The sequence below is a fragment of the Tenrec ecaudatus genome, chromosome X, assembly GCF_050624435.1.
Source record: "Tenrec ecaudatus isolate mTenEca1 chromosome X, mTenEca1.hap1, whole genome shotgun sequence".
Lineage (NCBI taxonomy): Eukaryota > Metazoa > Chordata > Mammalia > Afrosoricida > Tenrecidae > Tenrec > Tenrec ecaudatus.
The window spans coordinates 26,655,839-26,727,927 of NC_134548.1; the positions used below are offsets into that span (position 1 = coordinate 26,655,839).

The window sequence follows — 72,089 nt, forward strand, 5'->3', positions numbered from 1 at the left end:
ACAAAGGCCTGTGGTAATCCAGAGACTAAGGTCGCTCAAAACCTACATCCTTAGTCTTCCGCAGTGAGTCTTCCAAGCCCACAATTAAAGACACAAAATTTCATCTGATAGTTTCTTTCTTTTAGGAATTAGGATTCATTTTGTTCCTTATAAAATGACAATGTGTCAACCCAGTGCTCCAAGATGTGAATGCAACAAGCTGGCGTGGAGTAGGGAACCAGTGGAGAGGTCTTGGGGTGGGCAGCCCCAATCCCAACTACTAAGTGGACACCTGCGCCTCCTCCCAGAAGAATTTATTTCAAAGGACAGCATTGAATCTGCTGCTCTGGGAGAGTGACATATCTGATCAGAGCACATGGGAGCAGATGACGGGGGAAGAGGAGAGAGTGGAGCACATCCTGGCGCACCAAGCCATGACGGCGATGTTCCCAATTAGACCAGCCAGTCCACACAGAGGAGCACATGGCCAGCCCCACTATGAGACATGACATACCTCACTGACCCATAGCCCTACAGGGAACAACACCAGAGACACGGTGTGGGAATTGCACCCGATCTGATCCCACCACACCGAGGCAAAACACTAAGGGGGTACAACAGAACAGCAAGGGAATGGAGCAGCGAGGTACCTGGAGAATGCTAAAGGTGGACTTTGGGGTCAGGGCGTGGTGCCCCAACAGACTGGACTGAAAAACAGTCCTAAAGGCCAACAAACAATCTTTGAACGAACTACAAGCATTTCTTTCTTGTTGTATTTGTTTTGTTCTCTGTCATTGCTATGTTGTTGTTGTTTTGTTGTATATTGTTGCTTGGTTTTGCTCTGTCTTGTTTTTGTGCATGTTATTATCTCTGCAGGTCTGTCTAAATAAGATAGATTGGATGAACAATCTTGAGGAGAAAACAATGGGACCAAAAGTTCCAAGGGGACATGGGAGATGGGGGAGTATGGGGAAAGGTAGTGGTGTTAACAAACCCAGGGAGAAGGAAACAACAAATAATCCAAATCGGTGGTGAGGAGGGTGTGGGAGGCCTGGTAGGGCATGCTCAAGGGTAATGTAATCAAGAGGAATTGTTGAAACCCTAGTGGGGACTGAGCATGATAGTGGGACAGGAGGAAAGTCAAGAGAAATAGAGGAAAGAGCTGGGAGGCAAAGGGCATTTATAGAGGTCTTGATAAGACATGTACATATGCAAATATATTTATATTTGAGGATGGGGAAATAGATCTATGCATATATATATATATATATATATATATATATATATATATATATATGTTTAGTATTAAGGTAGCAGAGGACACTGGGCCTCCATTCAAGTTCTCCCTCAATGCGAGAATACTTTCTTCTATTAAATTGGCATTCTGTGATGCTCACCTTCCTGACACAACCACTGAAGACAAAGAAGGTACATAAGCAAACGTGGTGAAGAAAGCTGATGATGACCGGCTATCAAAAGATATAGCATCTGGTGTCTTAAAGGCTTGAAGGTAAACAAGAGGCCATCTAGCTCAGAAGCAACAAAGCCCACATGGAAAAGCACACCAGCCTGTGTGACCATGAGGTGTCGAAGCGATCAGGTATCAGACATCATCAGAAAAACAAAAACAAAAAATCTTACTGTAGTGCATGAGGGGAGTAGTGCCGAGTGGAGACCCAAAGTCCATTTTTAGGCCAGTGAATACCCCATTACAGAAAGGTCTCAGGAAGGAGAAGAGCCAGTCAGGTATGATGTAGCAATGATGAAAAATACAACTTTCCTCTAGTTCCTAAATGCTTCTGCCTCCCACCCCCCTCCCACTATCATGATCCCAATTCTACCTTGCAAGTATGGCTAGACCAGAAGATGTACACTGGTACAAATAGGAACTAGAAACACAGGGAATCCAGAGCGGATGATCCCTTCAGGACCAGTGGTGTGAGTGGCGATACTGGGAGAGTAGAGGAAGGGTGGGTTGAAAAGGGGGAACCAATTTCAAGGATCTACATGTGACCTCCTCCCTGGGGGACAGGCAACAGAAAAGTGGGTGAAGGCAGACCTCGGACAGGGCAAGATATGACAAAATAATAATTTCTAAATTATCAAGAGTTCATGAGGGAGGGGGAAGTGGCGAGGAAGGGCTAAAAATGAGCTGATGCCAAGGGCTTAAGTGGAGAGCCAATGTTTTGAGAATAATGAGGGCAATGAATGTACAAATGTGCTCTACACAATTGATGGATGTATGGATTTTGATAAGAGTTGTATGAGCCCCTAATGAAATGGTTAAAACATTAAAAAAATAAAATGGAAATGTGGAAAATTCATACTTTTATATTTCTCCTCATGACTTGGATTTTGGGAAAAGTCAGAGATGATCTTGCTTTGGGTTTGGAACAGACTTTTTATGTGCATGCTCTAGTGTATTATAAACAAAGAATCTCTAGAAATTTAATACGCAGAACAAGGGGGATTTACCATCTACATGTGTTCACCTTCTACGTATTTCTCTGTGTTAAAATATACTTATATATTTATTCATACAGCCTTTTCCAAGAATAGCTAAATTTCTTCCTTCTCAACCACTTCTAGAAAAGTGATCAAATGCCAAGAAGCCTTACCATTAAATTAGAATACTTTAAAACTTTAAAAAATTCACTCTTCTTCTCATTCACATACACATACCTAGATGATCAGAAAAGGAATGCTATTTTGTAGAGAAAACTAAGACAATACTTTTTCAGAGTTACATGGTGATCACTAGTTGTGTAGTTGTTAGTACATGAGTGATACATCAGATTTATTCTTAATATTTTGGTTGTAGTTGTTCTTGTTGTTACATAAGAACATCACAGAAACAGCAGGCAATTTTGTATCACAAGGAAAAACTTTTGCTTCATTAACACATTTTAACTTCTTGTTAAGAAATGCAAATCCAAAATATTTGGTTTCCATTCTCAAAATAGTATAAGGTCAAACTAGAAAAAATTATTGTATTTTGCAAACAATATGAAGGATTGAAAGACACCAGAGGGGTATTTGAATGACTAGAATGCCTGGTATGATATAAATTTTAGTGGAATATATATGGAATGTCCTATTTTAATATACTGGTCACCATGAAAAAAATTATATAGCATTCAATGGATTCATTTATAATATAAACATTTATTGAATGTCACAGAGAAAATTTATCAACTTCTATATTTATTTCATATGGCAAACTTTAAGTTTGAAATCTGCTGATGGACCGACCCCTTAAGAACTCTTTTATTTTGTTAATGTGGCATAGATATCAAGTCCTATGTCCTATTTTATTTTCAGGCATTTGAACACATATATTATACAGTCTTTCCCAAAGTAAACCAAATTGTTTGATGTAGGTGAGAAAAATGCAAACATATTTTTTTCTCTCTTGGGGTATACAAGATCATACCGTTTTATGTAAACCAGGCATTACTATATACCAACTAAATATTTTCTAAACGTGCTAACCTCTAATATGCAAATATAAAATAAAACCAGTAGCTAAACATATTCAAGACGCATGTTCAGAGACACTTGAATGAATGAACTTATAGTAATTTCTGAATCAAGAGTTCATTTCCCCCGGGCCATGTCTCAAATTGTTAGAATGTTAGAACAGATTCTATTTCATTGAAGAATTAGAATGTCTGTTAAACCTATTTTACTTTCATAAATCATATACATTAACACTTGTGAGTTTTTTTGTTTCCCTCCTGTAGACTACATATTACTATTGAATGAATGATATTCTGTTGCAGGATTGATATCACCTTCTCTGGGAATACAGTAGAGAGTATGCAAGTTTTTGGATGAGTTGATGAGTTAATACATTTTCTCTCCATAAAAGAGAATCATTGCCTCTCATTATGTTAAAAAAGAGCTAGTTATTCCAACAAAGTTAAGACCGTCTTCTCTGTTATCCATCATTTAATTAACTTAAACTAATATCTAAGATTTGAAAATTTAATTTGGTTAATGGTTCTGTAAGCAGAAGATTAATGCAGCTGATAAAGTGGCAGAAAGAACTCATGTAAAGAAGCATTTTATGTGTAAGCATGTTTAAAGATAGAGTGAAAATCCTTTTATTAAGTTGAAATTGTTTATTTCCAAAAAGGCATCCTTTCAAAATTAGTTATAGTGATTGAAATTTCTATATAATTGTTAGTGGGGCTGATGTACAGGCTAAGCATATACATTGTTATGTGAATTTTCCTTAAAATATATAATCATTTCAAATATGAAATAATACATGTAGGATTAAGAATGAAGTGTGTGTGTGTGTGTGTGTGTGTGTGTGTATGGAGCTCTGTACTGAAAGAATTAGTTGGCACATGATCAAAAACCAATGATATGGTAGGCTGTATTCCAATCTGCACTGAAAGCAAAGAGTCAAAGTGTAGGCATTGACATAATGCTAACTGAGATATTTCAACAAACAGATGCAGCACTGGGAGTGTCACTCATGTATGACTAGGTATCTGAGACAGTTACATTGTCAATCAACTAGAAGGAGATACATTGTTTATATTACCATTCCAAAAAAAAGAGGTTCAGCAGAATGCAGAAATGATCAAACAATATCATTAACACCACAGGATAGTAAAGTTTTACTGAATATATTGTAAAAAAATTTAAATCACACCAAAAAAGAACCACTGGAACTTCAAGTGGAATTCAAAGCGATATAGAATAAGGGATATCAATACTGTTGTCAGATGGATCTTGGCTGAGAGAAGAAAACACAGAAAAGTACTTGCTTATGTTTTGATTATGAGAAGATATTCGACTGTGTGGATCATAACAAATTATGGACAACATTGATAACATTGTACAAAGAGCTATGCAGCATCAAGATTGGAGGAAGATTCATTTTTGTTGTTGTTGTTGTTAGGTGCCATCAAGTCGGTTCTGACCCATAGAAAACTTATGCATGAGAGACCAAAACTCTGCCTGGTCCTGCGCCATTCTCACAATTGTTCCTATGCTTGAGCCCAGTGTTGCAGCCACTGTGTCCAACCATCTCGCCCAGGACCTTCCTCTCTTTCCTTGCCCCTCTGCTTTACCCAACATGATTTCTCCTCCAGGGATTCGTCTTTTCTGAAAACACATTCAAAGTATGGAAGAGAAAATCTGGCTATCCTTGCCTCTAAGGAGCACCGTGGCTGTATTTCTTCTGAGACAGATTAGTTTATCCTTTTAATAAACCAGGGTACTTTCAATATTCTTCACCAGCACCACAATTCAAATGCACCAATTTTTTGGTCTTCTTTATTCCATGTTCAAGTTTCATGAGTCAATTGAAAACACCATGGCTGTTCCAGAGGCACCTTAGTCATCAAAGGAACATTCTTGCTTTTGCCTTTTGATCTCTTGACGGCAGCTTTCAAGAGCATTGATTGTGGATCCACACAAGATATGATCATTTTCTCCATTTATCATGATGTTACCTATTGGTCATGTTGTGGAGATTTGGGCCTTCTTGACACTGAGTTGTAAGCCACATTTTAATAGGCTGCAATCCTTGATCTTATCAGCAAGTGCTTCAAGATCTCCTGTGTTTTAGGAAGCAAGGTTGTGTAATCTGCATAAGGCAGGTTGGTAACAAGACATCCTCCAATCCCGATGCCACATTCTTCTTCATATAAGCCAGTTTCTCTGATTATTTGCTCAGCATACAGACTGAATGAATACAGTGAGAGGATACAATCCTGTCATACATGTTTCCTGATTTTAAACCATACATTATTCCCTTGGTCTGTTTCCACAACTGTCCCTTGATCCATGCACAAGTTCTGCATGCACACAATGACAGTGCTCTGGAAGGCCCATCCTTCTCAATGTTATCCATATTTTGTGATGATTCACGCAGTCAAATGTTTTTGAATAGTCAATAAAACTCAAATAGACATCTTTGGTTAACCTCTGCTTTGAGCCAAGATCCACCTGATATCAGCAATGATATCCCTTCTTCCACATCTTCTGAATCCAGCCTGAATCTCTAGTAGTTCCCTGTCAATGTTACAATGGCAAATGCACTGCAAAAGATCCCTTTGAAGATGTTGCTTTGAGTACTACGGTGCTCCTCACCCAAGCCGTGGTATTCTCAATCACCTCATATACATGTGAATGCTGAACTATGAATAAAGAAGACTGAAGAATTGATATATATGAATTCTGGTGTTCGTGAAGAATAGTGAATATACCATGGACTTACATCTGCCTTGGAATCATTATACCAGAATTCCCCTTAGAAGCAATAATGGTTAGAGTTCATATTGCATACTTTGAATGTTTTCAATGGTTAAAATTGTTTGCCAAGCTGGCTGGAGAGTGATTCTCCGTGATCCGATAGTTACGATGTAGTCATCTGCCATTATGATATCTGTTATAATCACCTCCATAATCTGAGAGCAGCAGCCAATCAACTGAGAGGGAATTCCTTGGGGCATAGTCTGCTTCTTTTTATATATGGACTTTCTTGCACTATTTCCATTGGGTGCTGGGTCTGATTCTGCATCTGGCTAGTCATCATTGGACCTCAGATTCTTTGGACTTGAACCCTTGGGTATAATATCTGACCCACAGACTTGGAACCTTCTAGCATCTACAACTGCAGGAGACATTTCCTTGAGATTAATCTCTTTTTATTTATACAAACATATATAAGCTTCACTGGTTTTGCTTCTCTAGAGAACTAAGTCTAAGACAGGAATATTGTGAGCAAGCACCAGACCCTGGAGACGGGCATTGTTCTTGTTAAAATAAGTCTGCAAAAAAATAGGAAGCTTCTAAACAGGATAGACTGACAAAGTGGCTGCAACAATGGACACACAGCAATGATGGTGAGGACATTGCAGGAAGAATTTCATTTTGTTGCACACAGGGTCTTCTGTACGTTAGAACTGGCTCCAAGGCCCCTAACAACATCTATATCTACATCTATATCATCTATCTATGGATCCCTGGTAACACTATGGGCTAGGTTTTGAACTGTTAACTGCAAGGTCAGAGATTTAAACTGTTTCCATAAATATATATAGTCTCAGAAACTCTTTATAGGATCTCTTATGAGTTGCAATACATATTATTATAGCAGTGGATTTGTTTTGGGATATATATATATATATATATATATATATATATATATATATATATATTTGGACAAAGGTTACAGGCCCTCATTCTAGCCAGGTGTTTAGCTGCAGAAGGTTCTGGAGTTCTGTAGACAAAATGTCCAAGCTAGCTAGCTTTATTCTTAGGTGGAAATTAAGGAGATGATTGCATGAGTCTTTCTCACACTGGCACCTTAACTTATTTTAGAAGTTAAAGTATTTCACCTAGCACTCATCCATCAGTTTCTTGCACTGTGGTAATATGTATGTTGTTAAGATGCTATAATACTAGCATTTCAAATAGTAGCAGTATCAACCACGATTGACAAGATTCCTAGGGGCTTGCAGATTAAGACAGATCAAGAAAAGAGGCCTGGTGATCTACTTCTAAAAATCAGCCAATGAAAATCTTATGGATCAAAAAAATATTGAACCATGTAATGCTGGAAAATGAGCCCTTAGTTTGGAAGGCACTCAAAATACACAGTGGCCACAACAATGCTCATTTATTGTGGCACACCAACTATCAAGAAGCTAACACAGGACTTGGCAGCATTGTATTCTGATACACAGAAACACACCATGAGTCAGAGGTGACTGGCCTACAATGAAGAATAGCAAAATATATATATGCATACATTTTCTTTAAAAAAAATCATCTTACTGGGGACTCGTACAACTCTTATCACATCCGTACAACCATCCATTGTGCCAAGCACATTTGTACGTTTGTTGCCATCATCATTCTCAAAACATTTTCTTTCTATTTGAACCCTTGGTATCAGTTCCTCATTTACCCCTCCCTCCCTGTCCCTCCTCCCTCATGAACCCTTGATAATTTATAGATTATTATTATTTTGTCATGTCTCATACTGTCCAACGTCTCCCTTCACCCACTTTTCTGTTGTCCATCCCCCAGGAAGATGGGTTATATGTCGATCCTCGTAATCAGTTCCCTCTTTCTACCCCACCATCCCTCCACCCTCCCGGTATCACCACTCTCACCACTGGTCCTGAGGGATTCATCTGTCTTGGATTCCCTGTGTTTCCAGTTTTTATCTGTACCAGTGTACATCCTCTGGTCGAGCCAGATTTGTAAGGTAGAATTGGGGTCACGATAGTGAGGGGAGGGAGGGAGGAAACATTAAAGAACTAGAGGAAAGTTGTATGTTTCCTTGTTGCTACACTGTACCCTGACTGGCTCGTCCCCTCCACGTGACCCTTCTGTAAGGGGATGTCCAGTTGCCTACAACTGGGCTTTGGGTCCCCACTCCGTACTTCCCCTCATTCATAATGATATGATTTTTTGTTCTTTGATGCCTGATATGTGATTCCTTCGACACCTCATGATCACATAGGCTGGTGTATGCATACATTTTCTATGTCTTTTGTTTTATATATGTGGCAGCTAACAACAATTATGTCATGCACACATAGCTACACACATACTTGTGTACTGGGTTAGGATGCTTTTATTAACAAGTTAAAGAAAACACAACTCAAGCTGACCTAATTTAAAAATGATATTTGTCGACATAGCTGTCAGCCATACTGCATGTCAAACTTCAGCCTTGGTTCAAGCCACTAATGTGTGATCACTTTCTTGAAATTATCTTGGCTTTACCACCCCATTCTTCAGTCTGGCAGCAAATGGCCACGGCAATTTTGGACCCCACATGAGCATAGAACCATTTTAACTGAATATGAAAAACAAATTCTTGTATCCCAGTACTCAAAGAGATCTTTAAATTCCTAATGACCCATTTGTGTCACTTGCTGGCATTTAGCTAATATACTAATTGGCGAGGCAATCCTGCTCCAGCACGGAGATTTGTGAGGTCAGATTACCTGAAGCACAAACAATGAGCGGAAATGACTGACTTAAACCAAGATTTTGTTGGGATTCGGGAATAGAGGAATGGCTGTTGCGAGACCTTCAACAATGCCCACTGCAACTATACATCACTCTATACTTCCCCAAGAGTCCCGCCAGCGATGGACTGCTAACCACCAAGACAGCTGTTCAAATCCATTAGTCACTCTGCTGGAGAAAATGAAAACTATCTGCTTCCTTAAAGATATATAGCCTTCGAATTCATATGCAAAGTCTCTCCGAGTCAGACGTAACTTGATAGCACCAGGTGGTGGGAAATAGTTGACTAGATCAGTAACATCTTTCATTTTGTGGACCAGTATCTGCAATAATTTAAGTGATTATGTATTTTACATGCTGTTGTGTCTTGTGACTATAGAGAATTTCCATGTGCATCACATTTCGTGACTAATTCATATCGCTATTAAAAACAAAGAAGTCACTAAATAAAAAATAAAGGAAACATTTAATTAGAAATAAATGGATTCTAAAAATGTCAGGAATGGGTTTTCTGTGGAGGATTATTGATTCATTGCTATCTTAGGAATGATAATATCAATCCCAATGATTTCAAATCTGGCTAAATTTTTCTACGTTAGAAGTACTGCAATAAAATCTCTTGAAAATATGAGGGTAATATGAAAGAAGCACACCAGGTGTCAATATGATCAGGTGTCAGGTATCAAAGACCCAGAAAAAAATTATGTCATTGTGAGTGAGGGGGAATGCGAAGTGGAAACCCGAAGCCCATCTGTAGACAATTGGACATCCCCATACAGAAGGGTCACAAGGAAGGATCGAGCCAGCCAGGATGCAGTATAGCACTGTTGAAACATGAAACTTTCCTCTAGTTATTTAATGCTCCCCCCCCCCCACTATCATGACCCAAATTCTAACTTACAAATCTGGCTAGACCAGAGCATGTACACAGGTACAGATAAGAGCTGGAAACAAAGGAAATCCAGGACATATAAACTTCTCAGACCAGTATTGAGAGTAGTGATACCATGAGGATAAGGGGAAGATGGGAGGAATAAGGGGGAACTGATCACAATGATCTACATATAACGCCCTTCCAGGGGGATGAACAATAGAAAAGTGGGGGAAGGGCGACATTGGTCAGTGTAAGACATGACAAAGTAGTAACAATTTATAAATTATCAAGTGTGGAGCGGGAGAGAAAAAATGAGGAGCTGATACCAAGAGCTCAAGTAGAAAAAATGTTTTGAAAATGATGATGGCAACAAATGTACAAATGTGCTTGACATATGGAACTGTGATAAGAGTTGTATGAGTCCCCAGCAAAATGATTTTAAAAATATGAAGGTAGGACAGAAAATACTGTAACAATTCCATGGAAGCTTTTATTAAACCAAGGTATCAAAATATGATGCTACTGTTTCTCAACATGCCCTCCCTGTAGACTTAAACACTTCTGAAAGCAGTGCATCCATCTTGCTTATCCTTCTCTAAATAATTCTACACTCTTTACAATTATTATTAGTTTTATTATTCTACACTGAAACGGAAGTTTTGGCATCCTTCAGGGAAGACTCAAATGTGTGCCTTAAAAATCGGTTTGAGTTTGGGGAATAGACAGAAGTCTGAAGGGGCAAGATCAGCGCTGCAGAATAGATGAGGAGAGGTTTCTTACCTTTCTTCTCCCAGGACAGCCCTATTGCCCTAGAAAAATCAACAGGTGTGTTTTCCTGATGGTGGAAAGACATTCTTGGTAAATTTCCTTGCTTTTTCTTACTAATGAAGCTTTCCATTTTCTTAAAACTTCTTCAAAATAAGCCCTGATGGCTTCCCTGGATCCTTGGAGACAATGTTTCAAAATCATCCCATTTGCACTCTCCCCTCAAAAGATGTATCATAACCTTCTGAGTCGACCTCTCTGCCTTGGGTTTCACTGGCCTACCAAATACACTCAGAAGCCACTGTTTTGATTGGGACTTTGTAGAAGATACCATAACACAACTAAGACAAGTATATTACTGAGAAAACTTGTCTGCAGGCATACACTGATCACAGAGAAATGGTTCAACGTGTTTTGTTTTACTAGTACATGTGTGGACTAGAACCCTGTGAGCAATACTTTTCGGCTTACCCTTGTATTGTTTCTACCTTACCTGTATGGTCATCATACTTAGTCTTTTTCACATGCTTCTGCTTGTTTGCCCAACAGTTTTAATAGTTTGCTTTATGTTATCACATTTTATGCTCTGCTTTGGCGAATTTACCTAGTTATAAAATTTAAAGTGTCATTTGAATACTGAGAGTTCCCAAATGTTTTTTTTTTTCATTTTAGAACACATTCTTGAACTTCAGAGTCATATAACAAGACATTTGCTGGATAATTTTCAAAATTTAACTTATGATCATCTTCTTTTCCAGAAACACACATACACCAAGCAAACGTTCAAGATCCTGTAAAACCCCAAAACCCAAACTCACTGCCATCTGGTCAATGCCAACTCATAGTGAACCTATAGGATAGAGCCGAACTGCCCCTACAGAGTAGAAAGTCCTGTTTTATCCTGTGTGTCAGCTGGTGGATTTGAACTGCTAACCTTGCAGTTAGAAGCCCAACACATAAGCATTGCACCACTAGAAATCACATTGAGACCCTACTCCTCATATTTTTTACCTTGTAGGTGTACCATAATCCACCGAAATAATCAAGACAAAGATAATCTGCATCATTGACTATGGAGGTCCTAATGAATCTTGCTTCAGATCATCATGTCCATACATAATCATTGCCCACTTTCATAATCCATAGAATAGTACTCAAATGACTATGAGTCAGAGCCTAAGTCATAAAAAGAATGTCGCCTTCCACCCTGCCTTCTTTCTTGTATCAGTGATTCTAGGGGAAGCCAGCTGACATTTCATGAAGACAAGCAAACAACCCTATGGAGATGCTTCCAGGCAAGGCAACAAAGGCATCCTGTCAACAATAGTGCGAGTGAGGGAAGTGAATCCTCCAACCCCAGGCAGGTTAACCAGCAGCTGGTATCAAGGTACCACCACATTGAGGATCCCAGGCAGAAATATCCATCGGGGCCATGGCAAAATTCTGACCCACATCATGCATAAGGAAAAAGGACTATTTATTTTTTCTAACTTTTAAGTTTTAAAATAATTTTCTGTGCCACAATATAAGACTAATACAACATCTATGTTTTACTTATTTCATACTGATCACCAAGATCTGTCAATATTATAGCCTGAGTAGTTTAGGGCTCCACCCTTTTGTCTTCAAGTACTAATTAGCCCTGTTTGGATTTGCTTCAGTAGCACACAAAATGATCTCTGATTTTAGTGTGGTGTTCTTCAAGTCCATCTCTCCAAGTTATGGCAGGCCTTTATATGAAATGCACACTCGCCAGGCCACTTGTATAATAAAGAACTCCACGGGTCCCTTTCTCTAATAAAATAAAAATAAAGTACTGGCCAGGATGCACAAAATCTTTGGTGACCTTAATATTTTTTCTCTCCAGCTTTATTTCTCACCACTTCACGACACTCATTTTGTGCAACATGAACAGTAAACCGTTTGGGATTTTGATGGCCCTACTGATTCAAACTTCTGCACTATTTTCCCTTTGTTCTTTGATTTAAAACCCTCTGTCTTCTTTTTCCTGACGCGTAATCAACTTTTGAGAAATCAAGTCAATAATCATTTCATCTACGAGGATTTCCATGTCTCCTATAGGTGAGATGAAATGTCCTCCTATTAAATATAAAATTATTTACATTGTATTTCATAGAACTGGTGACACTGTGTGCTAAGCATTGTGCTGTGAACTGCAAGGTCAGTGGTTCACATCCACCAGACGCTCTGTAGGAGAAAGATGAAGTTGTCTATTCCTGTTACTAGGAGTTGGAATCAACTTGATGGCAAAGGGTGTCCTAGCATTTATGAACCCTAGAGGTTCTGTGGGTTAGGTATTGGGCACCACAAGGTTGACAGTTCAAAAGCCCCAGCCACCCCATAGGAAAAAAGATGAAGCTATCTGTTCTCATGAAGAATTATAATCTTGGAAACCCTATACAGGTTTGCTATGAATTGGAACTGACTTGAAGACAGTGAGTTTGCTTTGTTGGATCCTAGCACTTATTGTGTCATGTTAAAATTATTTAAGCATTTGTTTCTTCCATGTATATGTGTGGAAGAATACAGCTTTGGTTTGTTTTGGGATAAGAAGCTATGGTGAAATGCTACAGTGTGTTTGAAATGTGCAAATAAAACTTACTGACCTGGGGATCTGAGATTTTCTGAGGAACGGAAAATAGTACTTCTGATTGAGCAATAGATTTAGATAGAGTTGGAAATAGAGATGACAGGGATAGAGCTGAGCCCAATTAATGCAAGGTTAATGGGCTCTTTTTATGCTCAGTGAGACATTTGCATTTCTAACAGAAATATTTAATAATATAAGTGAACAAATAAGATTTCCTATAACAAATATAATTTGCAAGATTACATGGGTAAACAAATACACTTACACACCCTACTTTTCTTACTACTTATCATGAAACATAGGAGGAGATTCTTGTAAATAACACGATAGACTCTGCATGGGCTATTCTTAAGTAGATTTTTCTCACATGGTTCTTTACTTTTAATACTGAGTTAATCAGTGCATGTTCTCCAAAATTCCCTTCCTTATTTTGTATGTGAAATGAAGAGAAAATCCGAGCATTTAAAAAATAATTTTACTGGGGTCTCATACAGCTCTTATTGCAATCCATCCATCCATCCATCCATCCATCCATCCATCCATCCATCCATCCATATGTGTCAAGCACATTTGTACATTTGTTGCCCTCATCATTTTCAAAACATTTTCTTTCTACTTGAGCCCTTGGTGTCAGCTCTTCATTTTCTGCCTTCCTTCTCTTGTCGTCCCTCCCTCATGAACCTTTGACAATTTATAAATGATTATTTTTTAATGTGCTACACTGACCAATGTCACCCTTCACCCACTTTTCTGTTGTCCATCCTCCAGGGAGGGGGCTATATGTGGATCATTGTGATCTGTTCATCCTTTCTACCCCCCACCGTCCCCTTACCTTCCTGGTATCGCCACTCTCATTATTGGTCCTGAAGGGTTTATCAGTTCTGGATTCCCAGCTCTTATCTGTCCTCATGTAAATGCTCGGGTCTAGCCAGATTTGTAAGGTAGAATTAGGATCATGATAGTGGGGGTGGAGGGGAGAGGAGGAAAGCATTAAAGAACTAGAGGAAAGTTGTATGTTTCATTGGCATCGGTGCTATACTGCACCCTGACTGGCTAGTCTCTTCCTGTAAGCCTTCTGTAAGGGGATGTTCAATTTTCTACAGATGGGCTTTGGGTCTCCACTCTGCCCTCCCCCTCATTCACACTGATATGTTTTTTTTTTGTTCTGGGTCTTTGATACCTGCTATCTGATCCTATTGACCCCTGATGATCACACAGGCTGGTGTGCTTCTTCTGTGTGGACTTTGTTGCTTCTCAGCTAGATGACCGCGTGTTTATCCTCAAGCCTTTAAGACCCCAGATGCTATATCTTTTGATAGCCAGGCACCATCAGCTTTCTTCACCACATTTGCTTATGCACCCAGAAAATCCCTACATTTTATGTAGAACAAAAAAAGTTGAATTTCTCAATTATTTCCATTTTAACTAAGCAAAATTTTAATACTTGCATTCCAAAATGCACTTTCATTTGATACATTATTTCCATTCATTGTACCCACTAAGTACCTAAAACAATGTCTGGTATATATGAGACTACATAAATATTGGTTGCATGAAAATGAATTAGATCAAAAAGGACAAAGATATTCCTAATGCCTTACCCCAGTGCTTGTGAGCTCATATGAGTATATAATCATTTTCCTCAGGTCCAATTATCTGGAAAAAAACAAAACAGTAAAGGATGACTGTTCTTGGGTACCATTTATTCAATTTTGTCTTTCGGTGACCCCATGTGTCAGAGTAGAACAGACCCATATAGTTCCTTAGAAAGCCATCTGTATGGGAACATCACCAAGCCTTACTTCTGCAGCAGCACTGGTGAATTCAAACCACAAGCCTTTTTAACCATCGTGCCACTAGGGCTCCTTGTTTAATGAACTCAAAGATCATATTTTGCTCTTGTCACTGGATTAGACTTTTAACAAATTTTAATCCTATTGACCCTGGTTATAAAAGTGGTTAGTGAAATCAAGGTGAGAGAAAAAGGTGTAACAGATTCTATGAAATATTTTTCTAGGGGGGGGAGAGGAGATAATACATACAGAGAAAGTGAGGTTAGAACCTATCAACTTCTACCTTGCAGGGCTGGATAGGGCAGAGGTTGTACACTGGTGCATATGAGGGCTGGAGACACAGGGAATCCAGGGTGGATGATACCTTCAGGACCAAGGGTGTGAGGGGCGAAGCTGGGAGAGTGTAGGGTGAGTGGGTTGGAAAGGGGGAACTGATTACAGGGATCCACATGTGACCTCCTCCCTGGGAGAGGGACGGCAGAGAAGGGGGGGAAGGGAGACCCCGGATAGAGCAAGATATGACAAAATAACGATGTATAAATTACAAAGGGCACATGAGGGAGGGGGAAGTGGGGAGGGAGGGGAAAAAAAGAGTACCTGATGCAAAGGGCTTAAGTGGAGAGCAAATGCTTTGAGAATGATTGGGGCGGGGAATGTATGGATGTGCTTTATACAATTGATGTATGTATATGTATGGATTGTGATAAGAGTTGTATGAGCCCCTAATAAAATGTAAAAAAAGAAAAGGGAAAAGAAAGAAAGAAAAGAAAATGATTAGGGCAAAGAATGTACAGATGTGCTTTATACAATTGATGTATGTATATGTATGGACTGTGATAAGAGTTGTATGAGCCCCTAATAAAACGTTTAAAAAAATAAAAAAATAAAAAATAAAACAAAAACCAAAAACCAAAAAAATCTGTGAATAAATACCATCATTGATCCAATAAAAAAGAAAAAAAAAGAACCTATCAACTTTGGGATTGTTAATCTGATTATTATACATCAACCTTAATATCTGGCTATGTTGAGGGAAAATATTGTAGGTATGGCTTAAAGGAAGAAATGAGAGAAGCCTCTGCCAGAGGGCCAAGGAAAGACATGGCAACCATTATGTTAAAAACTGTTACAATTGACAGGCTTGAGAGAGTCATTTTAAAGGAATCATTTAATAATGCCAGGTACTACCATTTATTTCTGGGATCATAAGACAAATCTATTTTGTAAGTTTTCTTGAATCATTAATAAAAATAAAATTATATTCAGTGTACATTATTTCATAAAATAATTGAAAATTAAGGCAATGAACTGAAATGCTTTACTTCTGAAAATAACAAAGATTTAACTTAATCGCACAATTAGTTCATCAAAGAAAGTATTGTTTATGAATACCTCATAACATTCTAAAACACATATAAAATAATTAAAAATAGTTGAATGTTACAAAATCATGATAATATATATTGATCTTTTTAAAACATAAAATTTAAATTTGCAAATCCTATAACCATATGAAAAAGGTCAAGAATAACTAGAACTCCAATTTCTCTACTAAATACTTTGCCATATTTGATTTAATTTGTTGTTTTAACGATATAAAATCTGCACAAGGTTTACCCTTATCTCATCCACACTTCTATGCTTTTTTTATATAAAGTGTTTTTGAGATAATTGCTGTTTCCGATACTGCTCTAAAAAATAATACAGAGAGCTCTAATACAGCCCTTCCTGATTTCCTCCAGTATGAAAATCTTGTAAATCAGGACGTTGACATGAATGCAATCAAGGTACAGAACAACTCCATTACAAGGATCCCTAGTATTGTCCTACATAGCCATTCCCTTACCTCCAATTTCTATAACCTGGAAACCATCATTCTGTTCCCCACTTTTAATATATTCACTAACATTTGATGCTTTTATTATTTTTAATTTTAGCTGCTCATCAAAATGGCGTGTAGTAGTATCTCTTTGTGGTTTCAGTTTTTGTTTTCCTAATGGTTAAATGAAGAACTCTGGTGGTATACTGGTTAAGAGTTGGGCTGCTAACTGCAAAAAGGTTAGGAATTTGAAACCACCAGCCGCTCCTTAGATGAAAGATGAGGCTTTCTACTCCTGGAAAGAGTTATAGTCTGGGAAACTCAAAGGGGCAATTCTACCCTGTTCTATATTGTCACTATGAGTCAGCATCAACTCCATGGCTTTTGGGTTTTTGTTTTGTTTTCTGGAATGGTTAAGTTGAACATCTTTTATGTTCCAATTTTCCTTTATTGAAATGACTGACTGTTCATTTCTTTTGTCCAGTTTCTAATCGTTTCAATTTCGTATGTACTGTTGAGTTTTGAAAGCTCTTTATAAATTCAAGATGCTAATGCATTATTGAATAAGTGGTTTGTAAATATTTCTGCCACTCTATAGTTTGCCTTCATACTCTTAACAGGGTTTTACATAAAACAAAAACTTAATTTTAAAGATGTTTAATTTGTTGATTCCCCCCCCCTATGAATCATGCTATTGGTCCCAAGCATACAAACTCTGCCTAGCCCTGGATTCCAAATATTTTCTTTGATTGTTACAAAAACCCTTACAGCTTCAAATTTTATCCTTAAAGTCTATTATCTTTTAATTAATTTTGTGTAAGGGTTGAGGCTTGTGTCAAGATTCTTTCCTTCCTGCCTTTCTTTGGTATTGCCTAGGGATCTTTGCTTTCTCCAGCACTGTTTGACAGAAAGGTTATACTTTCTTCCTTGAATTACATTTGCATCTCAGTGAAAATTCAGTTGAGCATATTGCATAAGCCTTTTCCTATTCTTTATTGTGTTCCTCCACCAATACGGCACTGTTAGATTATTGTGGTTATATTGATGTTTTGGGCTGTCGAGTTGATTCAGATTTATAGCAGCCCTATATTCCACAACTATTATATCTATTCTATATTTGTACCTGTCCTCCATATAAATTTTAGAATAAACCTTCTTATGTCTGTCTACAAAACCTTTTAATACTAATTGTATTAAACTTGTTGATCAACTTGGTGGAACATACATCTATGCTATGTTAAGTCACATAATCCATAAACACAGTATATTTTCCCATTTATTTAGATTATCTTTGGTTTATTTAAGTGGTATTTGTTATTTTAAACATTCTTATACTAAACATGATTTGTCACATTTAAACTTAAGTATTTAATTTTCTTTGTAATTGTAAAAGGAATTGTTTTAAATTTCATTTCCACCATGTTATTAGTCTATAAAAATGCTCTTACATGGTTTTGTATTATGATCTTGTATCCTGCACCTTTTAAAAATGAATTTATTGAAAATTATTGAAATTAGTAATTTTGTTATATTTAGACTATGATTTTTTCAGATTCTTGGGGATTTTCTACATAGATATAAGAAAGGGGAAGACAGTCCATTTCTTCTAAATTTCAAAATTTGTGAGCATAAAATTCCCTTATTATCTTCTTAGTGATTTTCTCTATTGTTTTTCTATTTTTAATATTGCTTATTTCTCCTCTTCATATTTATCATCTCTTTTCTGTTTGTTTTGGGCTTATTTTGTTCTTTTACAAATTATTATTATTTTTTGCTTATCCAGGTAGGAACTTAGATTATAGATTTTTGTCATTTTTTCATATAACAAGCACCTAATATTTATTAATAAATTAGTACACTTGAAGGTGTTTTTCTGATATCAGTCCCTCACCACTACCCACAATCCTTCGACCCCACAAAGGGAGTCCACACCACCCTTGCATATGAAACTCAGAATTAGGTAGGATGCTTATAAATGTGAACAGATTTGCTAATATATCAGACAAGAGTTCTTATAGCTGCAGACATTTTTAATTTAGGTGATTGAATGGTGAATTAAGGCCACTAAGACCAAGGCCTTGAGGGCAGACAGGACCTATTTGACTACCGTATGTGTGTATAAAACACAAGATTACGCTGAAAGCAAAGCTGGGCAGATTCTCGGTGGGAAAGGTGCCACAGGGATTCACATTCTTGACCTGCCAATGTGAACCTAGATATCCCCTGAGAGCTCAGTCCCTAAAAGAGGAAGTTCAAATCCCTTTGGGGCCTTTGTTGGTAAGCCCCATAGACAGCAATTCCCGGTGACTCTGGCGGTTCCTTTCTCCAGCCCAGAGCATGTTAACATCAGATAAGGCCAGGAAGCAAGCACCGTACATGGTGTCCTGGGAAAACCACAGCATCAGCGATAGTGCGCTCAAGTTCAGCCAGCAATATGCAACAAGACAGGAAAATGATCACTCAGAATCCAATCGCATGACAGTAAACCGAATGCGGTATTAATTGGTCAAAGACAAACAATGTGATGATAGCAGTACTCATACTAGTTATAAAAATAATAGTAGTAAGTGTGGGTGTTGAGAGACGTGAAGACTGCTTCTAGAATTCACATGATGTCGTTACACTTTTAAGAGCCTCACAGTCAGTGTGGAGGAAAAGTCACACTGCCTGAGGGTAGGTTATGTGAATTGAAAGTGCACAGAACAATTTTTTAAAGTGTATCAGAAGTCGAAACAGAGAAGTAAGAAACTTTAAAAAAAATAGCAAAAAACTTTAGTGGCTGGTATTTTGCAACAGTTACTTCTTGAAAATGTTTGGCTTAGAAACTCACTTCCAAGAAGGGTTAAAAGCAAAAGGAAAGAAATAGTTCAAACACTGGCCAAATATTCTGTTAAACACACGCACACACCAAACAAACACAAAAATACTCCAAACCCAATAAAACCACCCAACCACTAAAGTGAGTAATATTCCAGAGGGCAGTGTCCCTAGTGTCCTAAAACAGGTCAGGAAGATGGCTATAAACGGAGTCCAGGAGGCTCTGGCTGGCTTCCTGGCTCTTGACTCAGATAATCTCAAATAGCCGGTCCAGTCTGTCCTCAGCCTGGGGAACCTCTTCAGTCATCCGCATCTCCTCCGGATTCAGGATGTGGGGTATGTTATCGAAGATGGGCTGCAAGTGGCAGGGTTCCAGGCGTACCTGCCGCAACACTGTGTCCTTCTTTTCTTTGGTAATAAAGGAACCAGCCCTGCCCAGCGCGGAGGAATCGTTGAATGTACAGTCACAGTGGAGCAGCGGCTCTGACTCATCTACGATGACGCCCTTGTTCTTGTCCAGCAGGGAAGCCTCCGCCGTCAGGAGGCTGGGATTCTGAAGTTTCATGTTGAAGCTGGGGATGGGGCTTGGGCTCAAGGGACCGGGGCTGGTGGGGAGGGCCAGTGTGTCCGCTTCCAGCTGGGTGGTATCTTCCATCAGTCCACGAATCTTCTCCACCACATCGTTGCGTCGATGTTGGCGCAGGGCTCTGATGAGCTGAGCCAGGCTGGCCTCTGGCCCCTGGGCGGTCCAATGCTTCAGAGCTGCATAGGCCCGCTCGTGGTCCACAGAGAACCGGCTGGTGAAAGCGGTCACCTCCCGTTCGCTGGCATTGCACAGAAACTGATAGATACCCTTCCACTCGCTTCCCACCTGGGCTGCTACAAGCTTCAGGATGTCAATCCCGTGGCCATTGCTGTATTACATCCACTTTCTCCGGGTTTTGTGTCAGGGTCATGGATTTCTTCCACCCTGTCTTTTCCACGATAGTGCTGGGATCCTGCCGGGCCCCTTTCTTCCGCGTCTTGGAGCTTTTCCAGCTACTGCCCACTATGATCACCACCAGCACCAGCAGTAGGAAGAGCACGACCATCCAAGACAAATGCTCATTGATGTCAAAATGCTTGTGGAGGTTCTGTCTGGGATGGCCCCCCTTAGGGCCCTTGATGGGTGTGCTGGCCTTCTCGCCCCTAGTAGCCTGCATGGAGCTAGGCAGCAGCTTCAGGGTGTGTCTGTGGTGGGGGCCTTGCTGGTGCTTAATCACCTGGAGGTTTAGGAGGAACTTGTTGTCACCTTTCTCCCCCCTTGCTGAGCTTGTGTTGTCAAAGAAGGGCCCTTCCTGGATGCCACGTGGTACCTTTGGTCTAACAGAGGGAGAAGAGTTGGATCCTGTTGAGTTCATGCCTTTGGGAACATAAGTGGAGGAAGGGACTGTCTGAGATTCCCTGTGCGCAGGGTGTGAAAAGATGGCTGCCCCAGGGAGAGGTGAGGTCGTACTCAAGATGGACCCGGGTGGGCCACAGACATTGTCTGCCTCTTTGGTTCCCGGCTTCATCACCACCAGGTTATGAATCAGACAGTCTACGTACGCTTTGCATTTCAGCACACTCAAAGGCACATTAGAGAAGGTACCCCAAGGGCACCTCTTACACCACACATCCTCCAGCCCTGTTCCTTTTTTTCCGCACACCCCAACCCATAGGACACACCGTGTGGGAGGCGCAGGTAGCGTGAGACTGGAACATGCCGGGTGGGCAAGTGCATTCTCGGTCAATCAAGGCAGCACAAGGTAATTTTTCAACCATGGGCCCTGGGTATGGCTGGCTACACACATGGCATTTCTCCATCCCATTCTTATGCCTGGAAAAGGTGCCCTTGGGGCACCTACTGCAGACGCGGAGGTTTGTGTTGGTGCAGTGCTCAGACATATAGGTTCCTGCTGGACACTTGTCACAGGTAAGCGCCTGACCAGTGGCAAGGTCGACATGACGGTACGTGCCAACCAGATTCGGGGCCTTCTGTTCTGGCTGAACGGTGATGGTGCTAAGGAGTCCCAGCTGGAGAAGGCAGCCCTGAATCATCGTGGCACTGGCGTGGTAGGCCAGGCGGCTGCAGGAGGAGAGGCAGGAGTGTGAGGCTGCTTGCAATGGACCCCTGGCTGAGCCAGAGCCCAGGGCACGCGGCCACCCAGTAGCTGGAATCAGTGGCTGCTTCTACGCAGCGCAGCATCCACTGCTGCCTCCCAGGCCAGGAGCCCATCTACCTCCAACACCCCATGAGCACTGTGGCAGCCAGGCGGTGCAGGAGGCTCCGGGAGCGCTCAGCAGCTGCCCAGCGCCAGGGCCACCCAGGATTGAAGAAACAGTGGCAGCAGCAGCCCGCGCCTGGGGTGGGGGAAGAGGAGGGGGGATTTCTCCTCCAACAGCTGCTACAGAGACCCAGAGAGGCGGGCTGGGCGCGCAAGAGCAGAGGAGCCACTGCCCATAGCTAAGCCTCCAGTCCCTGGCAACCTCCCTCCTCCGCTGCCCAGCCCAGCAGCCCAGGGACTGAGCCGGGGACACGCGTGATGGTGCCCAGTTTTCTTTTTAAATGTAAAAAATCAGTGCCACGTATCTCCCTAAAAGCATTGTGTTAGCTGCACCCACATAGTTTTCTTGGCTGTCTTTTCCATGAGCATTTGAAAAAGCATGCATCATCTTCTATTGAGTACAGACTTTATGTGCATGCCACTTATGTCGTGTTGGCTAATCAATCATTTCTAGGTCTCCTAAATCTGTGCTGATTCCTTTATAGTAGTTCTCCCGATTGTTAAGAAGGTGTATAATAATTTATAAATTATCAAGCATTCATGAGGGAGGGGGAGCAGGGAAGGAGGGAGAAAACGAGCTAATATCAAGGGCTCAGGTAGCAAATGTTTTGAGAATGATGATGGCAACAAATGTACAAATGTGCTTGACACAATGGATGTATGGATGGATTGTGATAAGAGCTGTACGAGCCTCCCATAAAATGATTTTTTATAAAGGTGTAGATTTGTATATTTTTACTTTTCAGCTTTACAAAGTTTTCTTAATGTATTTTAGACTCTTGCTTGCTGTATTCACATTTAAGATTATATGTCTTCTGGGTGGACTGATAATTTTATAATATTTAACATGCCTCTTTAGCTCTAGTAATGTTTTTACCCCTCTGACATGTTTTTTCTGATCATAATATATCTATTCTTACTTTTATCTATTTTCTCTCTTAAATTTTAAACATACTTATGACCTTGCTTATAAGTATATGCATAAATTCATTCTGCTAAACTATATATTTTAATTAATATATTTTGATCATTTACAGTTAATATACTTACTGATTAGTTAAGTAGATACTACAGTTAGACACTTGGCTGCTAACCAGAAGGTCTCTGGTTGAAACTCACCCAGTGGCTCCACAATAGAAAGACTTTCTCATCTGTTCTTGTCATGATTACAGCCAACACAATCTGATGGGGGCAGTACCACACTGTCTTTGTGGCCATTATGAGTTTGAATCAATTCAACAGCCCCTAACAACATTAACAGGTTAAGACTTGAAGCTGCCAGGTTAGACTTGTTTGCTGTTTGTTTCCAATTTCTCAAACCTGTTTCCATTTTCTTGTATATCTTTAGAATTCCATCTTGATTCTTGGCATCTTCTGTATGATTATTCTGACTTATAACCAAACCATCAAAGCCAATGTCATCCAGTCATTTCTGACTCAATATGACCCTATATGACAGGGTAGAACTGCTCCCGTGGGTTTCCAATGCTGTCACTCAATATAAAGAAGACCAAAATCCTCACAAGTATTCCAACATCTCCATTATGTTAAATGGAGAAAAAGTTGAAGTTGTCAAGGATTTTGTCTTTCTTGGATTCACAATCAATGCTTATGGAAGCAACATCTCAGCTCATGGAAGAAACCAAGAGGTATATTGCATTAGGTAAACCTGCTGCACGAGACCTCTTTAGTGTATTGAAAAGCAAAGATAAGATTTTTTTGGAGTATTAAAATGCACCTGACCAATACACTAAAATGTTGAAAACCAGATCAAGTCCAACGCGTTACAGAGGGGAGATCAACTGACAAGGTTTTAACCATTCAAGTCAGGTTTATCATTTTGGTCTCCTATACTCATCTCTCCAATTCGCTCTGGTAACCCAGTTCGTTCCTATCCCTCCATTATGGATAAAGGGAAATCACTGAATGCTTTTTTCTTGTTAGATCTTGCAAATGTATCTTGGGCTTCTACTGTCATCCATAGCTTTCTGCATACCAGAATCTCACAATTTAGGCTCTGATACCATTCCCTCCTTTGGATTCTGATTATATGATTTACTATCCTTCAGCCACTAATGTTGGTGTGCTTCTTCCATGTGAACTTAAACTCTTTATGGGAATAAAGATTATTGTCTTTCTTCAGCAGCTGGTGGTTTCAAATTGTTCACCTTGAAATTAGCAGTCCATTGAGTAACTCACTACTCCATAGTGACCCTATACATTGGACCTCGACTCGATGGCAGTAGGATTGTTTTTGCTTTTGGCGGGGGATTTGGTATAATTCTAACACTTTGTATAGTTTCCATAATGGTTGTTTTAGATGCTACTATGTATATATGCCACTCATGACAATCTATCGCTCTGAATATTTCATCATTTTGACTAAATGGAAGAAACTTTGCTTTCATTTAGGTTCTTTCACCTTTTTCACTTTTAAGTGTAATTGTCTAAAATGCTTTTATTCCATGCATTGAGCATCACATCAGATAGAATTATTATTTTTGCCTCAAGCATTAAATATGATTAAGACACTCATGAGATAAAAGCTAGTCAATTTTAGTTACCCCTCTCTTTCCTCATGCTCTTGTTCTTCTTTCCTTTCTGGTTTTAAGATTTCTGTTACAATTTCCTTTATACTTTGAAAGTTCTTTATTATTATTAGTGCTTATTAAAGAATAACTAATTATTATCAAAATCCATTTATTAATATTTTGAATTTAAATATTCTTTTATTGTCATTTCAATATTTTTACATGTATAATTCAGTGATACTAATTACAGTCATTATGTACAACCATGACCACTCTCTATGCCTGAATTATCCCTCCCCATTGAAAAAAGCTCAGTGCCTCCTAAGCAATGACTTCTTTCCACCTTCCTTCTACCCCAAGCAGCCACTTAAAAACTTTAATCTCCACACATATGCCTATTTAGGTATTTCATATAAATGGGAATCATATAAAATTGGGCCTTTTATACCTGAGTCCTTTCATTCAGTATGGTGATTCATGGCTCATTCATATTGTAGCAAGTATCCAAGCAAAACCACACACTTCCTGCCATGGAGTTAATCCTCAGTTATACTAACACTAAGAACACAGTAAAACTGCCCCAGTGGGTTTCTGAGACAGAAAATATTTACTGGAGTAGAAAGCCTCATCTCTCTCCCTCAGAGCAGCTGGTGTTTTGGAACTGCTGATCTTGTGGTTAGCAGGCCAACATTGATGTAGTAGGCAATGAGGGATCCTAATGAGTATATATGGACTTCAATTTTTCTTTATGGTAGAGTTATAGTCCATTGTATGTATATATCATATTAAATATCTATTCATTTGTGTGGTAAACTGAGGACTTGGGAGAAATTATGTGACCTTATTTCTCTACTCAAAACTATGGGCATAGAAAACTAGCCCTGTTTTAGGAAAGATTTCCATTGTTCCAGGATAGAAATGTTTTCAAATACACACTTTTTTTTCCATGCCAAACAGTGCCCCTGCTCCAGAGCTACCACAATATATGATTTTTAAAAATCATTGTATTGGGGACTCATACAGCTGTTATCACAATCCATACATCCACCCATTGTGTCAAGCACATTTGTACATTTGTTGTCATCATAATTTTCAAAACATTTTCTTTTTATTTGAGCCCTTGGTATCAGCTCATCGTTTTTCCTTCCCTCCTTAAGCCTCCCTCCCTCATGAACCTTTAATAATTTATAAATTATTATTAATTTTTCATGTTTTACACTGACCACTGTCTCCCTTCACCCACTTTTCTGTTGTCCGTCCCCCAGGGAGTGGATTATATGTAGACCATTGTAATTGGTTCCCCTCTCTCCTTCCCCCTCCCCCTCCCCTCTCCTGATATCACTACTCTCATTTTTGGTACTCAGGTTAATCTGTCCTGGATTCCCTGTGCTTCCAGCTCTTATCCGTACCTGTGCACATGCTCTGGTCTAGCCAAATTTGGAAGGTAGAACTGGGGCTGAAGGGGAGGAAGCATTAAATAACTAGAGGAAAGTTGTGTTTCATCGGTGCTATACTGAACAATGACTGGCTCATCTCTTCCTTGTGACCTTTCTCTAAGGCAGTGGTTCTCAACCTTCCTAATGCTGGGACTCTTTAATACAGTTCTTCATGTTGTGGTGATCCCCCCAACCATAAAATCATTTGCATTGCTACTTCATAACCATCATTTTTATACTGTTATGAATCAGGCGACCCCTTTGAAAGGGTTGTTCAACCCCCAAAGGGGTCACAACCCACAGGATGAGAACTGCTGCTCTAAGGGAATGTCCAACTGTCTACGGATGGGCTTTGGGTATCCACTCTGCAATCCCCCTCATTCACATTCATATGATTTTTTTGTTCTGGGTCTTTGATGCCTGATACCTGATCCCATCGACACCTCATGAAAAGACAGGCTGGTATGCTTTTTGCATGTGGACTTTGCTTCTCAGCTAGATGGCTGCTTGTTTATCTTCAAGCCTGTAAGATCCCAGACACTATATCTTTTGATAGAAGGGCACCATCTGCTTTCTTCACTATAGCAGTTGTTGGGTTTTGTTGTTGTTGTTTTGTTTTCTCTTATTGTTTAGTTTTGCTATCTTGTTTTGTGTTTATTATTGTCTCTTCATATCTATCTAGATAAGATATGCGTGATAAAAAATCTGGAGGAGAAAACAACGGGACCAAAGTTTCGGGTGATGGGGACATGGAAGAGGGGGAGGCAGAGAAAAAGAAGTGGGTATTAACAAACCCAGAGACAAGGGAACAACAACTGATTTAAAATCGATGGCAAGAAGGGTGTAGGAGGCCTGGTAGGGCTTGATCAAGGACAATGTAAACGAAAGGAATTACTGAAATCTGAATGAAGGCCAAACATGATAGTGGGACAAGAGGAAAGTAAAAGGAAATGGAGGAAAGACCTAGGAGGCAAATAGGCATTTATAGAGGTCTAAATAGAGGCATGTACATATGTAAATATATTTATATATAACAATAGGGAAATAGAGCTATGTACATATAGTTATAAGTTAAGTATTAAGGTAGCAGACAGACAATTGATGAATTCTTTCTGCACTTGGCTACTTCACTATGCCTGAGGGCTATCTGTAGAGAAGCATACCCTCTATACTCGAGTATAAGCCAAGTGTTTTTCTGCACCTTTTTAATGCAGTTCTTGTGGTAAAATTAGGTACCTTGGCTGACATTTGGTTCGGCTTATACTCAAGCATATATGGTAATCAGGTTCTATAGCCCAACCACAATAAAAGGTAGCAAGCCCCTGGGGAGGGCTTAGGGGCTTTCGAGGTCAACTAGCAGTCATTCAGGATGAGGAGTCACCTCATTGCTGCTTTATTATGCTACCCATTTATGATATTTCCCATTGATTATGTATTTGTTAGCTGTATGATGCACATGCCTCTGAAAGAGCTGTAAACTCCATTATATATACCCATTGGAAAATGCATTCACTCTCTCAGTCCTGACAGGGGAGGAGGAGCTCCTGTGCCCCACTATCTGTTTGTCTTTAATATTTTCCACAATTGCGAAGTCATTTCTGAGGAACGTTTGAGTGTTGGGGATCCACTCAGGGACCTACTCCCCATACCCCACCACATTTGTTTATGGTCATTTAGGTTGTTTCCACTTTGGGCTGATGTGAATAGTGCTGCAGTGAACATTGGTACACATGTATCTGTTTGTATTCCTGCTTTCAATTATTTTGCTAAATGCATTGCTAAAATTGGAATTGGATGGCAAATCAACACAAAATGAGGTATCACCTCACCTCCACTAAGATGGCAAGGACAAAAAGATGTTGAAATTCTATCCATTGCTGGTGACACTTTTAAAATGGTATAGCCACTTTGGAAAGTAGTTCAGTGGTTTCTCAAATAGTCAAATGTAGAAATACCTTAAGATCCAACAATTCTACTCACATGTTCTTTTAAAATTCATTTTCTGGCAATAGTCTCTTTGTTTTTATTACTTCTTCATTGCTGAGGGATATTTTTGCTGGCTATAGAATCTGTGGTTGACTGTTCTTTTCTTTCAGTACTTAAAAAATGCTGAACCATTTGTAGTTTCAAATGAGAAGTCCACTATCACTGGAAGTCATGTTCATGTAATAAGTAATGTGGCATTTCTCTCTAGCTGCTTATAAGATTTTAAATGCCCCATTAGTTTTATGAAGTTTAAGTTTGATGTGGCTTTTTTGCAGTCTATATTACTGGAGATTTACTCAGCATATTTTATCTATGGTTTTATGCTTTTCACTAAAGTTGGAAAATTTTCAGCCATTATTTCTTTGAATACTTTTTAACTCCAATTCTCTCTCTATTCCTTCTGGGAGTCTAATGATACTAATGGTAGCTCTTTTGTGATTGCGCCACATGTACTCGAGACTCAGTTCATTTATATTCAGCCTATGTTCCCTCTATTGTTTATATTTGATTAAATTCTATTGATCTGTTTTCACATGGAGTGCTGATGCAGATAGCTTCATTTCAAAAGGCAAGTGGAAGTTCAATTCCCCTCACATCCCTGTTGGCATTATCTGTGTGAAAGTTGCCTCCTAGTGAAGGTGAAAGACAGCTCAACTACTTAGTGGGAATCACTGGCCCAAAGGAGGGGAGGAATGTAGAACTTACCAACACCATTTAGTTACTTCAGGGTAGTAGATAAGCTCCTTGGTGAATCCAGACTACAGGAGGACATATAGTCCTCCTCCCACCATCCCCTTATACTTCTCCTATATTGCATAATAAAAACTCCTAAGTGATATTTCCTTTAGCTCTCAAAAATCACCTTGCCATTCTAGTGAAAAGTGTACTATAAAACTGCTATTCCTCAAGGAACTGCAATCTAGTTATTTTCTTACCACATAACATATGAAATGACTTCTTGAGGTTGACCAACATTTGCTGAACCAAATATTTATTGTTTATCAATAGGCCTAAAGTAAAATTATTCTTAGTTGTAGCAGTCTAAAGGAGCCCTGATGACACAGTGGTTAAAGCTGTTGGCTATTAATCCAAGGCCCCTCTCCTTTGGCATCCTGCTTCTGTAAAGATTTATAGCCTTGGTAATCCTATGGGATAATTCTATTCTGTCCTATAGGGTCACTGTGAGTAGAATCTACTACACAGTAGTCAGTTTGGTTTTTGGTTTTACTTATATCATTCTTAGAATATTTGGATTGTATACTGCCATAGATGAATGTATTCAGTAATATTTAATTTAACCCCCTTAATTATAAAAACAACAACATAGTAAACAATAAACTAGTTACCAATGAGTTGATTCTGACTCATGGAAATCTCATGTGTGTTAGATTAGAACTGTGCACAATAGAGTTTGCAATGGCTGATTTTTCTACTTCAGAAAAATAGATTGCCAGGCCTTTCTTCCCAGGCACCTCTGGGTGGACTGGATCTTCCAACCTTTCAGCTGATCATGTTAATCATTTGCACAATCCAATGAAATGATTTATATACTCATATTGTTGTTGGTAGGTGCCATTGAGCTTTTCCAAAGTTATGGTGACTTCCTACACAATGGAATTGAGCCTATAGGTTTTTCAACAGCTGATTTTTGAGGAAGTATATCACCAAGTTTTTCTTTTGCCTGGAAAATCTGCCAAAATACGTTCAGTATCATAACAACACATAAACACCCTGTGACAAACAGATAGATGGTGGCAGAGTTGAAGTTACTAACCATGAGTCAACTTGGATCTTCCTCATGAAAAGTGGGAATTCAACCACGGAACCACTACTACACCCATTTATATATTAGGATTTCTAAGTTCATGTAACACTACTAAATAATAACTTTGAGAAATAATTGGTTTTCGGATTTTTTTTTATTAGCAGGTTCAGTTACAGTACTTAACTTAGTCCAGACTTTATATTTTGCAAATAAATGGAGGGCAAAAATTAGGCCCACTCTTTTTCTTTTCATTTAAACAAATTAATACATGGACATCCCCATCTGACATGATGACAACATTGCCAGTTTAAACTCTAACTTTATTTTTGAATAGGAAGCTATATAAACATATTTTTTGCACATATTGCTTAAAGTAACCTATGTTTTAAGATTCAAGACATGTATTTTTTCACTGTGGGGAACCACTTGGTCTATAATGTAATGCCTAGACTATACCAAAACTTGAATTCTTCATTTTATTTACATTCATGACATTTTTTCACACACACACCCTCCAAAAACATTCAGTTTTCTTTTCTTTTTTTAAATCTTTTTATTGGGGCTCATAAGGCTCTTATCACAATCTGTACATACATCAATTGGGCAAAGCACCCTTATACATTCGTTGCACTCGTCATTCTCAAAATTCACCTTCCACTTGGGTTCCTGGAATCATCTCGGTTTCCCCTTTTTTCCCCCCATTTCCCTCCCTCCCCGGTCCCACCCCTGGCCCCTTGATAGTTTATAAATAATTATTATATCTTATCTTACACTCCCCGGCGTCTCCCCTCACCCGCCTCCCCATTGCCCATCTCCCAGAGAGGAGGTTACACATAGATCTCCGAGATTGGTTCTCCCTTTCTACACCCCCTTTCCTCCTGGTGTTGCCACTCCCACCGCTGGTGTTGAGGGGTTCATCTGTCCTAGATTCCCTGTGCCTCCAGATCCCCACTGCACCGCTCTACATCCTCTGGTATAACCAGGTCCGCAAGGCAGAATTGGGGTCATGATGATTGGGAGAGGAGGAAGCGTTAAGGAACTAGAGGAAGGTTTTTAGTTTCATTGTTGCTACACTGAACCCTGAGTGGCCCATCTCCTCCACACTACCCCTCTGGAAGGGGTGTCCAGCTGTCTACAGATGGGCATTGGGTCCCCATCACGCACTCCCCCTCTTTCACGGCGATGTGATTTTCACCACCACCCCACCTTTGTTGTTGGAGACCTGGTCTCTGCCCTTCACGATCACCTATGTTGGTGTGCTGCTTCCGTGTGGGCTTTGTTGCTTCTGGGCTAGATGGCCGCTTATTTGCTTTCAAGCCTTTAAGTCCCCAGACGCTATATCTCTCAGTAGCCAGGCACCATCAGCCTTCTTCACCACACTTGCTTTTGCACACTCGTCTTCAGCGATTATGTGAGGAAGTTGATCACACAATGATCGTTTTTGTTCCTTGGTGTCTGCTACATGGTCCATTCAACACCTTGTATTCGCTTAGGCCGTGTGCTTCTTCTCTGTGGGCTTTGTTGCTTCTGAGCTAGATGGCCACTTATTTGCCTTCAAGCCTTAAAGACCCCAGATGCTATATCTTTTTGATAGCCGGGCACCATCAGTTTTCTTCACCACGTTTGCTTACACACACATCTGTCTTCAGTGATCATATCGGGAAGGTGGGTGTCCTGCAATGACTGTTTAGCAGGGCGAGGTTCTATTGTATTGGGGGATTATGCATGAGGAGGCCCAATGTTCATCTACTACCCTACTACTGAACCTATAAATATATGCACATAAGTCTATTGCCCCCATAATCATAAATATATTTACATATGTACATGTCTGTATTTAGGCTTCTCTGTATGCACTTTGCCTCCTACTCCTTTCCTCTATTTCCTTTAGCTTTCCTCCCATCCCATTACCATGTTTAGCCTTCATTCTGGTTTCAGTAATTCCTCTCAGTTACCTTGCTCTTGGTAACTCCCTACCAGTCCTCCCCTCCCCTCCCTCCTCTGGTTTTGAACCACTCGCTGTTTCCTTGTCCCTGTGTTGGGCGACACTTCCTCCCTTCCCCTACCTCCCATGCTCTCATGTCCCTCCAGAACCGTTGGTCCTGTTGTTTTCTTCTCTCATTGTTTGTCCAGCCTATGTTGTCTAGGTAGACCTGCTGATATAGTAATATGTGCATACTAATGCAGATGACTTTGATAGCGCCCAAGTCGCACATAAGAACATGGCTTTGACAGAAGCAACATCGACACGCTGATAAGCAGAAAAGCCACTAACATACAAAATTTACAAGGTAAAAAACAAAACAAATAAAAAACAAAAGACAAAAAAAGATAGCAAATATTAAAAGAAAAATTGTTAGTAGTTCAAGGTCAGTTCGTTGGCTTTTAGGAGTGTTTTCTAGATGTAGCTTGTGAGGTGCCACGTCCTGGCCCAGAAGTCCATCTTTTATACTCCCTCAGGATCCCTTTGCTCTGCTTCCTGTGCTGCTCCATTGCACGTCCCCAGTGCTTGCCTCCGTGTGGTGGGGTCAGCTCAGTAGCACATCCCCCACTGTGTCTCAGGTGCTGTCCCGTGTAGGGCCATGTGTTGGTGCAGGATGTTGCATCTCGTAGTGTGGCCAGCTGAATGGTCCTCTCTGTATGATGGGCCCTTCTAGCTGGTCTATCGACCTTGGGCTTGGTGGATCCAGGTGTACTCCACTACGTCCTTTCTCCTTCTTTTGTTTCAGCTTCCTTCTGGATGTGGTGTGGTGGGTCAGTTCCTTTCCCACTCCAGACTATCTATTTTTGTTTTCTGTGGTATTCCCTTCGAGTGTGGGGGTCAGCCTAATTCTGGTTTGGGCCAGCGTGCCATCCAGCCTCTGTGTAGACCTCTGTACTTTGCGTTGCCCTCCTAATAGAATACAAAGGTACATAAAACATATCATCCACCACGACCAGGTGGGATTCATCTCAGGGATGCAGGGATGGTTTAACATCTGAAAATCCATCAATATCATACACCACATCAAGAAGAAAAATGATAAAAACCATATGATAATATCCATAGACGCAGAAAAATCATTTGACAACATCCAGCACCCATTTCTAATCAAAACACTCATGAAGATAGGATTGGAAGGTAAGTTCCTCAAGCTCATACAAGCTATCTATGAAAGACCAACAGCCAACATCATAGTCAATGGAGAAAAGACAAGAACAATCCCACTGAAAAAGGGTACAAGACAAGGATGCCCCCTGTCCCCTCTTCTATTCAATATCGTTTTGGAGGTTCTGGCTAACAACATAAGATAGCAGAAGGACATCAAAGGGATCCAGTTGGGAGAGGAGGAGGTGAAACTATCGCTATTTGCAGATGACACGATCCTATACATTGAAGACCCCCAAAACTCCACATTTGGAATACTTACAGCAATAGAGGTATACGGAAGAGTAGCAGGATACAAGATCAATAAACAGAAGTCGGTAGGGTTTCTATACACATCGGACAGGGCCATGGAAGAGGCGATTAAGAGGGAACTACCCTTCACAGTAGCCAAGAACAAACTGAAATACCTAGGAATATATTTAACAAAAAATACTAAAGACCTTTATAAGCATAATTATAAAACCCTATTACAGGAAACCAAAAGTGACCTCCACAAATGGATGACCCTCCACTGCTCATGGTTAGGTAGGCTGAAGATAGTAAAGATGACAGTTCTTCCTAAAGCACTCTACAAGTTCAATGCTATACCAATCCAATTACTATCAACCTTCTTCAAAGAATTGCAAAAACTGACCACCAACTTCATATGGAGAGGGAAGAAACCCAGAATTAGCAGAGAACTGCTCAAGAAGAAGGACACAATTGGAGGACTCGCCCTACCTGATTTTAATGCCTACTACACAGCTTCAGTGGTCAAAACAGCATGGTACTGGCTCAATGATAGACACTCAGACCAGTGGAAAAGAATAGAAAGCCCAGGAGTAAAATCATCAACATATAGACAACTGATCTTCGACAAGGGTCCCAAAAACGTCGAGTGGGAAGCAGATGCCCTCTTTAATAAGTGGTGCTGGAAACAATAGATATCCACATGTAAAAAGATGAAACAAGACGTTTACCTCACCCCATGCACAAGAATACACTCAAAGTGGATCACAGATCTAGAAGTCAAACCCCAAACCATCAGGACCATTAAGGAGGGAATCAGGACTAATCTCAGAGCACTGGCCCAGGGAGCACATAGGCTCACTACAACAGAGAAGGGTACACACACAGGTGAACTGGAAATCGACAAATGGGATCTAATAAGAATAAAACACCTGTGCACCTCGAAAGACTTCACCAAGAGGGTGACAAGGCAACCCACAGACTGGGAGAAGATTTTTAGTAATGACACATCAGACAAAGGGCTCATTACTGAAATCTACAACACCATCGTGACCTGCAAAAAGAGGAAAACAGTTAACCCCCTAAGGAAGTGGGAAAAAGAATTGAGAAGAACTTTCACTAGAGAGGAGATCCATATGGCCAATAATCATATGAGAAAGTGCTAGAAGTCCCTTGCCATAAGAGAAATGCAAATCAAAACAACCATGAGATACCACCTAACACCCCCGAGGCTAGCCCAGATCAGTAAATCAGAGAGCAACCAGTGTTGGAGGAGCTGTGGTGAAGTAGGAACCCTCCTCCACTGCTGGTGGTCGTGCAGATTTGTACAGCCACTGTGGAAAGCAAGCTGGCGATACTTAAAGAAAATGGAAATTGATCTACCTTATGACCCAGCCATCCCTCTACTGGGCATATACCCGGTTGAAGCAGCAAATAAAACACGACCAGTCATATGCGCTCCAATGTTTATTGTGGCACAATTCACAATAGCAAAGACTTGGAAACAGCCTAAGTTTCCATCGATAGATGAGTGGATTAGCAAACTTTGGCACATACACACAATGGAGTACTATGCAGCACTGAAAAGCACCGATGAGCACATGAAACATGTTATTTCATGGGAAGAGCTGGAAGGAATTATGTTAAGCGAGGTAAGCCAGACCCAAAGGGACAGGTACAACATGAGTCCCCTGAGGTAAGTACAATCAGCATGACAGAAGTAGAAGAGTAAACAACCATCCCACAATAAATGGGGGGAAGCATAGATAGCTGGAGGGAGGGCAGGCCACACTTAGGAAGGTACATGAGAGCCCAGCATAAAGAAGGAGAAGTGGGGCAGGGAGAGGGAGAACCGGGAGGGGGAGAATCCGAGTGGATGGTATGGGGGAGGGGACAGGGTACTAACCCACCCGGGGGAGAGTATCGGTTGTGTCCCCACAGATCTGGAACATGCATACGGACCACACCACGACACAGTTATCTTTTCTTAAAGCACTAGACTTTTCTAAATGGTATTACTCAACTTTTTATAGGGCCAAAGCCTCTTTTGAGTTGTCTTGAGTATTTTCCTACCTTACATTTCTTTATATAAAGAATGAACTAATTTTAAATATAAAGCATACTTTGAAATCTATCTCAGAAAATTAAAAGTCCTGAATATAATTGTGGCATATTCTTGTACTGTTTTCTTAATAATCACTTGCAAATATGTTTTATTTGATAAGAGTTAAGTGGAATTATATTCTCTTTATTATCATGTGATGTTTCCATATCCAAGATGAGCCCCAATAACTTATAGAGACATCTTGGTAAACTCAGAAGAAATAAGTACAATGAACTATTTGCTATTAGTCATTACTACAAGGATACATCAGATAGTTCATGGAGATTTTCATTATCTTTTGATTCCATTTTCCAATAATTTTTAGAAGCCCCCACCTCCCATAGGAAAATGTTGATTTGTTAGAAAGAGTAGAAAATGCTGTTTTAAAAAGTACTCGAGATATTATACATATCAGCTTTCAAAAATTCAGCAGAATGCTGCAGGGTAGCTCATGCAATCAATTCTGGTTTGTGATACTAGGGTAGAAATTTTCAAGTGAGTGAGAAATATTTTTACTGAAAAAAATGTACTATATACCGTGGAAACACACAGGTAGTTATTATATTGTTGTAGGTTTCCATTATGAGTGTAACTCTTTGGTATTTCAGCCCAGACTGTATCCACAAGCTTCTGAAGAGATAATTATCTAGTTATTCTTGCAATACTGCTGCAAATACTTATAACACTTCATTTTATTCTCAATGCTAAATCAAAGATGAATGACCTAGCATGCGTATGCCTTTATACAATTTAATGAGAAAATTTAGTCTGCAGGAGCAAACATAATCACCAAAGGTAACGAGACTTGAGCATGCCAGTCTAGAGTGTAGCGCCCCCATCTTAGGAGTCCAGAGGCTTGTTTTTATTCTTTCTAAGAATATTTGTATCTGACTATTGATTACAGAATTTTTGTATTTAGGACTACACCTATAGATGATATGCTCCAATCCTAGCTGCACCCATACTCAATCAATCCCTGCTTTACTTGACTGTGTTAGTTCACTTTTATCTGAGGTTGGATAGATGTAGAGTATATATCTCTATACCTCAGAAGGTGAGATTTAACAATGTTAAATATTTGGTAAACTAAATACACCAAAAATATTAAGTTGAAACTATTCAAGTGGATGACAATTCCAAATAATTCCACTCCAGATTCCACTGTCATTGAATTTATTCTGACTCATAGCAACCCTATAGTACAGAACAAAATACGTCTTAGGTTGTAAATCTTTACAGGAGCTGACAGCCTTACCTTACTCTGGAATCAAACACGTTACCTCATTTCATTTGGAAAATACCAAGAGCATGAACGCTCAAAATCTCCAATTTTTAAAAATTTTCTTGCATCAATAAAGGAATTACTTCTCTTATTTCTTTTGGCTTTCCAAGGGGTATGCTAATGAGCCTCCTTAATTAGCAAGGTGATCTGAGAGACAGGATGCTTGGAAACCTGGCCAGAACTCACCAGATATGATCCTGTGGAGGTTTCTTAAAGTTCCAGGAGGCATTTGAAAATTCTTGGAGACATTTTTAGATATGAGAACTAAGGGGAAGGTGTTTTTATTATCTACTCTTCAGAGGTCAAAGACACTGCTAAGCATTCTGTAATATATATAGGACAGCCCTCCCCAAGCACATATATATGACAAAGTGTTATTTGACCCAAGATGTTAATAGTAGCAAAGTGAATAATATCTACTTAGGTTTGGACACCATTTTCTACCATAAAAATCATGTGAAAAGGTTTGCATTACTTTCCAAGCCAACTCTAGCCCACTGAGAGTGAGCTATATTTATGATTGACAGCATCTAGCCCTGCACGTTCCAGTACAGTCACCATTAGTAGCACATGTTTACTTATATTTAACTTAAAATTAACATCGCATAAAAATTGATATGTAGTTAGTTGGTAGTCCTGACTAGATCTCAAGTGTCTCCAAAGAAAACCCCAAATTCCCTGTCATCAAGGCAATGTCGACTTATAGCAACCCTATGGGGCTATGAGTGACCTCATGAGATTTTGAGACTGTAGCTTTATGGGAATAGAGAGCCCATGTCTCCCCTGAGGAGCAGCTGGTAGTTTCAAACTGCTGACTTTCAAGTCCAAAATTCATGAGGATACTTGTGGGTGTGGGATGTCATCTACCCTGAAGTTCATATTTTTATTTTAATGATCAGTAATCTACTTACAATAAAATCTTGAGGGGTTAAGACATTTAGCAAGATAGTAAAAACTTAAAGTTAAGTTCTTGAGAATGACTGAAGCCACAGTCTACAACCTAAACTATATAAAAGTTAATATAAACTCTTATGCTCAATAGTTTGTAAAGGATGTATAGTAGGTTCTGAATATTAATTTCTGTTTCCTTCTCAATCAGAAAATTGAGATGTCAGTTAAGCAGTTGGTCTCCTCTTCTACATGTCAAAAGCTGATTTGGACACAAATCATGCAATCGGCACTGAGATATATGACTTTGCTTCACAACTCCAATTCTGTAAACCTTTCTGTGTTTTCCAAGAATAGACTTCAATCACAAAGTCTGCATCATTTCTCTATGTTAAAAATGTTTCATCCTTCCAATACATTTAGCTTAACCTTGATTATGGTCTTTAGTCTAGCTGCAATACCTGATCTTACTTTGTGTAATGTTAGGGAGGAAAGCGTTCTCTGTGCACAGTGAGTTATGCCATTGTAAATCTAATAGGGGAGAATAATAATGTCTGATTTGAATATCAGTTAGAAAAGGGAATATATTCTTGAGCTGACTCACATCCACCCTGTGTAACCCAATTACACATTTTATCACCCTAACTGAGGCTTGGAATAAAACTGTAAAGCCAAACTGCTATTAAGTTGGTTCTGACTCATACTCAAGCTGTAAGACAAAGCAATCCAAATCACTGAAGATTGTAGTGGTTGATCTTCATCAGCAAGTGCTTCAAATTCTCTTCACTTTCAGCAAAGAAGGTTATGTGATTTGCATATCATAGGTTGTTAATGAGCCTTCTGCCAATCCAGCTGTTGAGTTCTTCATCATATATTCTAGCATATAGATTGGCCATGTACGGTGAGAGGATACAATCCTGATGCACACAGCCTTCTCATTTTAAACCGTGCAATATCCCTTTGTCTTGTTCTTTGAATGGTTGCCACTTAGTCTATGTACAGGTTCCACATGAGCATAAAGAAGTGTTCTGGAATTCCTATTTTTTAAATCAATTTTATCCATAGTTTGCTATGATCCACACAGCACATGTCTTTGCATAGTCAATAAAACACAGGCCAACATCTTTCTGGTATTCTCCACTTTCAGTCAAGATCCAACTGGCACCAATCTTTCCTCAATCTGGCTTAAGTTTCTGGCAGCTCCTTGTTATGTACTGCTGTAAATATTTTGGAATTGTCTTTAGCAAAAATGTACTTTCATATAATATTAATGATATTGTTAAATGATTTATGCAATCCATTAGGTCAACTTCTTTTCCCCCCAATAGTTTTATTGATATAAAATTCACATATCATACCCTTCCATAATTAAGTTTCCTTTAAAAAAAGTTGTATATACATCATAAAAATCAGTATTAGTGCTTCCTCCCACCTCCCACATTCATTATTTGCTCCCCAATTCCCCTTACCTCCCCACCTTCCACTCCCATAAACCATTGTATGTCTAATTGTCTCTATGAATCCACTCTTTCTGTGCTTTATAAACTGGGAAACCTAACAGAAAAAATAAAAAAACAAAAACAAAATGAAATAGAATGAAAACAGTAATGTAAAAATAAAGAGTAAGCCCTCAATGCAAGAACACTTTGTTCTATTGAACTGGCATTCCATGATGCTCACCTTCCTGACATGATCGCTGAGAACAAGGTGGGTGCATAAGCAAATGTGGTGGGGAAAGTTGATGGTGCCCAGTTATCAAGAGACATAGTTTCTAGGGTCTTAAAGGCTTGGGGATGGGCAGGAGGACATCTAGCTGAGAAGCAACGGAGCACATAAGGAGGAAGTATGCCAGCCTGTGTGATTATAGGGTGTCAATGGGATCAGGTATCAGGCATCAAAGAACAAAAAACTCATATCATTGCGCATGAGTGGGAGTGCAGAGTAGAGACCCAAGGCCCATCTGTAGGCAACTGTACATCCCCTTATAGAAGGTGGGGTGGGGTGGGGGAGATGATCCAGTCAGGGTACAGTATAGCAATGATGACACATACAACTTCCCTCTAGTTCTTTAATGCCCCCCCCATGTTCCCAGTTCTACCTTGCAGGTCCAGCTGGACTAGAGGATGTGCACTGGTGCAGGTGAGAGCTGAAAGTGTAGGAGGTATGCTGGTCAAGGTGTTTATTGGTGGGTGACTAATTAGTCCCCTGTGCCTCTGTTAACCTTTTAGCTAAAAGCAATGCAAAGTAACTCAGTTCTTTATGACCTTGCAGCTGAAAGCAGTGTGAGATAACTCAGTTCTTTAAGACCTCTTTAAGATTCTTTTGAACCTTGCATGTCCTTGTGTTTATCTTAGAATATAGTGCTGTTATTATTCAAATGTTTAGAAAGTGTGCCTAGTTAAGCAACACCTGCATAGATAAGAGATTCAGAATGTTTTTTAAAGCAAATTCTTTGATGTTTATTCTGTAACCATTCCCTCGTGTAAGAAGAGTATAAAAACCAAGCTTTGAATATACTCCGTACTTCAGTCCATCAGATTGAAGCCCTCCCGATCCCATGCTTTGTGTGTCTCTTTCTTTTCCTTTCATCCGCACGCCTCAATTCAGACCCAGCTTGATACAGGATAGCTGGTCTAATCCCCCGCATGGAAGCTCAAGGAATCCAGGACAGATAAACCCCTCAGGACCAATGGTGAGTAGTGATACCAGGAGGAGGGATGGGGCCGGTGGGGAAGGGGCGGAAACGACCATAGGGATCTACGTGTAGTCCTTTCCCTGGGTGTTGGAAAGCGGAGGAATGAGTGAGGGGAGATGTTCGACAAAGTGACACATGACAGAATGATGATGGTTTATAGATTGTTGAGGGTTCCTGGGGGAGTGGGGATGGGAAAGGAGGGGAAAGGATGAGGAGTTGATACCAGGGGCTCAGGGAGAAGGAATTGTTTTGAGAATGATGATGGCAAAAAATGTACAAATGTGCTTGATACAATGGAGGGATGGATGGACGGATGGATGGATGGATGGATGGATGGATGGATGGATGGATGAATGGATGGATGGACTGTGGTGGGAGTTGTATGAACCCCAATGAAATGATTTAGAAAATAATAATAAAAAATAAGGAGTAAAAAGGAAAAGACCACCAGCAATATTTTAAGGAGCCATTGAGAACATTTCTGTCATGGAACAAGCGAGCAATATTTTAACCTAGAGCAAATTCAGTTTGGGTCAAGAGGGAGGTAATCTGAGCAGGTATCATATTATACCACAGTTCCATCAACCATAATCAAGTTGACAATAATGTCTGTTTAATAGCAAAGCTGTTTGAAACCTTCAACTGTGACCGGAAGGGATTTTCCAGGAGATGAGGTGACTAGATTCTCTGCAGATAGATTTTGGGCTCCCACTGTGGGTCAGTTTCTTTGGAATGGGTATACATTTGGCTATCTTACAGTTAGTTTGATGGTAGTGGTTTTCCAAATCTCTTGGCATAGATGAGCGCTGCAACAATTTTTGAAACAGCTCGATTAATATTCAGTCAATTCCTGGAACCTTGTTTCACTGCGCAGCTTAAACCTTTTCCTTCAATGCAATCAGCTACTGATCACACGCTACCTTTTGAAGTGACTGAATGTCGACCAACTTTTTAAAATATAGTGACTCTGTGAATTCCTTCCACTTATTTTGATGCTTCCTGCATCATTCAATATCATGCCAATATAGTCCTTCATATTATAATTCTGGTTTGAATTTTTCCTTCTGTTCTTTGAGTTTCAGGAGTATCTAATGTGGACTTCCTTTTGGCTTTATTATAATGCTTTGTTTTCTCAAACTCCCCTTTGAAATGTCCCGTTCAGCTGTTTTACTTCATCATTTCTTCCATTCCTTTTAGCAACTCTCCATTCTGGAGCAGGTTTCAGAGTCTCTTCTGACGTTCACTTTGGTAACTTATTTCCTGTCTTTTAAATGATTTTTGTTTTTTAATCTAAGAAGTACTTGATAGCATCTCATGCCTTGTCTTGTCTTTGGTAATTAATGTTCAGTGCTTCTTTATATGACCTCTAAATTCAAATGGGATATATTCTTGGTTCTATGAACTTGCTTTAATTTTCATCTGCTTCAACATGAATTTTCATATGAGCAATTCATGGTCTGTCCACCCATCCTCTGACCCCTTTTTTGACTGATGAAATCGATCATTCCCATCATCTCTTCCCACAGATGTGGTCCCATGTAGTCAATGTGATCCAGGTGAATTCCATCAGATGAGGTCCATGTGTAATTACCATTTCTGTTATTGAAAAAAGGTTTTTTTTCCTTATGAGGAAATCATTAGTGTTACAATATTCATGCATTCTCTAGCTTTGTTTCTATCAACAGGGTCATATTTTACAATGGCTGACTTTCCTTTGTTCCAACATTAACACTCCCCTCATCAGTAATTATCAACATATCTTGATTATATGCCTATCAATTTAAGAGTGAATGAGCAGATTTCTTCAATTTCTTCATCATTGACTGTAATGGTTGTCATGTCAATTTGATAGTAATTATTTGAACTGTTCTTCCTTGTGATCATAGAGATATTACTCTATCACAGACAGCACTGTACTTCAAGATATATCTCAAAAGTTTCTTTTGGATGATGAATTCCTCTCGAAATCATGATTCTTGGCACAGTACCCATATGATTGCCTGTTTAAACATGACCAATACTAGTCATTTCGGCTCACTAATGCCTAGGATATCAATCTTTACACATACCATTTCAATTTTGACAATTTCCAATTTTCTCAGATTTTCAATGCATTCATCTCACATTGAAAGTGTTAATGGATGTTTATAGCTGCTTTTCCCCAATGTGACTCATATCCTACCAGCAAATGAAGGTCTTGAAAGTTTTCCTCCATCCATATAATTAAGTTGGACTTCTAGGAGGCAGCGCTTTCCCAGCTGTATTGAAAGTGCCTTCTTACCTGAGGAGGATCATCTGACAACTCTGTATCAGACAATATTCCACGGTTATGCATAAAACTTTCAGTATCCAAGCCCTCAGTAGTGGATCTCCTATTCCTTCTCCCAACCCTATCTTAGGCTAGCAGCTCTGCTGAAATCTGTCTGCCAATATGTCCCTAGTGGTATTTGAAATATTGGTAGTCCCTCATACCTCTCTATTGGTTCCCTGCTTTATGCCGGTATGAGGGACCCAGCCCCAATGCCAACTGCGTGGACAACCCCCGCGCCCCACAGAAAAATTCACTACAGTGGACAGCACTGAAGCTACAGCTCAGGAAGAGGGATATGTCTGATCAGAGCACACAGGAACAAATGAAGGGAGAGGAAGAGAGAGTGGAACACATCTTGACCCACTAAGCCCTGAGGATGATATTCCTGCTCAGAGCAGCCAATGCACAGAGAGGACCACAGGGCTGGCCTCACTACCAGACACAACGTCCTTCACTGACTCATAGTGTTATGGGGGCCAACACTAGAGACACAGTGTGGGAATTGCACCCGATCTGACCCCACCACACTGAAACAAAACACTAAGGGTGTGCAACAGAACAGAAAGGGGAACAGAGCAATGTAATACTAAAAGCAGACTTTTGGTAACCAAAAGTCGACTTTGGTAATACCCAGGTAATATCAAAAGTAGACTTTTTGGTAATACCCAGGTAATACCAAAAGTAGACTTTGGGGCCAGGGCATGGCACCTTATCAAACTCGACCAGCAAACACTCCTAAAGGTCAACAAACATACCTTGAACTATTTACAGACTTTTCTTTTTTTGTCATTGTATTTTTGTTGTTTTATTTTCCTTAGTTGTTTTGATTTGCTCTGTCTTGTTTTTTGTACATGGTATTATCTCTTCAAGTCTACCTAGATAAGATAGGCGGGATAAACAATCTGGAGGAGAAAAAAACGGGACCAATGGTACTTGGGGGACATGGGAGAAAGGGAAGATGGGAAAAGGAAGCAGGTATAAACAAATCCAGGGAAAAGGGCAAACAGTGATCCAAAATCAATGGTGAGGAGGGCGTAGGAGGCCTGGTAGAACTTCATCAAGGGCAATGTAACTGAGAGGAATTAATGAAACCCAAATGAAGGCTGAACATGATACTGGGACAAGAGGAAAGTAAAATAAAATGGAGGAAAGAACTAGGAGTCAAAGGGCATTTACAGAGGTCTAAATACAGGCATGCACATGTGTAAATATATTTATATATGATAATGGGAAAATAGATCTATGTGCTTATATTAAGGTACCAGATGGACATTGGGACTCTATTCAAGTACTTCCTCAATGCAAGGATTGGAAATACAGGGAATTCAGGACAGGTAAGGCCCTCAGGACCAATAATGAGAGTATCGATAGCAGGAGGGTAAGGGAGAAGTGGGGTAGAAAGGGGACCTGATCACAATGTTCTAAATATAAACCTCTCCCTAGGAGATGGACAACAGAAAAATCAGTGAAAGGCAACATTGGATAGTGTATGACATGAAAAGATAATAATAATTCATAAATTATCAAGTGTTTTTTTTGAGGGAAGGAAGGGGGGACGGGAAAATGAGGAGCTGATACCAAGGGCTCAAGTAGAAAGAAAATATCTTGAAAATGATGATGGCAATGCATGTATAAATGTGCTTGACACAATGAATATATGTATGGATTGTTATAAGAGTTGTATGAGCTCCCAAATGAAATTATTAAAAAAATACTGGTGGTATGGCTTCCAGTATAACAGTGACACACACAATCAAGCACAGTTTGACAAAATGCCAGAGGAATGGTGGATAAGAAAGAGTAGAAAATAATAATAGCAATCACACCTTGTTATTGACACAACAGAATTAACACAAGAATATTCATTTCCAGCTTCTCTTAGAGAACCATCTGAAGGAATAGCTATACTATAGGGAATAAAATCTGAAGACATATCCATTTCTAGAAGTCTATAGAATAAGATAAATTAGTTCTTTAATAGTTTGATAATCTTAAGGAAAATTGGCATGAGGTGTGCATGTAGACTCTCCGTGCCTCTGAACCATTTTTCTAAAAACCCGTACCTTAATTCTTATGCTACCTTCATGCTAACAGCATAAATTCTAACTTTTCTTTGTCTCTTGAATAAGGCAAATCTCTGAGTTTTATAGACTCAGAGCATTCTGAATTTTAAAGCAAGCGTCATCATTATAAGTATTTAATTGCTTGTGTAATTTATTTAATATTTACCAATGTGCGCTCCATGAGATGAGGGCTACTCATGGCTGTCTTCGCCAGTACTGTGTTGCTGCTAAATTTCTAGTCTACTGTGTATCCAAGTGTAAATGCTAAATAAAATATTGTACTTATTGACACTATGTCCCTTTTAAGGAAATAATAGGTAAATTGCTTTTACTCTTCAAAAGTTTCTTTCTTAATGAGATTTCTTGAAATGTACCCTTTCTTCCTTTAAAATAATTCCATCTATAAAAAACAATCCACATGATAATGGAGTATTTATACATTTTTAATGTGCTTATTTATGTTTATGTCATAACATATGTGTCACTAGGTTTCAAGATGAAGAGAAACCCAATACACTCATAACTTCATAATGAAACCCACATATTATAGATGGAAAATGACATATTTGATTCATTTTTTAAAACGCATTCTAAAACTTGTACTTGATGGAATTCATATGCATTCCTACTCACAATTGGAACCAATAACTTTTAGGTTTAAAAATATAATTGTATAGCTAGAAAAAATGGAGAAAATATTGAAGTTGCCAAGGATTTCATCTTGCTTGTATGTACAATCAATGCCCATGGAAGCACTCATCAGGAATTCTACATATCGAGTTGGGCAAATCTGCTGCATAAGACCTCTTTTAAAGTGTTAAAGAAGAAGAATGTCACTTTGTGGACTGACGCAACCCACGGGTCACTGTACCTGACCCAACCCATGGTAATTTCAGTCCTCACATATATTTTTCAAAATTAGACAATGAATAAGTAAGACTGAAGAAGAGAATTGATGGTTTGGAATCATGGTGCTAACAAAAAAGAGTCTTGTGCCATGAAATGCCAGAAGAATAAAAAATCAGTCTTGGAAGATGTACAGCCAGAATGCTCCTTAGAAGTGAGGATAAGAGACTTTGGGCATGTTTTTGGGAGAAACCAGTCCCTGCTAAAGGACACCATGCTTGGTAATGTAGAAGAACAATGAAAAAAGAGGAAGAGCCCCTACAAGATGGGTTGACACAGTGGTTGCAACAGTGGGCTTGAACATAAAAACTATATAAGGATGGCACAGGCCTGAGCTGTGTTTCCTTCTGTTCTGCACAGGGTCGCTATGAATCAGAACCTACTTAACAGCACTAACAACAACAATAAAAAAACAAAGGACACAAAAAGTCAAATGGTATTCTCTTATTCAAATGTCACTAAATTTTTTCTTCCTACTATATCCTAATTTTACCTATTGCATTTAATTTAAAAAGTTGACTATGACCTTAAAGGTAGCCAACAAGTATTAACAGAAACCAATAGAATTTAATAGTTACAACTTTAACTTTCTCTCTAAAACCAAACCCCAAATTAATAATTGCACAATTCAACCACTTGAGATTTTCAGGTATTTATGAATTTCAATCCTATTGTTTCCAATGTATCCTCACCTGACAGGTGTTGTTCCTTGGAACTACTATACTATGCAAAGATCATAACATCAGTGACATTTAAAATTAGATAACAGGTGAATGGGTGTTTGTTTATTACAAATAGTAAATTAAAAAGTAATGGTGACATTAAAAAAATTAGACTTTAACATGCTTCCCCAAACAAGCATATGATGGTATAGTAAATTATAGTATTCCAATGTACATCAACCCTTATAATCCTCTGTTGTCTGAAAATTGTAGTACCTGAATATGTTAATAAGAGGATTTTAAGCTAAATTTTCTGTGTTTCACTTTCTGATATATAAGCAGAAAACTTTTGACAGAAAAAAATGTTTTTTTTTTGCAATCTCTAATAAGAAAAATGACTTAAGAGCAAGTAATTTACCATACAGAAAATATTACCCCCAATTAATTTAATCAATTATAGTTTAAATCTTATATAGATCATCCCAGGTTATACATTTTCAATTTACTTATGACCCATCATATAAATCAAGCCCCATAAAATACATATTCAAAACTCAAGCACCATAAAATGATTCATAATAACACACATGTGCTACTTTGTGATGCACACCAAAACATTGTCATCATTGTTACTGTAAAACATTTTAGTGTACCTGAAAGTGTTTTCTGGTGTTTTTTAAGTATAGAAAGATATACTACACTACATGCCAAGACAAACATTTAAATATATATATTTTATTTTGAATTGGGTGAAAGTTTACACACCAAATCAATTTTCCAGTCAATACTGTATACGCATTTTGTTTCATAGTTTTCATTGCACTCCTCACAATGTACTATCACTTTCCTATATTTTTCCTATTGTCTGCTTCAATCCCACTTTCCTTCATAACACTCAAATGGTTGATCATTCTAAGGTGTTTGTACCTCCCTAGTGTTATTGTTCCCTTTATAGACTTGTCTATTGTTTGGCTGAAAATTGAGCCTTGGTGGTGAATTCACTTCCAGTCTGGTAGGTTGGCTAAAGGCCATTGTCTCAGGTGTACTACAAGTCTCAATCTGATTAGTAAGTCTGGCAAGACAAACATTTGACTAACAGAAGTTCTGAACCATATGCAATATAACTGTTGCAACGCATCTACAGCACGTTGGTTATCCAGGACTGCGTGTGGAATCTTTCTGAAAAGTCCTATTAAAAAAATCATTTATCATGGCATATATTGAAGTTAATTTTTCTAAAATAAAAATGTGTTATGCTCTGTGCTTAATAAAGTGTAGACCATGTTAACTTTATTTTGGAGAAAACAACAATATTTCTGTCTTAACCAATTCACTGTATTTCTATTTCTATCTCTAATTGTATTTTGGACCCCTGTGGTGTAGTGGTTATGAGTTGGGTGCAATTCTCAAGGTCCCCAGTTTGAAACCACCAGCAGCTCAGCAGGAGAAAGATGGGATTTTCTACACCTGTAAACACTTAGTCTTTGAAACACCCAACAGCAATTCTACCCTGTCGTGTAGGGTCACTATGAGATGGCATTGACTGGATGGCAGGGACTTCAATGAGAGAAATTTATATTTATTCTGTGATTCTGAAAGAATAAGAAAATATAATAATGGCTCTATATCCAAATTTCCAGGAATTTCAGTCAACTTCCAAAAATTGTTCTCTTTTCTTATCTTCTTAAATCTTCAAAAAATTGGTGTAGAAAAATCTTTTAATTAATTTTCTCCATGAACTTTTGGATGCCCATCCCTTGCATATAAGCCCACTATCATTGAGTCAATTCCTACTTATAGCTATCCGTTAGGACAGAGTCCAACTGCTTTTTTGGGTTTCTAAGACTGAAAAACTTTACAGGAGCAAACAATCTCAATTTTCTCCAGTGGAGTGACTGGTGGATTCAAATGAAATCTATAGGTTACTAGCCAACACTTAAATTCACTGAACCACTAGCACTCCTTGCTAAACATGTAGTCCTGTGTTAAAGTAATAGATTGATAAGTGGGTAGTTAGAAAATAGGATAAAATGCAGATTTATGTATGAGGACACTACTTCATTTCAACGCATCCAAAAAAATCTCACTGTCTTTGAATCAATTCTGATTCATAGTGACCCCATAGGACAGACTAGAACAGCACCTGTAGGTTTCTGAGACTGACGCTTTATGAAAGTAGAATGTCTCATCTTTCACCTGAGAAGGAGCTAGTGGTTTCAAACTCCTAGCCTTCCAGTTAGCAGCCCAACATGTAAACCACTGTGCCACCAGGACTCTCTCCTGAAGCTTTAATGTTGTTTTTGTTGTTTGATCAAGTAATTTCCAACTCAAAGTGACCCTATGAACAACAGAAATAAACACTGCCCAGTCCTGCACCATCCTCACAGTTGCTATGTTAAAAGCCATTGTTGCAGCCCATTTTTGAAACCATTGTGTCAATCAATCTTGTCTATAGCCTTCCTCTTTTTTCTGCTCCTCTAAATTACAAAGGAGGATGTCCTTCTCTAGGGTCTGTTCTCTCCTGACATGTGCCAAATGCCTGGGATGAACTCTTTCCACCCTTTCTTCTAAGGAGCTTTTTGGCTGTTCTACTTCCAAGACAATTTTGATTGTTCTTTTGGCAGTCCATGGTACTTTCAGTAGTCATTGCCAGCACCATAGTTCAAATGTATCTATTTTTCTTCTGTCTTTCTTACTTGGTGTCCCACTCTTACCTATGAAGGAAAGATATGTTTTATTATGATGACAGAGAAAGCATGGTTTGGTTTTATTACAGTTAGAGAGAAAGGAAAATGTATCTTTGAAGTTATGGTTGTTCAGTGCCATTGACTTATCGAGATCCTGTGTACAACAGAATGCAACATTGCCTGTCCCTGCACTATCTTCAGAGCTGTTCTTATGTTTTATGCTTAAGCCCATTCTTATTAATGCCAATAATTAAAATGCATCATTCCTTCCACAAACTTATTAATTGTCCAGCCTTCATATGCATACGAGTTAATTAAAAATCTCAAGGCTTGGGTCAGAAGCACCATATTTCGATAAATTGCCCATTTTTCAAGTCACCTTTCTTGGGAATTGGCACAAATATATATCAATATCCAAGGAGTTGAAATGGTCTAGGGTTTAGTGATTTGAATCAGACAGTCATATGTTCTACTAAGCTAAGAATAATATTGCAAAGGAATTAATTGACCAGAAAACATTTCAATATATATTCTGAAGTCCATTGTTGCCAGGGATTTGATAATATCCATATGTCTACAAAGATATGCCATTAATATGACTATTATTTCTAATTATGCATCCACCACTAATACCAAAGATAAATATATTGGAGATTATTACTAGCTCCTCTAGTCTAAACTTGACCAAGCATACACTCAAGATGCATTTATAATTATTGGTGATTATAATATGAAAGTGAAAAACAAATAAGTGGGATCAATTGTAACAATATATGGCTTAAGTGGGTTTTGGGGAAAAAAAAGTAAGGTGACCCGATCAGACTCGCCCGTCTGGAGCTCCTGCTTCCAGACGAGAAAATTGGGATGTAAGGTGAAGGAAACGGGGAGGTAGAGTCCTGAAATTATAACTATGGTAGTAGGGTCTCTCCTGAACCCCTTTGTGTGTGTGTGTGTGTGTGTGTGTGTCATTTCCACTCACAAAGCAAACCAAGAAAGCTTTAAACCGCTTTAACATTGGCGAGACTGCGGGCGCCAGCTGCGCCATTGCCTAGAGCAGTGATTTCTCCAGGCTGATGTCCTAGAGGGGACAGAATCCCATACACAAGGAGAACCCCAAGCGGGAGCTCTCCACGCTGTTGGCTACCTTGAGCTAACAGCCTGGGTAGTGGCAGTGGAGGGTAGCCATAATTTAGAATAGAAGAAAAAAGCAGATTTTTACCCGACATAGATCGCGGTGAGGGAGAACACATGTGGAAATTCAGGAGTCCAGGCAGCGAATTTAGTTCCAATTGGCCGAGAAGGAAACAACCCCCCTGATAAGCTGGATATCCCATTCTGGGGGTCAGCCTGACAGCCTCCAAATCAGAGCACATCACAAGCATAATAAACAAAAGGATGAAATATATATTATTCATTAAAAACTCAAACCCCAGCCTGGTTGCTCAGCTCTAAGGAGGACATAGGCGGGGGTTGGGGGGTGGGCGGGGGAGTGAGGGGGGTGAGCTTTGACTGTGGGAGACAATTTAATTTGATTTTATTCTAGCTGATCATGGGGGCAAAAAGTTTAAAAATAAAATCCTCTGATCTAGTAGGACACCAGCAGTCTAGGTAGGACAATAAGCCCTGCTTCCCTCTCAGTGATTCTGCACATAGCTGGGGAGGCCCTGCCTGTCCAGGAGCCCTAGACAGGGCTGTGAGAATACCCAAGCCCCCACCCCTGCTGCAGTGCTACATATATCACAAGCTCTCAACTGACGCCTGACCACAGTGCGATCTTGCCTTTGAAAGTAATCTCACATAACATCTGTGGAACTCTACATCAAACGGGTATACCACCCTGCTACTTTGAGGAAGAGATGGAACTCCTCCAGCCTCATGGACAGGTGATCAAGTCTCAGTTATCTCATCATCTACTACTCTATTTTTCTCACTGTATTCACTAGCCTTTCTATCTTTTCCACCACAGTCAGTCTCAACGAGCGTAGGTTTGTGTTGGGTTTTTTTTTTCTTTCTTCTTTTTCCCTCTTTATTTTCTTTTCCCCTATTTCTCCTCTTCTCTCCCACTCTCTCCTGTCATACACCACTACTGGCTTCCAGGTCACTACACTCACTTAGGGCAAATCGATCCAAATAGCAAGAGGAACTCCAGCCGGCCCTCCATGGGAGTGCTATACACCACACAAGGCAACTGGGACAAATATCTACACCGTGCTTCACTGCTGAGGAACCCTCTGTCAGACCTCTAATACGATCGCATCAACTAGGGCAATTCTGCCCAGCATCACTGGGTCCCTGCATTAAAAGGGCACAACAACCTGCCATTGTGGGGTAGGATCTAAACCCCTTTGACCCCACATTCAAGCAATCAGGGATCAGCTATCTCTTTATTCTTTATTTCCACTTTCTCTCTCTCCTCCCTCTTTACCATCATAGCTAATCTTAGTGAACACAGTTGGGATTTTTCCCCCTTCTTCTATTTCTTCTCTTTTTCTTTCTTTCCTCTTTCTTTCTTTGTTCTCTTTGGTTCTCTCTCTGCTTGTATGATTCTCTCTTCTCCCTCTCATTCCTTTCATATGCCACTGCTGGTTCCCAGACCCTTACACACTGCCTAGGGCAACCCTGTCCTCCCAGTGGACAGCCTGACAGCTAAGAAAGTGCTACACACAGGACGAGTCAGTACTACACAAAGGACAGCATGGGATCACCTATTTCTTTATGTTTTTTAAAATTCTCTCCCCTTCTCTCTTTTCTTCTTTTTCTTTCTTTCGTTGTGTTTTTCTTTCACTTTTCTTCTTTTTTCCTCTTCTTCTAACTCTTCTCAATTTCCTACCACAGCGTCAGCAGATTCAATCCGCCCTTTTAGTTGTTTTCTTCTCTTTATTTCTTTTTCTTTTTTACAATTTTCAATTTTGTTTACTCTGTGCATTTTAGTTGTGTGTGTGTGTGTGTGAGGGTGGGGGGGTGTCAGTTTGCTTGGCATTATTGCTCCAGTCTGTGTCTTCCTCTTTCTCTCTTTTTCCTCTCCACTCTCTTCCCTCTCACAAGCCACTAGTGGCCTCCAGGCCACCCCTCTCTGCCTATGGAAACTCTGAAGGCCCAACTGGGGGAGCTCCCACCCACATTTATTGGCTTGACAAGCAGCTGGGGAATTCACGCTGGTCCTCTTCCACAAACCAAGCAGCAGGAAATTCTCCCCTACAAACATTTGGGGCATTCCCAGCCTAAAACCTGAGGCCTTACAAGTGACTAGGGGAAATGTCTGACCACAACTGCTGGGGCTCCACGCTACTGCGGGAACATTTACCCATTCTCCAAGGCGATCTCTCTGTCTACGGTAATTCCCCTGAAAGTGACAGAGCTCTACACCAAGGAGGGTATACCCACACGCCCTCCTCAGCACTCCAGTTGCAGAGGAAAACACCACAGGCCAGCCAAGGTTCTCCAAGAACTGTGAAGCATACTTAGAGATCAGCCAAGGAAGCAATACCCTCTTGGGCACACAACAACCCGACCTGTGTGACATGAGAGGAATATCCAACACATATTCGAAATAATGGAATACTGGAAGGCTAGGATAAGGGTGAAACCACAGAAAGATATAGTGATAGCTTGACCCCTCAGTACAGCTACCAGCAGGTACTTCACAGAAGTACTCATACAAATCGCCCAAGAGAGAGCCCAGGTCTTTTTGACTCAGGAAGATGGCTCCAGGCTCCTCTAAAACAACACATAAACAGCAACCAGTTCTAAGAGCTTCAACGACAAGATAGAAGAAACAGAAAATAATGCTGGAAGAAGTCATGAACCTAATAATGGGCATAGAAGAAGCAGATGTTGACCTGCCACAAAAGAAATTTTTCAAAATGCTTCTTGAAGATATAAATGATATGAGGGAAGCAATGCAGAAAAAGATGAGATGATCAAGGAGATAAAGGTAAATCACCAAAGGGAAATAAAAGAGTTAAGGGATGAAATAAAATCCAGTGACAAATTGATGGACCTTGCCAATAGGCCTGAGGAGGGAGAGAATCGCACCAGTGACCTAGAAGGTAACCAAGCAGGCTTCAGCAAATGGGAAAAGCAGTCAAAAAAGACAAATTAGGTGAAGAAAACTTGAGAGCCATGTCTGATGCTATGAAAAGAAATAATATTAGAATAATTGGACTACCGGAACTAGACACAACAAAGAAGAAGACAGTGAAAACAGCAAGCAAATTCCTAGAGAAAACTTCCCCAGCTTAATAAATGAAAATCAGGCAAACATTCAAGAGGCTGGAAGAACACCAGACAGACTGAAAGCCAAAAAGTCACCAAGACACATAATTGTTAAATTTTCCAACTATGAGGAAAAGGAGAAGATAATAAAAGCAGCTAGGGAAAAGCAAACAGTCACATATAAAGTTACCCCAGTAATAGTATGTTCAGACCTATCAGCGGAAACGATGATTAAGAGAAGGGAATGGAGTAACATATTCCAAAAATTGGAGGAAAACAATGCAAATCCAAGAATACTTTACCCAGCCAAATTATCTATTAAGATAGATGGAGAAGTGAGAGTCTTCCCTGACAAGGAAAACCTCAAAGAATACATAAAAAGAAACCCAGTCCTACAAAAGATACTTGCCGATCCAGTATGGGAAGAAGATCAATAGTCACCGAGGGCAAATAAGAGATCATCACATAGAACAATTCCACCCATAGGTCGACAAAGAGGAAACAACCCCCAGGATAGAATCAGCTCAATAATGGAAAGAAGGCAAACATAAACCACACACACAATACAAGCGGATAAGATAGGTAAATAGAAAAATATCCGACACAAAAGGTGCGACATAGCATCACAGAGTCCAGAAATGGATATAATAACACTGAAAATTAATGGCCTGAACTCAGGCATTAAAAGGCAGAGGCTAACAGACTGGCTCAGGAAACATAACCCATCGATCTGCTGCCTACAGGAGACTCATCCATCTCAAGCTTGCAGACAAAAACAGGTTGAGAATTAAAGGCTGCAGAAAAATTTACCAAGCAAATGGTAATGTGAAAAAGCAGGGGCAGCGATCTTAATATCTGACCGAACTGAACTCAAGATACAGGCCATAACAAGAGACAAGGAGGGGCACTATATAATGCTCAAGGGAACAATAGACCAATAACCAGTGAGCATAATAAACATATATGCACCTAATGAGAGACCTGCAAAATTCATAAATCAAACACTTCAAAAGATGAAAAAAGAGATCACAGGCTCAACAATTATAGTTGGTGACTTTAATAAACCACTCTGAAAAAGATAGATCACTGGGAAAGAAACTCAACAAGAAGGCTACAGATCTAAAGAGCACAATTGGATGACTTGACTTGATAGATATTTTCAGAGCTTTCCACCCACATGGAAAAAAATTCACATTCTTTTCAAGGCAACGTAGCACATATTAGAAAATAGACCATAGGCTGGAACAAAAGTCGAACTTGAGTACATTGGAGCACATAGAGGTTATATAGACATCTGTCTGATCACTGCACCATAAAGCTGTCAATTAACAGAAAGAAGGTGAAAAAAACAAGGACAAACATTTGGAGGATGAACAATGTCCTATTACGAAAGGAGTGGGTATTGACCCAGATCAGAGATGAAATCAGGAAGTTTCTAGAAACCAATGAGAATGAAAATACGACATACCATAACCTGTGGGATACAGCAAAAGCATTTATCAGTGGAAGGCTGGTAGCAATAAATGCACACATTAAAAAAGAAGAGAGATTCGTGGATGATATACTAACACAAAACTTACACCAATTAGAGCGAGTCAACAGAACAACCCTACTAATAGATATAATAAAAATCGGAGTTGAGATACATGAGAGGGAAAACAAGAAAACTGTGGGAAAAATTAGTACCACTAAAGGTTTGTTCTTTTAAAGAAGTAACAGAATTGATAGACCTCTGGCAAATGTAGCCAGAGAATGGAAGGAACAAGCAATATTTGCAAGGATGAGGGATCAAACAGGGAACATTACAACAGACCCTAATGAAATCAAATGGATAATTACACAGTACCATGAGTCTATATTCTAATGAATTCAACAATTTGGAAGATATGGACAAATATTTGGAAACACAATCCCTACCTAGACTATCCCAGATGGATGTAAAGAACCTCAACAGACCCATAGCAATGTAAGAAATAGACAAGGTAATCAAGGGATGACCAACAAAAAATCCCCCGGGCTAGTGCTTCACAGGAGGATTCCACCAAGCATTCAGGGAAGAACTGACACCAATCCTTTACAAATTCTTCCAGAACATAGAAAAAGATGGAAAACTCCCAAACTCTTTCTAAGAAGCAAGTATAACTTTGATACCTAAAACTGGTAAAGATAACACAAGAATCGAGAACTATAGACCAATATCCCTAATGAACATTGAAGTAAAAATCCTTAACAAAATTCTGGCCAATAGAATACAAAGCATATTAAAAAATAATTCACCATGACCAAGTGGGATTCATAGCAGGGATGGTTCAACATACTAAAGACCATCAGCTTTATTCGCCATATTGGCAGGAAAAATGATAAGAACCACATGATAATATCGATAGATGCAGAAAAAGCATTCGACAACATCCAACACGCATTCCATTTCAAGACAACCAAGAAGATAGGAATGGAAGGAAAATTCTTCAATATTAATCAAGCCATATATGAAAAACCAATAGCCAACGTGGTAGTTAACGGAGAAAGGACGAAAACAATTCCAATGAAAAAGGGGACCAGACAAGGATTCCCCTTGTCCCCACTCCTATTTAACTTTGTACTGGAGGTCCTAGCTAACAACATAAGACAAAGGAAAGATATTAAAGGTATTCAGCTGGTAAGGAAGAGGCGAAATTATCATTATTCACAGACGATATGATTCTGTATATTGAAGATCCCTTAAACTCCACAAGCTGAGTGTTGGAAGCAATAGAGGAATATGACAGAGTGCAAGATACAAAATTAACAAACAGAAGTCTATTGGACTGCTCTACACATCAGACAATATCACATAAGAGACGATTAAAAAGGTAGTACCCTTTACAATAGGCAAGCACAAATTGAAATACCTAGGGATATACCTAAAAAAAGGAAAGATTTGTATAAGGAAAATTATAAAACACTACTACAAAAAAATCAAGAGTGACCTCAACAAATGGAAGAATATCCCATTCTCATGGATTGGCAGACTCAATATAGTAAATATGTCAGTTCTGCCCAAGGCAATTTCAATGCTATCCTGATACGAACACCACCATCCTTCTTCAAATAATTGGAAAAAAACAGATGACCAACTTCATATGGAGAGGGAAGAAGCTAGAATTAGCAGAGAACTCCTCCAGAAGAAGAACAAAGTGGGAGGGCTTTTTCTACCTGACTTTAGCACGTACTTTACAGCCACAGTAGTTAAAACAATGTGATATTGGTATAATGACAGATATTCAGACAAATGAAACAGAGCGGAAGACCCAGAAATTAAAATATCAACATACAGGCAAGTGATCTTTGGTAAGAGCCCAAAAATATTAAATGGGAAGCAGAAGCCATCTTCAATAAATAGTGCTGGAAAAATGGATATCTACCTGCAGAAAGATGAAGCAAGACTCTTACCTCATTTCATGCACAAAAATAAACTCAAGGTGGATCACAGACCTTGAGACAAAACACCAAATAATTAGGGCCATTAATGAGGGAATTGAGACAAACCTGAGAACCTTGGCATGGGGAATATATAGGCTATTAGAAATAGATAAGAATACAAATACAGAGGAGTCACAAATAGATAAGGGGACATACTGAAGATAAGACAACTGTGTACATCGAAAGAATTCACCAAGAGAGTAATAAGAGTCCACCCACTGGGAAAACATCTGTAGCAATGACCCATCAGACAATAATTTTCAAGCTTCTAATAAGAGGAAAACTAATTGCCCACTGAGGAAGTGGGCAAAGGACCTGAACAGAAGTTTCAGAGTCTGAAATCCGAATGGCAAATAAACATATGAGAAAATGTGACCGATCATTAGCCATAAGAGAAATGTAAGTCAAAACAACTATGAGATACCACCAAACACCCTCAAAGATCACCCAATTAAAAAAAATCAGAAAGCAACAAGAGTTGAAGGGGCTGGGCTAAGATAGGAACTCTCATCCTCTGCTGGTGGACCTGTAGGTATGTATAGCCAGAAGAGGCAAGAAACAAACTACCCAAATTTCCATCAACAGATGAATGGATTAAAAAACGGTGGTACATAAATACAATGGAGTACTATGCATCGCTAAAATGGGAGTGATGAACACATGAAGCATATCACCGCATGAGATGAACTGAAGGAAATTATGCGAAGTGAAGTAAGCCAATCACAAAAGGACAAGTATAACAGGAGTCCACTGAGGTATATATATATATATATGAAAGAACTAAAAGGTAAATACAAAAGGGGCACAGGGAAAAATCTACTGTTCCAGGGGTGAGGTCCAGGTAGTATGGCAGGGGCCAAACCAAATTCAGGGGTACATATGGTAGCCAACTAAAATGGGGGCATGGAGGGAGGAAAAGGGAAAGAAAAAATGTGTGGTGGGGGAATAGGGCACTGACCCATGCAAGGGGAGGGTATTGTTTGTGTCTCCATAAAGAAGGACCATATTTAAAGCCAGTGCCAGAAGAATGCAACTTGTCTGCAAGGCATGGGAAACCAGTGGAGGGGCCTGAGGGCTTGGCCCGCATACAAGCTACATGGACAACTTCCCCTCTCCCCAGAACAATTTACCTGAGAGGACGGCACTGAAGCTGCAGCTAGGGCAGAAGGGCATGTGTGATCAGAGCAAATTGGAGCAAATGAAGGGGGAGGAAGAGAGAGTGGAGCACATCCTGACCCACCACGCCTGGAGGACAATATCCCTGCTTTGAACAGCCAATGCACAGAGTGGAAAATATGGCTGATCCCATTATGAGACACTCCATCCCTTGATGGCCCAGGACCCTAAAGGGGACAACTCTGGAGACTCAGTGTCGGCACTTGCCCAGACTGACCCTGCGACACCAAGGCAAACCACCAAAAGCGTGCAGCAGAGCAACCGTGGGAGCAGAGCAGGGAGCCCCTGAAGAACAAAGGACAGACTCTGGGGCCAGAGCATGGTACCCATTGGACCTAACTGAAGGACACGCCTAGAGATAAAAATTTAGACCCTGATCTATTTACAGATTTTTCTTTCTTTTTAAATGTTTTACTTTTAATTAATTTATTCTATGGGTAATTGGTTTGCTTTTGTGTTGTCATCACTGTGTTCTTTTTCATCACCTATCTTGCTATGGCTTGATTTTTGGTGCATATTATTATCTCTACAGATCTATCCAGATCAGATATACTGGATTAATAATCTGAAGGAGAAAACAACGGGACCAATGGTCCCGGGGAGACACAGGACAGGGGAGGCAGGGGTTATGACGTGATGCTGACCAACCCAGGGATAGGGGAGCAACAAGTGATACAAAATCAGTGGCAAGGAGGGTGTGAGAAGCCTGGTAGGAATTCAGCAAGGGAGAAATAACTGAAACACAAATGAAGGCTGAGCATGATAGTGGGACAAGAGGAAAGTAAAAGGAAATAGAGGAAAGAACTAGGTGACAAAAGGTATTTATAGAGGTATAACGACTGGAATGTAAATATGTAAATATATTTATATAAGAATGTGGGGAATCAGATCTACATGCATATATTTATAGTTTTAGTATTAGGGCAGTAGATGGACATAGGGCCTCCACTCAAGCACTTACGCAATGCAAGAACACGTTGTTCTATTAAATTGGCATTCCAGGATGCACACCTTCCTGACGCGATTGCTGAACAAAAATGTGTGCATAAGCAAATGTGGTGAAGAAAGCTGATGGTTCCCAGCTATCAAAAGATATTGTGTCTATGGCCTTAAAGGCGTGTAGATAAACAAGCGGCCATCTAGATGAGAAGGGTCAAAGCACACATGGAAGAAGCACACCAGCCTGTCTAACCACAAGGTGTAGAAAGGATCAGTTATCAGACATCAAAGAACTAAAAATGATATCCGTGGGTGCCCACCTCCCTGATGCGATCACTGAAAACAAACGTGTGCATAAGCAAATGTTGGGAAGAAAGCTGATGATGCCCAGCTATCAAAAAATATAGTATCTGGGGTCTTAAAGGCTTGAAGATAAACAAGCGGCCATCGAGCTCAGGAGCGACAAAGCCCACATGGAAGAAGCACACCAGCCTGTGTGACCAAGAGCTGTCAAAGAGATCAGGTAAAAAGCATCAAAGAACAAAAACCATATCATTGTAAATGTGGGTGGGTGCAGAGTAGAGACTCAAAAAACCCATCAGTAGGCAACTGGACACCCCCTTACTGAAGGGTTGTGGGGAGATGAGCCAGTCAGGGTGAAAGGTAACAACAATGAATCATATAACTTTTCTCTAGTTCTTAAATGTTTCCTCCACCCCACTATCATGATCCCAATTCTACCTTATAAATCTGACTAGACCAGAGGATGTACATTGGTACAGCTAGCAACTGGAAACACGGAATCCAGGACAGATGACTCCTTCAGGACCAGTGGTGACAGTGGTGATGCCGGGCACGTGGAAGGAATGTGGGGTAGAAAGGGGGAAACAACTACAAGAATCTACATATAGCCTCCTCCCTGGGCAACGGACAGCAGAGAAGAGGGTGGGGGGAGATGTCAGACAGTATGACATATGACAAAATAATAATAATTTATGAGCTATGAATGGTTCATGAGGAGAGGAGGTTGGGAGGGAGGAGGAAAATGAGCAGCCGATATTAAGGGCTCAAATAGAAGGCAAATATTTTGAGAATGATGATGGTAACAAATGTACATATGTGCTTGACACAGTGGATGGATTGTGATAAGAATTGTATAAGCCCCCAATAAAATAATTTTAAAAAATGGCTTCAGTGATGGAAATTGCACCAGAAACCACATGATGGAATTTGTCAGGAATTATGACTTATTCACTTCAAATGTTATTATCAACATCAAAAGTGGAGATGATACACATAGACCTCTTGTGTCAGAAAACACAAGAATCAAATTATGCACATCTGTGGAAAGAGAAAATGTAGAAGTTCAATATCATTAATCAGAATCGTGCAAGCGTCTAACTGTGGTGCAGACCATCAGTTGCTTATTTGAAAAATCAAGTTGAAGCTGAAGAGTCTTTCGAAAAAAAATATTGAGACATGGTGTTGAAGAGACAAGTAAAATATTCCATTGGTAATTGTTGTAAAAACATCAGAAGAGTGTACTTCTCAGCGTCTCCAATAAGTGTATCACTGATTGCCTCCAATTTGAAAAAAAGGAATGCTTAGTTATTTCTTTAGCTATAGTAGAGTTCACTATGATTATGTAATTTAAGGAAATTTCCAAACCCCATTGTGCCCCTTCTCTTGAGAATATTTCAGTGATCATTATGCCTCCTCTGTAAAATTGTTGATTAGTCAAAACTTGAAACAAAAATGCTTAAGACATTTCATTCTAAATGTTGGTACAATATTTTGAATGTAGAAAAGATTGCAAAAAAGAAAAGATTTCAGTGCAGTGCTTAGCTTTACATAGCTTTAATTTTCAGAATTATTTTATGGTTTTCTGAAATCTAGTTAAGTAAGTCCTGGCTTGAGGAATGAGTGTAATGGAATGTAACACAGCAGAAAACCCGAGAAAAAAATAGGGACTAGCATTTTTGTTTCTTGTGAAGTTTAATTTTTTCTACTCCGCATATAAATAATTTCTGGAAGATAGAGTCTCCAGAGAAGTAGTGAGAGACCAGAAATTTTGCTCGTTGGTGGGAACACATTTTGTTTGGTCGACGCTGAAACAACCATAAGCATGGACAAATGTATTATATTGTAGTCTGTCAACCTTGATGTTTAAATGGTATTGCTTTTGTGAATTTAAAACAAGTTTGTAGAATTATGTTATATCAAATGTAGAAACAGGATGTATTATTGGACTCTTCAAAATATAGAAACGACATTTCTGCCTCATGTACAATCTTGGAATCCTTTATCTCAGTTTTGTTCCCATTTAAATTATCTCCATTATGCTGTTTTACATTCTTTCTATCTACTGTATTACTTATATTTATATGTGTCTATGAAGATAGGAAAATGAACAATATTGGCTGTTGTTGGCATTAAATTAGCTGTGAGACAGCATATTTTCTAACAGTGGAGGCTAGGGACATGAAACAGAAGCCCTGAACATTAAACCTTCCCTCTCTCTGGCTGCAGGGGACCATTGCATCACTTCCTGAATAAAAGAAGACCTGGCTACAGAGCTGTGAGGACTAGACTCATCTCTTTTTGCAAATACAGCATTCAATTTGCAAGTTAAAATGGAATGTAGATGGACAATAAATTTAAGAAGCAAACCTACCTGCTATTAAAATGTTTCTTTTAATTACAAGTTTTCTATCAGGAGACCAAAGAAAGGACTCATCTTAGGAATCAGCATTTTAAATGCAAACTATTGACACTGAAAGGGAGTGGCTTGTATCTTATCAGCTCGGTTGATGAAGAGAGATCTCCATCATATGCTGAGCAAATAAGCAGAGAAGCTGGATTATATGAAGAAGAATGGGGTATTAGGATCCGAAGAAGGCTTATTAACAACCTGTGATATGCATGTGACCCTATTTTGCTTGCTGACAGTGAAGAGGACTTGAAGTACTTGCTAGTGAAGATCAAGGATTGCAGTCTTCAGTATAGATTACAACTCCATGTAAAGAGAAAAAAAATACTCACAACAGGACCAATAAGTAACATCATGATAAATGAAGAAGATATTTAAGTTGTCAAGGATTTCATTTTTATTGGATCCACAATCAATGCTCATGGAGGTCAAGAGGTCAAGTGACACATTGCTTTGGGTAAATGTGCTGCAGGAGACCTCTTTAACGTTTTGAAGATCACGGGTGTGACACTAAAGTCGGAGGTGCATCTCACCCATGCCATGACACTTTTATTTGCCTCATATGCATGTGAAATTTGGACATTGAATAAGAAAGAGTGAAGAAAAATGGATGCATTTGAACTATGGTATTGGTGAAGAATATCAAAAGTATCATGGGTTGTCAAAAGAACAAACAGATCTGTCTTGAAAGAAGTATAGCCAGAGTGCTACTTAGAAACAAGGATGGTGAGCCTTCACTTCATGCTTTGGACATGTTCCCAGGAGAGACCATTATACTTAGTAAAGTGGGGGGCCAGGGGAAAAGAGGAAGGCTCTCCACAAGATGGACTGACCCAGTGGCTGCACCCACAGACTCAAACGTGACAATTGTGAGCATGGCTCAGAATTGGGTGGTGATTAGTTCTATTGTGCACAAGTTCACAATGCGTTTGAACCTATTTGATGGCACCTAACAACAATAACAACACATCTAAGTGTGTTGGGAGGATTGAAAAGCAAATTATGAATCCACTGTTAGAGGAGTTTTTTCCATCCTCTCCTAAATGCAAGATTTTATGAACGAAAAGAGAGTACAAATAGAGGGAAGGAGATTAGACTTAAATGTCAAAAATAGTCTACAAAATAATTTCATTCTTACTTTCTATCTTTTCTTCCCTTTCTGACCCATAGAGATCCTGTGTACAACAGAACTAAACACTGCCCAGTCGTCTCATCTTGACAATTGTTCTTATGTTTGAGCTTGTGGTTGCAACCCTTGTGTCAGGCCATCTTCACGAAGGTCTGCCCATTTTATGCTGTCCCTCTACTTTCCAACTACTTTTCCTTCTTCTTTGTTTCCAACTTTTTTGTTCCAATCACCAACAATATCCATGCATCTTGACAGCATGTTTGACTGATTTAAAGCTGAAATTGGATGAATTATTTAATTTTGCATAACTAACCTCAGTGGTTGATGCATAACTTTAAATAATATTTGCATTGATTGAATTTCCATGGATGCAGGTATATATAATCCTATCACAGGCAACATTGTACTTCAAGATAGATCTTAAAATAAATTTTGATGATGAATGCAAAGCCATTCCTCTGGATTTTATCATTCCTAGAATAGTAAACCATATTATGTTCTGATCCCAAAGGGTCAGCACCAGTCCATCCCAGCTCAGTAATGCCTAGAATATCTATCTTTTTTTTGGCCATCATCATTAAATTTTTTAAAATCATTTTATTGGGTGATCATACAACTCTTATCACAATCTAGACGTAAATCAATTGTGTCAAGCACATTTGTACATTTGTTGACCTCATAATTCTCAAAATATTTGCTCTCCACTTAAGCCCTTGTTATCAGCTCCTCAGATTTTCACCTCCCTCCTTCCTCCCCCCTCCCTCATGAGCCATGATCATTCATAAATTACTATTATTTTGTCATGTCTTACACTGTCCGATGTCTCCCTTCACCCACTTGTCTGTTGTCTGTCCCCCTGGGAGGAGGTTATATGTAGGTCCTTATAATTGGTTCCCCCTTTCTATCCCACCTTCCCTCCATCCTCCGGTATCGCCACTCTCATACTAGTCCTGAAGTGGTCATCCATCCTGGATTCCCTGTGTTTCCAGTTCCTATCTGTACCACTGTACTTCCTCTGGTTTAGCCGGATTTGTTAGGTAGAATCGGCATCATGGTACTGTACCTATATTTATGGGTTCTAGTTCAGTTTTTAGGACTTTTACTTATAGGTTATTCTGAGTCTGGAAGCTCTGCTAAATCCATTGATTTTTAGTGACCCTGCTAGTGTTTGAACTACCAATGACATAGGGTCCAGCATCACAGCAACATGCAAACCACCACAGTACAAAAAATTGACAGACAAGTAGTAGGATTAAATATTATGACCCATTATTAGAAATACAGACCTAAGGAAGCAGATCATTAAAATGATGCAAACTATTTGTAACCTTGTACAGGTCAATCCAGGATAGCATTACCATAGCAGGCTCTACTTACTCCTCAATAAAAATTTTGCTGACTACAATGGAAGTTCTACTTTAGATTTATCTTTATGTTCTTGCTGTAACATTGTAGTTAAATACTTGCTGTAACATATAGATAGGCAAATACCAGACAATGTTTCCTTCTGTTGTGCATAGGGTCACTATGAGTGGGAACTGACTTGACATGTCCATGTAAAATATGCTTATACATATTAAGGTATATATGTTATAAATATTGCTAAGAATTCAGAATGTATACATATTTATATATGAAGAGAGAGTGTGAACCTAAATAATCTTTAATATATATTAGAATTCTGAATTCTTATCATTATTCTTTGATCCATTAACACTTCTTATAATCATATACATTTCTTGATAGTTTCATGTTAATGTGATTTTGTTGTTGTTTATTTGATTTTACTATATTTTGTGCCAAGCACCAAGATAGATGTTGAAGAAATCATAAATAAGGGGATGATAGTAACCATAGCTCTCTTAGGATTATAACCAACCTAGTTAACTATGCTAAAAGTAACTACATTTGCTATAGAAATTATAGTGTGATAAGTTAAAAAATAGTAAAACAGGGTCCCAATATTTTTTAAGTTTCCTATTTATCCTTATCTTAGAAATGATGAAATTGTAACACAGAAAGCAGATCTTGACTTTCCCAAGAATATTGAACTTTGTTTAAATGGTATTCTTTGTTGCTGAACAAATGGATGTTTCAGGGGATAAAATTTATTTATATTTTGGAGATGGCTTGGGGGTTAATTATATCCCAAAGAATCACAGGTCATCTAGTTTGGCAACTATGTGTTCTTGCTTTACATACAAAAGAGAGATTGTTTAACAGAAACATTTAAATGCATGACACAATGATTTTCATTTAGTATTTACTCCACCAAAACAATTTCTTATGTCTAGAAAAAGGAAGCAAAACTTAAAAAACCCCAGGGTATCAGCCTTCCTTTAGTGAAGTTCCTCTTGTTTTCAATAAATTCAGTCTATTACCCTATCTGATGTTGCACCACACACAAAAGAATAGGTTGTTCCTGCTGGCTTCCATGAGGAGGAGGTGACAGGAGAACAGATGTGAACACACAGTCATAGTCTTCATTTTTCACAAACCATGTCTTGACAGAATACATGCTGAAATGTTGTTCCATTGAGTCTTGATCTATAAAACTCTGCAAGTATGGTTCTTATGGAACTTTATTCTAGAATGGAGGGATTTTTTATGGTAGTGATATAAAAGGTGAACATATCTCATCCATAATTTTCATTGAGTTAGGATCTAGGCCAGGGAATTTGGGTTTCTACTAAGTGAATTCTCAGATGTCTGTATCCTGCCTGCAAATGTCTGGTCAATCCCCAAGAAAGGCCTACCTTCTTGTCTACCAGCTGGACGACTTCATCCTCAAAGACCCTTAACTATTTGAGTCAGGGCAGCAAATATGTTGCAGTTGGCAGTGAATTTATCATTCAAAGGAGGGCCTTCGAAGACCAAGTTGGTTAGACCACCAGTTTATCTTAATTTGTTCTTGAAGGGTTCATGGTGCTGGTAATGGTTGGGACCAAAACCACAGGCCTCCTTGTGCTAGTTTGCAGGTTATATCCTGTTTTAATTTTATAGAAGAGATTGCAGGTTATATCCTGTTTTAATTTGATAGAAGATTGAGTTCATCCAAAAGCAACACAATATTTTTCTAGTTATGTTACATGTAGCTTTTATGTGAACTGCTCATGTTGGCTTTAACAGGTTGTAATTGAGGAAGCTCTTCTAAAGCCACACTTCGCAATCTTGGCACTACAAGCCATCCCTGACACATCAGAGGATTTTGTTTCCATGACTCCATTGTAAATAAATTCTGTTGTAAATGAAATACTTCTTTTTTTCTTTAGTTTTCACTATCATTACCTTAAAAATTCAGTATTTATATAAAGGCAACTTTTGAATTTCTACAAGTGAATATCCAAGAATGATAACATCAGCAAATTATGTGCTACAACTCAGTATGTAGTGCATATTATTAATAAGAAGATACATAAAAAATTACAGCAACCACAAAAATAAAAACACAAACAAATACAACCATCAAACAAACAGGACATCTTAATTGTGGTTCGCTGTAACTTGAATATTTCATAATTTCAGGACTACCTGTATTAACCCTTTAAGTTGGATTATTCTATTTCATTGCAAAGTGTTGAGTAGCAATCTCTGGTCTCTAGAGAATAGATAGATGGCATAAGCATTCACATTTTTCAGTATTGACAACCCAAAATGTCTACTAAAAAAGAAAAGTCCATTCCCAAATTAATTCCTACTATAAGGACCCCATATAGTGTTTCCAGACTATGAATCTTTTCAGGAGAAGATAGCCTAATTTTTCCTTCAAGGAGTGGCTGGTGGGTTTGAGCCACCAATTTTTCAATTAGCAGTCCAATGCTTACCCGAAAGCACCACCAGGGCTCCCCAAATATCTCCAACATTGCTAAATGCCCCCTGGAGGCCCAAGTGACCACAACTGGGAGTCTCTGTCCAAGATTTTTACTGGTAAATAGGTTCATATGTTTCTCTATATATTTCATCAATTAAATCCACATGCAAAATAATTTACAATTTAATTTATTTTCCACAATTTTGTTTTAATTATATATCTATATATTCATAGCTAATGCTTGATGCAAATTAAGCAATAATATAACTAAGGACTTGGTGGATTCCAAGTTTAATGAAAATGCCTTTCTTGGGAGGAAGATATGAGCAAATATAGTAGGACCCAGGTGAAAACCATGGCCATATGTAAAGAATGTCTGTTGTTTCATATGTAATTACCAGTCTCTAAAATAACATAAAAGCACAGAAACCATCCAGACTTTATTAGTATCAATGTGATTTTTGAAAACAACTTTGCCTTTTAGATATTTTGGATATATTTTAAAAGACTGATATTTATGAGGTTTCCCTTCACATTTTTCTTCTGCGTGTCTCCAGTTCCTCATACATAGAGTGTCATTTCCTACTGGTGGCAGAAGGCTTTACATACATACAAGCAACTTATGAGGGCGTGAGCCTACTGTTTCTGCAACACAATCAGCCTGCAGTTTGGCATGAGAATTTTACAAAAATAATAAACATCTCATTCTTTTAAAAGGCTATCAGAATCCTGAAATAAAGTAAATTTAGTAAGATACTTAACATTTAATTTCCAACAGTCTTCAGAGATGTTTCCCTAGATCAATTTTCACTGTAATTTAATTTTTTTAGGATCACTCATATAAGAGAGAAAAAAATATTGGAAAGGCACAGTTAATTTTATCTTCACACTAAGTTTTACATTGAAAATACTTCTTAAACACTTACATAATATTTTCCTTAAGAACATCCAAATGATAATACTCCAAAATATACTGGCATTGATAATATATAATATAATTATTATAATTTAGCTATGTGGACAATGAACTGACAATAATTAATTTCTGGCAATAAAGGAAATGGTAGTTTTAATTTTATATCTTAAATATAAGCTCAATGACTTGCATTACCAATCTTCAAAATATGCCATAAGGTTGAAGAAATGAACTAGGAATGGGGAAAGAGTACATGGACATCTGGTAGCATTCCACCAAAACAAACAATTAATACAATGGGAAAATATGTCACTTCTAGTCAAGGTATTACAGAAATAACACTTTCTGTTACAGTCTCAATATTTCAAACACGCCAGTTCTTGCTTCCAGATGTGTAGATGAGCACATTAAAAAAAATCTTTCTTTAAAAAAAATTTTTGTAATAGGAGGGGGAAAAAAGTTCAAAGGAAAGTGAAATCTTTTCATGGGCCAAGTCAAAAAATAGAAATATGTATTTTAAGCCATAGATTCCTAAACTTATTGTGCCTATCTTTGCCTTTTCAGAAAAACAACAAAAAAATTTTCAGCACCCCCTGGCAATTGAAAACCTTTTGTACTATGGCCCACAATCCAGGATAAAGTGTAGGCATCTGCTTTTGCAGCCTGTTGGATGGTTCCAGCATCCGCCAGAGGGCAGTATCACCCACTTTGGGAAACATTGTTTTTATTTAAACCATGTGCCTACCAGTCTACAAATATGAAAATACGAATGGTTGATTATGAGTTCATTTCTTGTGGGATAATGACGTGAAAACATATTCATCCCAGATGGATCATTGTAGCTGGGTCCCCTTTTTAGGATAAAAGGCCGAAAACTTGTTGGACTGTAGTTTACAAAGCATTGTGGGAAGAATCTACGTCCAGTCAAGACTGAGTAGAAATGAATAAACACTGCATCGCCAGGGCAAGAATACAACACGGAAAAATGCACACCTGTGATTATGTAGAAGTTTCCAGAATCACAAAAACATGGAAACAACTAAAAATCCTAATTATAGAGGAATGAATAAACAAGTTCTGGTACATTCATCAACAGAAAACATTGACAACTCTCTTAAACACTGCAAGGCATGGACAAAGCTAGAGAATATTATGCTTAGCAAACTCAATCTGGCCAAGATAAATAATTAATAACACCATCGTTATAAGTAAAAATAAAGAAAAAGAGATGTCATTTATACACCAGTAGTCAAGACTTTGATGATTACATGGAGGCCAGGGCCTCAGCTAGGAACAGGGTGAGGGGAAGGATAGGTTATTGAGGAGGGAAGAAGTAAGGATGGGCAGGGAAGAAAAAGAACCATACCTATGGAGAGTTTAATCAGATATTTTTGTTGATTTCATTTATTGAGATGGGTTATGCAAATCTCCATCGTATGTTTCTTTAGAAACAACAATGAAAATCCCTCCAGAATCTTTATCCCTCAAACCTAAATAGTAGTCTGAGATGAAAAAAATAAGAGGAGGAACAGTAAAATTGAAATAGATTTCTAGTTTTCAGTGATAAACAAGTCCATCTCAAACAAAAAAGAAAAAAGTTACTTCCTTAATAAACCACTTACTGTAAACAAGCAAACCATGATATTACACCCACAATGATATCAATATTTGAAAGAAAAAAAAAGCCAGAAACACTAAATGTAGAGGGCAGGCAGAGACACTGGAACTCTCATACACTGATTGCAAACATGTACACCCATTGTGGAAAACGACCTGGCGTAGCCTGAAACAACTGGTAATAGAATGACACAGCAATATCTGTGTTGTGCATGTACCCCAAAGAAGCATAAGAGAGAACAAGAAAAACATTTATGCTTCCCAATGTTTATAGCAGTACAGTTCATAACAGTGTGAAGCCGGAACAACACAAATTCCCATCAGTTGACAGATGGATAAAGAAACTAAGGTACATACACACAATGGAATTCTCCACATCCCTAAAAAAATAAAGGTGTTGAAATCATGAAACACCTCAGGACATGGAATGATCTGGAAACCATTATGCTGAGTAAAGTTAGTCAATCACAAAACAACAAATATTTTGTGTTACTACTATAAGGATCAAAAGCAAGACAAAGACAGGCTCCAATTCCCAGGACATGTAGCCTCCTAAACTAACAACTGACAACCTCCCCCAACCAACAAGGCAGTGTACATACCTCGTTCCCATGTACTATATATCACCCCCTTATTATAACACCTCAAAACCGTGTGAAGAGAGGCAATGTTACTACAGAAAGGTTCCGTTTCCCATAGGGGAGGAAGAAGGAGAAGATCGAGCAACTCCCCAACATATGGCAGTGTTCTACAGTCAAAGCAAATGAACAGAAATTCCTATAGGAGCAATCAGTGGACCTTACTGGGAGACCAGCTCAAGAGGGTAGGGGTGGGGATGGGGGCTTATACATACATACATACATTGGAGAAGGTAAATGCACTTTGGGTGGTGGAACACCCATTCATTGGGAAAAATGCTTAACTGCTGGTAGAGACTCCAAGGGGGAAACACGCATGGTATTTTAATCTTAACTGGGCACTTTAAGACCCAGCTGTTAGCCAATCTTTGGTAAAGCAGGCAATGTCATATAAATAACTAGGACATTAGGCTCTGTAGTATGAAATACATAATATCCTTCTTGGCTACACTAGAAGGACCCAAATTTGATACTTTAATAAGTAAAATAGACTTTACTATATACTCACTTAGCTCAGAACCAGGGAATTGAAATACTCCCTGGAAATTCCAGCTTAAAAGTCAGAATGAAAGATGAAGCAGCTGATCACTATAGTAAAGTTAAGGAAAGAAAACAGATCAGACCGGTTGCTATGAAGGTGCCCAAGGAATGGTGACCCAGAGCCAATATATATATTGACATTTTTCCTGCTCTCTGTCTTTATGCAATAAAGTTTAGTCTACCAGAGAGGGTTCTGTGCCCTTAAATGAGGGTTATTGAAGGTATTTTCATATATCCAACACCCATGACACGTGTAACTAGTACCCAGTCATCCACATCTTGGAGGTATACAAGCTAACTACTCATGTAATGCAGTCTGATAATTCCCACATATGTATGAAATTCTCTGCCCAACTGTGCTATACCATTGGCTAAAATAATGCTACTATCAACAGAGTTGCTTTACACTCCAAGGGGGATGATCCATGATACAATACAATAAAACAACAATTATATTCCTAAATTCAGACCAGGGACTTAAAGAAACAATAGTTATAAGAATGGATTTTGAGCTCACACTTGACCATATCCATAATATAAGAACAATTAATTCTTACAACATGACTCCACCTGGTGCTCACCCTCACAATGTGATCACTGAAGACAGAAGTGTCAACAAAATATGGTGAAGAAACCAGATGGCACCTAGCTATCATGAATAATAGCGCCTGGGCTCTTAAAGACTTGTTTCAAACAAACAGCTGCCTCAGGAAGCAGCTAAGTCTCCACGGAAGAAACACATCTGTCTGGGTGATTTCCAAATCTGGAAAAGGAAATGGTACCAGTGTCTAAATCCTAGATAATCTGATTGTGGGAAGCTATGGATGACAGTGGTAGCCCAAGATCCGTTTTACAGGGTCACTACGTGGGATGAGGATCCGGCAAATCCCCAATGTGTGGATAGGCTAAGAAAGTCAATAGCCCCCAAATCAGATGATGAACCTTGTACAATGGATTTTACTTAGGCTAGAATGTAATATCTTGTAACATGATCTTCCTATGGATGTAACATGAATTTGTTCTAAACTTTTAATATTCTCTGCTTTCTCTTAGATTGAGATCTCTGTTAGTTTTGTATGGTCATAGTTAATAGACCCTTGCTTAATGTCTGCCCTAGTCTTGTACAGTCACCTGTATAGGAAATTGGGATGTTTGGAAGTAGGAGGACAGTAATGGAATTGAATATAAACTGAGAACATGGAGGGAGAGGTTGGGGGAAATGGGATCAATGTGTAAAAGAAGGGAAAAAAAATTCCAAACTGGTTGTGATGATGGCACAACCCTTCTTGACAGGACTGAACGACTGAATAGGAAGGTGTGAACTATAGATCAGTAAAAAAATTAAAGTACAACAAGTCTTTCCTACATATTATAACACAAATGTAAAGCTGTTTCCTTAACTGGTTTTAAAACAGCCCTAAGATTTTCCCCAAATAATACTCTCATATTGAAATTATTATTCATTTATCTAGTAAAATATTCATGAGCAGTAACCATGTGGAAGGGTCTCTATTAAGTGATAGGAATACAATTGTGATCAACATAGGTCTGATTTCTGATTTGGTTTATAGTTTTTAGGGGAAAATATAAAAAAATTAAAAACAATATCATTGTGATGTATGATGATTGTTATGTAAGAAACATGCTGTGCAGCAGTGCCTATTAGATTCAGAGGCTGTATTGCCTTGATTCAGAATTAATCCAAAAGGAGATGATTTTTAAGATCCCCAATTTGAAGAGATGTTGTCAGCTAAATTGTACTCTTTCACGTCTTTGATGGATCTTGGTAATATTGTATTTTTCCCTAGAGTATAAGATAGTATTTCACTGATTTTAATTTGCATTTAAAATTTTTAATCTGCATTTCCCCAGCAACATCTTTTCATGTGCTTATTGGCTCTTTGATTTTCATTTTGTGGAGTCCCATCTTATGTCTTATATTTATTTTTGTCCATGCCTTTTTGTATATTTAAAAAAATTACCATCTAACATTTTTTGCCTTATCTTATTTTTACACGTGAATGTTGGCTCCATTCCATATTCTCAAATCTTACATATTCTAGCCCAGAGATTAAGTAGACCAAAGACACTCCAGCCTTTAGAGTCCATACATTTTAGAACATGTCCAGAATATTTCAATTTAAAACAAAAGTTGCTACATAACAAAATTTTATAAATTTTTGTACTGCAGATTATATCCACATGCATAAAGTCATATTTAATAAACTGAATTTGAGTTAAACTTATTCATCCCATGGCATTCAATGAACA

General features: G+C 39.0%; 1 pseudogene; it reads right to left on the bottom strand.

Annotated features, from left to right (window-relative positions):
• Nucleotides 1–19,845: 19,845 nt before the first annotated feature.
• On the bottom strand, nucleotides 19,846–49,710 carry LOC142433239 (tumor necrosis factor receptor superfamily member 21 pseudogene; annotated as a pseudogene).
• Nucleotides 49,711–72,089: the final 22,379 nt, after the last annotated feature.